General features: G+C 41.6%; 1 protein-coding gene across 4 annotated transcripts; it reads right to left on the bottom strand.

The window, feature by feature from the left end:
- Nucleotides 1-26,612: 26,612 nt before the first annotated feature.
- LAMP2 (lysosomal associated membrane protein 2) lies at nucleotides 26,613-56,916 on the bottom strand. Of its 4 annotated transcripts, none has more exons than XM_051969248.1 (9): nucleotides 56,724-56,916; nucleotides 51,729-51,847; nucleotides 50,607-50,820; nucleotides 43,600-43,761; nucleotides 42,345-42,532; nucleotides 41,027-41,149; nucleotides 37,936-37,999; nucleotides 36,864-37,028; nucleotides 26,613-27,155 (listed from the first exon to the last, which is right to left on the bottom strand). In XM_051969248.1, the coding sequence occupies exons 1-9, from the start codon at nucleotides 56,797-56,799 to the stop codon at nucleotides 27,019-27,021; spliced, it is 1,248 nt and encodes a 415-aa protein (XP_051825208.1). In that variant the 5' UTR covers nucleotides 56,800-56,916; the 3' UTR covers nucleotides 26,613-27,018. The 4 variants fall into 4 exon arrangements, with proteins under 4 accessions (XP_051825208.1, XP_051825207.1, XP_051825206.1 ...); XM_051969247.1 differs by having other exon boundaries at nucleotides 26,613-27,158; nucleotides 56,724-56,915; XM_051969246.1 differs by lacking the exon at nucleotides 26,613-27,155 and adding an exon at nucleotides 33,256-33,589.
- Between the last annotated feature and the right edge of the window lie 774 nt (nucleotides 56,917-57,690).

Here is a 57,690-nt window from a genome sequence, read left to right as displayed (position 1 = left end):
GGGGTGGGGAAGGGGGATGGTCTGGTGGTCTTACAAAGAACCAGCTCCCTCCCGGCCCAGGAACTGAAATCAGGGCACAGCAGCTGGCCCACGGCTCTGGCCAACTCCTGCTGATCCCGAGGCCCTTTCTCCAGCTTGGGGATTATCGAGGCAGATCGGGGCTGCTTCTCCCCTTTCCTTCCACCACCTGCCATTTCAATGCCTTGGGCTGCCCCCGCCAGGTGGTGGGCCGAGCCGAGGAACGGCAGCCACAGCCACAGACAGTCAGAGCAGATACCGGGGAGCAGCTGGGGCCGGGAGAGAGAACAAAGCCCGGGGAGCCTGTGTGGCTCGGAATTAGCCACGCTGCTCTAGCTCCTGTTGCCCCCTAGCATGAATGTATTGATGAGCAGAAAGGAGGTGGAGGAGTCTGGAAATTGGGGAAATGGGGAAAGGAAGGGAGGGGAAAGGAAAAGGAGGAGATGGGGAAAGGGAGGGCAGACTAGGTCTCTGCCTTTATGTTCTGTCACCAATAAGAAGAATCTAGAATAAATAAATTTTGGAGAATAGAGGATATCATCTTCTCCAAGCAAGAATAGCTCAAATCCCTCATAGTCTTTAGGAAAAACTGTAAGAGCTCTTTGAGAGAAGTAGAATGGAGATGACTATTCCCATTTTACAGATGAAGAAATTGAGGTTCAAAGGGTAGAAGGGATTTGTTCAATGCCATATGGGGAAACGAGCCAAGGTTTTAAAACGAGGTCTTCCAACTCCGTTTCTTTTCATCCTGCCACATTGGAAACACGGAAGCCACCAGTGCAAAGCCATGCATTCCCACAGTCCCTTTCTGCCCCAGCTAAGGCCTCGGCTCACATCAGAAAGGACTCGGACGGCTGTAGAAGAATCTCCGGCTCACGTCCACTCGTGGAAAGGGAAGGGACGGACTGATTCCAATTCCCAGAGGCCAGCTTTGCCACGGGCCCCTCCCCACTCCCCATTCCCCAATTTAAAAGGCGTCAACCCCGCAGGACCATAGAGCGCAGGAACCTGATAACCCGCCTCCACAGAGACTAAAATGTTCTACACCCGAACACTGACTCAACCGATTCGACAATAGTTATGAAAAAAGTGAGGGCCGACCGTGTGCCTGGCACGCCACTGGATGCTGGGAAACCCAAAGATAAAAACAAAACAGCTCCTGTCCTTGGGAGCTTACATTCCATCGGAGGAATATAACACAGCTAAGTAAATACACATTTTATACTATAAATATTTTGCTGAGGCAATCGGGGTTAAGTGACTTGCCCAGGGTCACACAGCCAGCAAGTGTTAATTAAGTGTCTGAGACCAGATTTGAACTCAGGTCCTCCTGACTTCAGGGCTGGTGCTCTATCCACTGCACCACCTAGCTGTCTCTATACAAAATATTTTCAAGGGGGACAGAATACTGATCATGGAGTAGGTGGTGGATAAGAGGAAATCAGGAAAGGCCCACTGGAGGAGGTTTTCTTCCAAAAAGAAAATTCGGGACTCTGGGTCACAGAATCACCCCGAAGGGACCCGGAAAGCCAGCAAGACCAACCCGTCTGCCTGGTCCCAGAACCAGATCCCAATGACCCCAACAAGCAGTCCTCCATCTTTGCTCGAGGCCCTCCAAATATTAGGCCGAATTCACCCTTCCTCCCAGAACGAGCTCTTCCATTTGGGGGCCACCGCAATCAGGCCACCTCGGCCCCTAGACTTCCCGCCCGCTGCTTCTGGTCCTGCCCTCTGGGGCCAAGTGGAACAAGGCTGATCTGCCTTTCCTGTGATGGCTGGGACTCGTTTGTCCTGATTCCAGGATCCAGATCATGTGATTCATTCAATGTGAGGCTCTAAAATACGTCCATAGACACACGGGACACGGTTTGCCTGGAAAAAATCAAGGGCGAGTAAGAAACTCGTGTCCATATGTTGAGAACTAAGCTTGTGTTGCAGGAGACAGAAGAAACCCCAGCTGAACCCAGGAGTCATTCTCTCTCCTTCCTTGTTCCTTTAAGATGTTAGAGATAACCATGGTTCTAACAAAAATCCTCTCTGTCACCCAGAGATGAAGGTAGCTAGGTGGCTCGACGGATGGAGTACTGGCCATGGAGTCAGGAGGACCTGAGTTCAAATTGGCTCCAGACACTTGGCATTTACTAGTCATGTGATCCCGGGCAAGTCACTTAACCCCAATTGCCTCACACACACACAAAGAATAAATCAAATCCAGCAGTGTGACCCTGGCCGTGTCACTTTAACCACTGTTTGCCTAGGAGGCAGCCAGCTGGCTCAGTGGATAGAGAACTGGGTTGCCTAGAGTCAGGAAGATCTCGGTTCCGATCCAACTTAAGACACTTACCAACCATGTGACCCTGGGCAAGCCACTTAACTCTGTTTGCCTTAATCCATTGGGGAAGCAAGTGGCAAAATATTTTACCAAGGAAACCCCACAGACATGAAAGAATGCCTTCGATGGATGAATACCTACAAAAACATAGACTGCCCAGATTAACAGAGGGGGAGTCAATTCCTTAAATAGTCCCACTTTATGACTATAGTAATCTAGTGTTTGATAAACCCAAAGACCCCGGGAACTTCTGGGATAAGAACTCACTGTTTGACAAAAACTGCTAGGAAAATTGGAAATCAGTATGACAGAAACTAGGCATTGACCCACACCTAACACTGTACACCAAGATAAGGTCAAAATGGGTTCATGACCTAGGCATAAAGAACGAGATTATAAATCAATTAGAGGAACATAGGATAGTTTCCCTCTCAGACCTGTGGAGAAGGAAGGAATTTGTGACCAAAGAAGAACTAGAGATCATTACTGATCACAAAATAGCAAATTTTGATTATATCAAATTGAAAAGTTTTCGTACAAACAAAATTAATGCAGACAAGATTAGAAGGGAAGCAATAAACTGGGAAAATATTTTATATCCAAAAGTTCTGATAAAGGCTTCATTTCCAAAATATATAGAGAATTGACTCCAATTTCTAAGAATACAAATCATTCTCCAGTTGATAAAAGGATACGAACAGACCATTTTCAGATGAAGAAATTAAAGCCATTTCTAGTCATAGGAAAAGTCAGAGAAATGCAAATTAAGACAATTCTGAGATACCACGACACACCTGTCAGATTGGCTAAGATGACAGGAAAAAATAATGATGAATGTTGGAGGGGATGCGGGGAAACTGGGATGCTGATGCATTGTTGGTAGAATTGTGAACACATCCAGCCATTCTGGAGAGCGATTTGGAACTATGCCCAAAAAGTTATCAAACTGTGCATACCCTTTGATCCAGCAGTGTTTCTACTGGGCTTATACCCCAAAGAAATACTAAAGAAGGGAAGGGGACCTGTATGTGCCAAAATGTTTGTGGCAGCCCTGTTTGTAGTGGCTAGAAGCTGGAAAATGAATGGATGCCCATCCATTGGAGAATGGCTGGATAAGTGATGGTGTATGAAGGTTATGGAATATTATTCAATAAGAAGCAACCAGCAGGAGGATTTCAGAGAGGCCTAGAGAGACTCACATGAACTGATGCTGAGGGAAGTGAGCAGAACCAAGAGAACATTGTACATGGCAACAACCAGATTATGCAATGATCAATTCTGATGGATGTGACTCTTCAACAGTGAGATGATCCAGGCTAGTTCCAATGACCTTGTGATGGAGAGAGCCATCTACATCCAGAGAGAGGACTGTCAGGTGGATCACAACATAGCATTTCCACTCCTTTTGTTGTTGTTTGCTTGCTTTTTTTCTTTCTCATTTTTGCCTTTTTGATCTGATTTCTCTTGTGCAGCACGATCATTCTGGAAATATGTACAGAAGAATTGCACATGTTTAACAGATATTGGATCACTTGTCGTCTAGGGAAGGGGATGGGGGAATGGGAGAGGAAAAATTTGGAACACAAGGTTTTGCAGAGGTGAATGTTGAAAACTATCTCTGCGTATGTTTTGAAAATAAAAAGCTTTAATAAAAAAAAGAAGGGAGCCACATCTGTCAGCGTGGGTCATCGTCCAGTCTTGCTGTTGCTGTGTACAATGGAGCATAAGACTCTTCTTATTCATTTATTCGTTGCAATAAATTTATCACATGGAGTCATCCACCTCCCCCCCAAAAGTCCCATTTTAGAAAAAGAAGTTGAACAAGTTATTAACCAACTCCCTAAGAAAACCTCACATACACTGGGATCCATGGGGTCATGAAGAGTCAGAAACAACTGAACAACAAGGCCCAAAGGTTCCCAATATCCATCCCACATCTGCCTTTCTTCAAGCATCATTATGGGTAAGCCCCCCCTCCCCCTCGCTCTCTCTCTCTCTCTCTCTCTCTCTCTCTTTCCGCCCCCCCTCTCTCTGGAGGGGGCCTCAATTAGAGGCAATTGGGGTCAAGCGACTTGATCAGTGTCACACAGCCAGGAAGTGTTAAGTGTCTAAGGTCACATTCAAACTCAGGTCCTCCTGACTTCCGGGCTGGTGCTTTGTACACTGCAGCGCCCCCTAAGATCATAAATTCAGAGCTGGAAGGTATCAGAGGCAAAGCCCAACTTCTTCCTTTTCCAGATGTGGAAACTGAGGCTGAAGGAGGGAAAATAGCAAGGTCCTAAGGGGAACATCTGAGTTTGGCTGAAGCCCAAGTCCTCTGGGTCCAGAGTCACTGCTTTTCCCAGCATACCAACAGGAGCTTAATAAATGCTTTCCGATGGACTGGTTTTGGGTTTTTGAATTCTATCCACGGAGCGGAGACAGGCAATGTTTTGCCAGCTGCTCTGCCCCCCGTTGGAACCCATCGGAGAGTCGTTTGAGATACCCTTAATGATAAGTCTGTGGTCATTTTGGTGTGGAAATAATCTCTGCCCCGCTCATCGGACGCCGCGTAGGGAAATCACCGGCCATGTCCCAGCCAAAGCCGAACCGGCGACAGATTTGCAGAACAGAACCCACTGAAGTCCCGTGGTCCCTTAGATCTCCCTTCCGGGCCAACTGCCAGCATAAGAAATTTTTTTTTTAATTTCCAGCCTCTCTCCTGCCCCCCATCACCTCCAGAACACTGGAGGGACCGTTTCCCGTCGCAGTGACTCTGACGGGCCTCAGTTTCCACATGTGTAAAGGGGTGGAAGGATGTTGTACCAGGGATCTCAGAGGCCCCCCTCTAGCTCCAGATTTGGGGGCCTGGGAAAGGATGGGGCTAGCCCGGATGAGCTCTAAGGAGCTTTCCAGCTCCAGATAGAATGAAGAATATTTGTAAAGCGCTTACCAGGCACATAGTAGGCACTTAGTAAATGCTTCTTCCCATCCTCCTCCCTCTGTTATCTCATAGGATCCTAGCCCTAGAGCTGGAAGGGCCTTCAGAGGTTCTCTAGTCCAATGTACCCCTCTCCCATTTTACAGAGGGGGAAACTGAGGTACAGGGGGAAGAAGAGAGTTGCCTAAGATCATGTAGGTAGTATCAGGGGCAGGATTTAAATCTCAGGGCTTTTAACTTCAGAGTTAGGGATGTGGACCTGAAGGGGACCTTTTAGTTGACAGTTTACAGTTGGGGAAACTGAGGACTGGATTTGAAGTGCTTTGGCCACTGGGGAAAGGGGAGCTCCTAATTTGCACCCGGTGACATCCAGTTCAGTCCGCCTTCCCCTGCAATTCGTGCTGTTCAATGAAGCCTTTTGTCGGAGTGGCCCGTGCAGAGCCAGTAGGGGCTGGGGTGTGGGGGGGGGGGTCAGGAGGGTGCCGCCAAGGCAGCTGTCCATCCACATGGTCCGGAGCAGTTGTTTCAGAAAAGGGATCCTGGCCCTTCGGCGGCCATTCCAGTCCAGCCATCGCAAAGACCGCCGGGAGCTCTCTTGGCAGCAGGGTCGGGAGCTGACCCCTGCTCCTCCTGAGTCAGAGGGCCCTAGGACGAGGACCCCGCTGGCCACTGGATGTGGCTACCCCTTCGTCCCGCCTCAAGCCCCCGGAAACGGACCTCCTTTCTTGTCCAGGGCTCAGCCTGCTGGCTCGGAGCCCGGGTTCCAGCCCCCCGTCCCGGGCCCAGGGCGGCAAGGCAGGGAAGAGCCTGAAAGCTCCAAACTTAGGAAGTCAACTTTCTATTAGGAAGTTGTTGACCACAATAAATGGAAAGGAAAGTGACCCAGGCGACTTCCTCCTTGGCTTTATTAGTCACTGAAGTCCAGGATGGGCTCTTGTGTGGAAAGCCTAGTGGCTAGAGCCTTGGGGGAGGAGGGAGGGAGACTGTGGGGTTTAGGCAGGGGGAGGCGAAAGTGAAAGTGGTTCCCTCCTAAGCACTTTCCCCGTGGGCCTTCTCTGGGCCGCTGTAGCGGGCCGGGCGCTGGCTGGCAATTCTTTCTGGCAGGACGGGCTCTTTTTGCAAAAGCAAACCCAGTCTGGCCAGATCGTGCCTCCCCTCCCCCAGCTAAAGCAGACCGCAGCAGCCTGGGCCTCATCCTTATCCTGCCCTGCCCCCTCCTGGCCAAGTCTTTACTTGTGCCTCCGGGGCCTCCCGCAGGTCTGGCCCTCCCCCTGCCTCTCAGCAGCTGGTCCTCCTTCCATTCTTCCCGGCCTAGACCTCTCTCTTTGTAGTGGATGGCTCGTTTCCATGGCATTTTCCCCTCTTCCCACCCCCCCCTCCCATAGGCTTAGGGATGCGATTGGAGCAGCGATTTCTGTGCTGCAGAGAAGTCCTAGAAGAGGAAATTCCTTCTGCTGAGGCAGGGCTGCACCCTCTCTGCCTTTCTGGACAAAATGGCAGCAAAGCCCCCGGATGGCTGTGGGGGTGGAATGGCGTCACGTGCGCAACGGGCGCTCTAGGCCACTGACCTGGCCATGGTGATAATAATCACCAGTAATAATAATAACAATAATAAGACAGTCTCAGCCAGGGATGCCTAACCTGGCCTTCTTGGGCCCCTCAGGACTCTGGGAACCAGAACAAGGAAACCTTCAGCCTTTATTCCCATTAACCTTTGCTTCTCTTTCTCAACTTCGGTTTTGGATTTTATCCATTTACAAATAAGACTCCGAAAAGGCTCCCTAGGCCTGGCCGTGTGGCCCGAGGCCTCCGGGACATGAACAGTAAGGTTAAGACCCCCCTCTTCTCCCCTGATGCTGAGGTGTGTGTCCTTGTACTGAAATCAGGCTTGAAGATGAGCACACAGCGCCCCTTAATGCCCCTTCCTTCCCCCCGCCTCTCGTGAAAGCCAGAAAGGAGAATTGAGTCATTCCCATAACTCAGAAGGGAGAGCTTCTCTAGGGGGGAGAGGCTCTGCCCTGGGAGAGGAGCACAGCTATACACCGACCTCGAACCGGCTCCAAAGACTCCTAAACGTGACGGCCTTTATTTACCTTCTTTTGGAAAGCTTTTATTTGATTTCTTTTCTATCCAGGAGGCATTTCCTTTCCCTGCCACCTCTCCGGCTAACAGCTCACATCCATGCAGCACTCACTAAGTGCCAGACACTGTGCTAAGTACTTTCCACAAATAATATCTCCTCTGATCCTCGGGACAACCCTGCAAGACGGGTGCCATTGATAGCCCCATTTTGCAGACGAGGAAACTGAGGCGAACAGAAGCCAAGTGACTTGCCCTGGATCAGCCGAGGCCGCATTTGAACTCGGGTGTTCCTAATCCTAGGTCCGGAGCTCTATCCCCTGTACCACCTAGAGTCCTCCCTGATTGAGAAGGGGAAAAAATAAGGAGGTGGGGGAAGAACCCTTGTAAAAAAGATCCCTTATCAAGCAAAACAGATCTCTATACTGGCCACATCCCAGAATGCAAGTTTCGTTCTCCATCTTGCTCGAGTCCATTAACTGTCAGAAGGAACTGGATTTTCCTTTTGATGTGGTAGCCACTAAATGCATGGTTTAAGTTTTACTTTTCAACTCAGGTTTTGATGTCCTAAGAGCAGCGGACCAGAGCACCCAAGCCCTCCCTGGGAGCAGATAAGCCAGGTGGCTGCAATTTCTTTTACATTCTATTTGCCGCCCACTCAGAAATGTCTTGCAAGGAATAATAATATAACAAACTTTTACCTTTATATAAGTGGGAATATAGCTATATGCACATATAGACATCCCCCAATTTCATGTTAAAGCAATTTCTAAACTTAAAAAAAAGCTTTGGATTCCAAATTCTACCCCTCTCTCCTTCCCTCCTCTCCCCTCCCCGATGGTAAAGCAATCCTTGGTGGTTTATAAATAAGCAATCATGGAAACCATTTCCCTAGTAGTCATATTGTACAAGAAGATATATAAGAAAGACAGAAAGAGAGAGAAGGAAGGAAGGAAGGAAGGAAGGAAGGAAGGAAGGAAGGAAGGAAGGAAAAATCAGTTCACAGCTCCACCAACAGTGCATTAGTGACCCAGATTTCCACACTCCCTCCAGCATTCATCATTTTTCTTTGTTATCATATTAGCCATTATCTGATAGGTGTGAGGTACCTCAGAGTTGTATTAATTTGCATTTCTCTAATCAATACTGATTTAGAGGATTTTTTTTTCATATGACTATAGATATCTGATTTTTTTTATCTGAAAACTGACTGTCCATATACTTTGACCATTTATCAATTGGGGAATGCTTGTATAAACTTGACTCTGTATATTTGAGAAATGAGTCCTTAACAAAGACATTTACTGTAAAAATTGTTTCCCAGTTGGCCTTTCCTCTTAATTTTTCTTGTATTTTGTGCAAAGAGATTTAATCTTATACAATCAAAATGATCTCTTTTACAATTTGTATCTGTATTTTCCGTGGTCCAAAATTCTTCCCTTATCCATAGATCTGACAAATAAACTATTCCATGCTCTTCTAATTTGCTTATAATATCACCCTTTATAAATTCTGTACCCATTTTGAGCTTATCCTGGTAAGATATTGGTCTACACCTAGTTTTTGCCATCCTGTTTTCCAGTTTTCCTAACAGTTTTTGTTCCCAAAGCTTGGATCTTTGGGTTTACCATTTACTAGATTACTACGGTCATTTATAATATAATATAATATAATATAATATAATATAATATAATATAATATAATATAACATAACATAATATAATATAATAGGTACCTAATCTATTCCATGGTTCTGCCATTCTATTTCTTAGCCAGCACCAGATTGTTTTGATAATCACCACTTCATAATACAGTTTGAAATCTGGTACAGCTAGACTTATACAGGAGAAGAGGAGAAGGGGGAGGAGAGGAGATGAGGGGAAGGGAGAAGAAGGGAAGAGAGAGGAGGGGAAGAGAGGGGAAAGGAAAGGAGGGGAGGAGAGGGGAGGAGAAGAGAGGGAAGAGGGGAGTGGAGGGAGAAGGAAGGGAGGAGAGAAGAAAAGAATGGAGGAGAGGGGAGAGAAAGGGAGGGGAGGGGAAAGTAGAGAAAAGAAAAAACTTCCCATCAGTTTGAAGTGTTTGAAAGTGGAATGGATTGCTCCAGGAGGTTGGAGAATGGTCAGCCCCCTGGAAGTCTTTAACCATAAGCTGGAAGGCCACTCATTGGCCATGCTATATAGCGGATGCGTGTTCAGATACAAACTGGACTGGCGGTCAACAGACATTTATTAAGCACTTACTATGTGCTAAGCATTGGGAAAAGCTGAATGAAACGTGAAAACTTGGCCCTGCCCTCAAAGAGCTCACATTCTAATGGGGAGAAGGGGAGGGAGAACAAAAAACTGGTGCGGCCGGCAGGTGTGTGCCCCTTCAGCGCATGTGGGCCCTCACCTCTGAGGGAAGGCCTTAACGGATGGGAGAGACTTCCTGCACAAGGAGGATCTGAGCTGAGGCTTGCCAGATGAGCTTCCTTTTCCCGCTGAGATTCAGGGAAATGAATCATTTTCCCTCCAGCTTCAAAGCCTGGTTTCCCCCCACCCCCAAAACACCACCGAGATCGCCTCTGAGGTTTGCCGGGGGGCCTGCGGGATCCAGCCAAGGCCTCCTTCCAGGAGGCTGTGGTGCAGATTCCCTAGCACACTCCTGAATGGCTCGCAAGATGCAGAAAAATCTGGGTCCCGCCTTGGAGGATCCCAAAGTTGAGGACCTAAGGATTTGCAAAGGCCACAGGTTGGCGTCCGCCCTTTCTCTGAGAGGCCATTTCCTTTCTGCTTTGTCCAGGCCGTGACAGTCCCACCTCGGAGTCCCAAATGGAAGCCCTTCGTTTTCATAGATGAAGGCCTTACAGGTTTCCAGATGTTGGCACTAGGAGAGCCCCAAGAACCTTGCTTTGGGGACAATTGATAACTGCCTCTGTGAGATCACTGAAGCTTCCTTTGGGACCGACTGGGTAGGGTCATGGGAGTGAGGGAAGCGGGCCACTGCTGCCAACATTTTACTCTGAAGATCTGGCTTTTAATTAGGTTAAACAGCTTTCCTGGATCCTGCTGGGAAAGCAGGGTTTGGGGTACCCTATCTTTTAATGGCACATCGTCCTCCACAGAAATCCTGTCTTGGCAGAGAGAGAGAGACAGAGACAGACAGAGACAGAGACAGAAACAGACACACAGAGAGACAGAGAAGAGAAAGAGGATGAAGAGAGATAGCACAAACCGTGAAGATGGAGATGGAAGGGGGGGAGAGAGAGACAGAAAATACAAAGAGAAAATTACATACAGAGGGAGGAAGAGAGAGATGGAAAGAGGAAAGGAAGAGACACACACAGAGACTGAGAGATTCAGAGAGACAGAGACAGAAAGAGAAGAGAGAGACAGAGAGACAGAAAGAGACAGAGATAGAGACAGAGACAGAGGAAGGAAGGAAAAGTTGGGGGGAAAGAGGGAAAGAGAAAGATGGAGAGGAATAGACAGACAGGAGACACAGAATGAGGACAAAGAGGGAAGGGAGAGACAGAGGCAGAGACAGAAAGAAAATGAGAGCACTCTGGCCTTAGAATTAAGAAGACCTGAGTTCCAGACCTGCATTTGACACCATTTATATCATCTCCTCTCCAGATGACTGACTGAGGCCTGCTTTTTCCCAGTGATCCTCTCATTCCCATAGTGGGTTTTATTGTGAATTCTGTATTTTCACTCTGCAATAGTTTGTGCAAATGCTTCCATTTCTCTACGAATTCCCCTTTTTGTTCCATCTCTTGTGATGCAATAGTAGTCGACGGCCTTTGCATCCCACGGTATTTTTCCAGCCATTCTCATTTGATGGGCATCATGTGGTGCTTTCTGTTAAGCCTGTCTCTCTTATTATTCCATGTTCCTTTATGATAACATGATTACTAAGTGCTATTATAATAAAGTGAGTAGTTAGTGCTATTAAAAGGCCCAATCCATGCAAGATATGAAAGGAAAATAATGAGAAACTCAGGTAGAAAATTGGTGCTTATAACAAGGGCCCACCCCCTCCAAGGTCCTTAGTGAAGCTCAGCAGACATGAACGGAATTATAAAGCAAGCTTCCAGCCTCCTGCACTGTATAGAGGAGAACTAGAGTAGCCCTTGGAGACCCCCAGCCCTCTCCTTCCCCTACCACTCCATTACAGTTCTCTTCTTTTTCTTCCACTGGCAGACTTGACGATGAGTCAACTCACTCCTTTCACTTCCTACCACTGAGTCACTCCTTGACGCCTTGGGTCTGGCTTCTAGCACTATTACTCCATGCAAATGGCTCAGAGGACTTTTTAAAAAGCACCCCCTAGTCCCCCAATCCAACGGTGGGCACCTCCTCCTTGGGCAAAGTCTCCTCTGTGGAGGAGGAGTCTCATTCTCCCCCTTCCTTTCTCATTCCACCTATTAAATGGGGACATCGCTCGAGATTGTAACTTGTCCTTTTATTTCTCCATGCTCTACTCCCGTGATTTCCCCAGTCTTGTTCTAGCTCTTTCCCTTGTTGAGGCCATTGAGTCCTATCACAATCATAGGTATAGTGGACAGCTCCTCTCCATGTATAATGACCTCTCTGGAAAATTCACATTCAGCTCTTCCCACTGCCTGATGGGCCTCTCCAAAGCCAAATCATTTTTTCTCCTTTCCCCAAACTACCTTCCTCTCTGACTTCTCCATTGTTCTTTTTTGGGGGTGAGCAGAGAAGAGAGGAAGGGAGAAAAGGGGAAGAAAGAGGAGGGAGGAGAGAGGAAGGAGGCGACAGGAACACCTTTGAGTCTTCTCCCTCACTCAATCAGTTGGTTGAGCCCTCCTTTCCATTCCAACTCTAATCAACCTAGTTGATTCTCACTTGGACTATTTATTGCAATAGAATCCTAGATCTAGAACTAGAAGAAACTTTAAAAGAAACTGAGTCCAATTCCCTCATTTTACAGATGAAGAAACAGACACGTTCCTCATCTTTGGACAAATGACTTGTCCAGTGGCGTGACCGGCAAGTGTCTGAGGAAGAATTTGAACTCAGGTGGTGCTGCAGTGGACAGAGCACTGGGCTGGGAATCAGGAAGACTAGTCTTTCTGAGTTCAAATGTGGCATCTGACAGTGCCAGCTGTGTGACCCTGAGCAAGTCACTTGATCCTGTTTTCCTCAGTTGTCTCCTCTGTAAAATGAGCCGGAGAAGGAAATCGCAAACCATTCCAGTATCTCGGCCAGGAAAACCCCAAATGGAATGACAGAGAATTGGACACAATTGATAACTACTAAACAATCATTTCCAGACTCTTAAGTACAGTTCCACAATGAACATCCACTAGGCCAATGGTAGGGAACATTTTATCTGCCAAGGGCTATTTGGATATTTAGAACATCATTCACAGGCCATACAAAATTCTCAACTTAAAGAATGCAAGCAGTGGGTTGTCACATCAGCTTTCACCTCATCATCACCTGCAGTGGCTTAGTAAATGCAGCCCATAGGTCATATAAGGCTCATGGGCAGAGGCTCCACACCCCTGCACTAGACCATGCAGTGGCTGGCCCCTTTTTCTTCAGGATCCCTCCCTTGCAACCCATCCAGATTGATAACCCATTAAGTCCCTTCTCTGATAAAAATAAAAGCTCCGTGAGTGCCCCGGTGTGAACCATGCTAGGTTCAAACTTTTAAACCAGGGGATTCGGGGCTCTCTCTCCATGCTCTAGCAGACTCTACATCTTGGCCAAACTTTACCACTTTTGAACCCTGGAACTGCCTTCTGTGCAATCCTGTCTCTTCCCCTTTGCTTGTTATTTGCTCTAGCCTGGGTTGCCCTCCTCTGGCCTGTCAAAATATCAAAGGTCAGCTCCTGAAATGGCTGACCTCCTTCCCCAACAGGCGCGATCTCTGTCCTCTGGATCCCCGTGACTCTTTGAGTCTGTCTGTCTCTTTGGTACTTATAAATATCGTATTTCAAAGCACTTTAAAAGTCCTATAATTAGACGTAGAGGTTTAACTCTTACCCAAGCAAAACAGCTTGAGGATTTATGGATAATTCTAAAGGTGTGGATACCGTGACTTCAGGAACTTCAAAGATGTTGGTGAGTGTGTACCGAGAACACCTTAGAAGTGTCTCAGACTTTGGAGGGAGGCTCTGGACATTGGAGCTGGAGCACTGAGTCCTACAGATATGCTTCACTTAAACTCAGAGAGATCAGTGTAGGCCTAAGGAGGAGGCCATTTAGTTTCTTAAAGCACCAACACTAGATGTTCCACAACTATCCCGGGTAGACTCGTATGAACTGATGCAGAGTGCAGTTAGCAGAAACAGGAGAACAACTTCGGCAATAATAATGCTGCAAAGAAAAACAATCTGTAAAGACTTAATGCTGGTCGATGCGATGACCAAGCATGCTTCCAGAGAACAAATGATGAAACATGCCAGCTGACAGAGAGATAGACGATGGACTCGAGGGACACGAAAAACAGACATTTTCAGCCTTGGCCCATGTGGAGATGTTATGTTTGACCACATATATTTGCTATGAGGGTTTTTTCTCCTCTTTTCCCCCCGTGGAAGGGCAGAGATGAGAGAGAGGAGAGAACAACTAGTAATAGGACTGCCAACAGAAAGAAAAGAGGTCATTTGCACATTAAAAACACATAGAAAAGAAGAAATTCAGAAGGACCTAGGCGAGCACGACAACTCGTTCTATGCTGAATTTATTATATATTTTAAGAGAAAAGCTCACTGTAAAATCTTTTTATATTTTCCTATGTGAAAATGCTCATTTTATTTGGTGTTCATCAAGTTCAATATAATTTTTAAATAATCCTAGTAAAATAAGAAAAATGTTTTAAATCATTCTGGGTTCAGAACAGTCTGAGGGACAGGATGGTCCTGATTTAAGATCTAAAAATACGACAAGCTTGTTAAAAAGGTGACTTGAAGTTTGTTTTTTAAAGGACCTTAGTTATATAGTTCAAATAGTCTAAGAAAAATAAGTGGTCTGTGTGAAGCATAATATAAAGGGATATGGAGACCACATATAAACAACAGACACCATGGTATAATGGAGAGAATACCAGGCTTAGAGACAGGAAGCCCTGGGTTCAAATCTTGCCTTTGATACTTACTAGCTGTGTGCACCTCAGTAAGTCACTCACTCTGAGTTTCCTCATCTTTAAAATGAGAGAATTGGATCTATTGATGAGGTCCTGAATGGTGTTTTAGACCAAGAGAAACTAAGGAATTGATCCCGGGAGCAGGTAGGCAGGAGTTTAGTTCTGTGGTTCTACCCTCTGGAGATAATCTAATCAGAAATTCAAGTTATGTCAAGTCCCCGAGGCTAAATTTTCCTTATAAAACAACTTATGGCCCATGGCTTTTTTTATGCCTTCCTTTGGGTCAGTCCACCACAGTACTCCCCATCCTGGTGTCTTTCCTCCCTCCCCCCCCCCCCCGTGCCATGTGGTCTCTCCCCTAACGCCACTCTGCTTCCCAACCCCACTTCTCCTTACAGCTAACTCTTTTAGGGTGCTAAATCTGTCAGGATTTAGCCTGCCAGCTAAGGGCTTGCCCCAACTTCATGAAGTGCTCCCTTTCTCCTGGATAATTGGGAGTTCTACTGAGGAACTGGTCTTTCATATGCTCTCCCACTCTATTTCCTATTTACCATTCCTGGTGTCTCTTGTATCCCTTCATTTTGTCTGTAACCCATCCCCCTAGATAAATCTACCTTTTGCCAAAGAGAATGACACTGTGAGTTCTTCACAAGACCGAACTTTGGGTGTCTGCCATCTGGTGCCAAACCCCACATCACAGATCACATCACCATCATCTCTCAGTTTTCTTCTGGCTCTAAATCTATGCTTCTATTAAAATGAGTGTGGAACTGGGCAGCTTTATTGTGGGGAACTGGGTACTTAGAGTTCTCTCCTCAGAACTTTTTCTTTTGAGGAAAGGGAATGTTTTCACACCACTCACTTTCCAATGACATCCCTGTCCTGCTCTGCCCCAGCAGAACCCTTCTCTTCTCTGTAACAAAGAAGCACCATTAAACAAAACAATTTAATATCTTTCGTGTGCAATAATGTATGCCTCATTCAGCATCTGTAGTCCACCACCTCTCTTCCAAAAAGCATGGGATATGAGATACTGTGCCATTTTTTGAAAGATACATCTCACCACAAATACAATGTTTCATAAGATTTCTTTCATTCCTTTTATACACTTGAAATAAGCATGCTCAAAATGCTCTTACACACACACACACACACACACACAGAGTGGTAGCAGACAAAAGTAAAAACAGCATTAAAAATGTCCCCAGGTTTTGTTAATTTTCATTTACATTTTGATTGATAAGATTTTACAAAAATGAATGATGAAAGCTACCTTTACAAGTAATTGGAAAAATAAAATAGTATTGGATAAATTTTTATTGATATCTTTTGTTTCTATATATTATAATATTTCTATATAATATTCCATATGATAATAGAATATTCTATATAATATTTGTTTCTGAACATATCCTTCTCCCCTCCTCTGCCTACCAAGCCAGCTACCAAGAAAGCATCAAAAAACGCAGCTAAGCAACCCAACCAATATACAAGTAGTATTCTATACCTCTCACCCCTCCCACCACACACACCTTTTAATGAAGGGAAATATATTTTCTTGATTTCTTTCTAGGATCACACAACACACACAGAATGGCAGCAGACAAAAGCAAAAAAAAAGAGAGAGAGAGAGAGAAACATGTCCCCAGATTTGTTTTTCACGTTCTTTTACATTTTGATTGATAAGATTTTACAAAAATGAATGACAAAAGCTACCTTTACGAATAATTGGAAAAAACAAAATTGTATTGGATAAAATGTTTTATTGATCTTTTGTTTCTATATAATATTTATCTCTGAACATGTCCTCCTCTCCTCCTCTGCCTGCCAAGCTAGTCCCATAAGAAAGCATCAAAAAATTCAGGTAAGCAACCCAACCAATACACAAATAGTATTCTACACCTTTCACCCCTCCCCGCCACATACACACCTTTTAATGGAGGAAGAGAAGTACATTTTCTCATTTTCTTTCCAGAATCACACTTATTACAATTACAATGTTTAATTTTTTAAAATTCTTTCCAATGAGACTGTGGTTTTCCAGGTACGGCTCATTTCCTTTTACTTCAGTTATGTAAGTTTTCCCATATTTCTCTGAATTCTTCCTGGTACTGTTACATTCATGTTAGGCAACAAACATTTATTAAGTGCTTTCTATGTGCCATACAAATACTACATTTTTTCCCCCATTCTTAACCAAACAAAGGTATCTCCTAACCAAAGGACACCTTTGTTTCCAAGGTGTTTACTACCAGAAAAACAGTGATGCTATGAATATTTTGGGGCATATGGGACCTTTTTTTCTGTCTTTGACCTTCTTGGTCTACCAATAGCAGCTCTGGATCAAAGAGTATAGACATTGTAGTCTTTTTAAAAGCATAATTCCAATTTGCTTTCTTCACAACTCCTCCAACAATGTATGTTTTCCAGCAGCCCATCCAACACTGACCGTTTCCATCTTCTGTCATCCTTGACAATTTTCAGGGTGGGGGGACAAGATCTCAATTGTTTTTATTTGCATTTTTTTATTAGAGATTTGGGGCAATTTTTCAAATGTTGTTAATAGTTTACTATTTTTCCTTTGAGAACTTTTAAATTCACATCCTTTGACTATGGGGTACCCCCAGAATTCTAAATATGGAAACTTAAAAACAATCTTAGCATTTAAATCACCACTACAATACTGAGAAAATGCCAAACATCAAAGTAAACTTATTAAAAAAAAAAGCATGTGCACATCACTAGCCAATGATTATTAAAAAAATACAACCTTTCTCCAAGTCAGAGGACCATATTATTAATCATCCCATGCTACAGTAACCTTAATGTGCTTGTTTGATGTTGGCTTCTTAAGTGGCCCCAACCCTGCAAAATATCCTTTGGCCTCTTAAAAGAAGCTGGGCAGGAACTTCAAGTTGGGTGAGAATATGACAGCCCAGGGTTTGGGCTCTGCGATGTGGTATGTAAGTGACTACAATCCAGGGCAGAAAAAGTTCCATTGAGTCCCAGTTGGGTGCAATGGCTGCTCCCTTACTTTTTTTTTTTTTTAACCTAAAAGTTATTCAAGTCTCTTTTAATTTCACAGGGCTTCCTAGAATGAAATGTTGCTATTCTATAAAAATAGAACGATTCATCTTTAGTGACACTCGAAAATATAAAAACCATGAATGGACTTCCAATTGAAATTTCTTCTTCTCTACATATGTAAATAATTAGTGATTTGGATAACCTGGTTACTTAATGTGACATGTATGCTATTGTATATAAAGATTTTGTGGTGAGATTACAACTACAATAAAATAAACCCTCTTCATGTCCCCCCAACTTTTCTCGGGACAGAATGAATTGAAACGATGCCATACATTAGCATCCACGAAGACTGTTATTCTTTGAAACCCATTGGCCAAGAAGAACAGACATAAGTCAGGTCTCGGTTTCTAGAATTGTGTGTCTGGTATTTCCATGGCAATGTAGGCCCCTTGGCCTGGACTAAGGTTCTGAAATGTTTCTCTCTAAAGATAAACCATGGATCAGAGCTGTTCAGGGAGGCTCCATGAATCCACTTAGCTGAGACTAAAATCAGCACGTGAAATAAATCCAAAATGACCCAATGTGATGAACCCTATAGCTGCTCAAGAAAAACATGGAGCTCGAATCCTTTGTTCTAGAGCCCCAAATAGTCAACCAAAGTGCCTATGGTATACTTTGGCTAAATTTAGCAGATATCCACATCTATCCAAATATTTCAGTAGCAGCCGAGGCTAGCCGTCCCTCCCAGCTAAACCTGACTGCAAAACCAACTAGATGTCAAAGGCTCGGTAGCTTTCTGATCCAGTATTATGTCACTGGCATCAAAGTAAACCAAGTAAACAGAGCTGAATGCTTTTCAAACCTGCTGGCCTGGAGGTGGGAAAGGCCTCAAGTTTCCATCTTGTTCTAGTTCAGTCCTGTTCGGTGAGCTATGACAACAAGAGAAAAGCTACACTATCTGCTAGTTTCTTTCTAAAATGAAGCTGAGAGACACAACACAGTTTCTAAATAAAATTCAATGTTAAAACAGGATGCATTTGTGATAATTTCCTGAGTATAATTTTTTCTCTTTTTTTATGTAGGTTTTAATTATCAAGATAAAATCTTGGCTCAAGAGAAGAGATGAGGAAATATATCTATCTCCTTTCTTTCATTGGGGAAGTGGGAGATTATGGGTGTAGTCTTTTGCATACTCTATTAGAACTTTGTCACTATATCAGATGGTTTTATTTAATTTTTCTTTTTTATAAGGGAATTTTTTCTTTATTATAAGGGAAGACTCACTGCATGGGTTTGGGGGTAAGGGGAGGGATGGGCAATATATCCTCAAATGATTGTGTTATAAAAACAATAATTCCATCATTTCCCTCCTTTCATGGGAGAAATGGAAGACTCTGAGGCTGGAATCTGGCATGTAATATCAAAAACAATGATTAGTTACAAGAGACACTGGATTTGGTGGGGGGAAGAAGAAGGAGCTCTATCTAGAAACCAGTGTGGTATTAAAAAACCCAAGACATCAATATAACATTTTTTAAAAGCATCGACACATTTTTCACAAAAAAAATAACGTTCATTTTTAGAATCCTGACTTTTACATTCTTTCCCTCCCATTAAAAAGAAAAACAATATGAGCCCCGGCATCCAAAAACATTTTTTAAATTAAGGTTTTATCAAGGGCAAAAGATGATTTGGTTAATCTTGTCTCTAGGTCACCTATGTCACATATATTTGCTGAAACTGGGTCATGTTGACCCAAACTCTTAGAACCTTCAACATCTTGAACGTTTCCAAAAGGAGGCTTCCAAGGGGAAAAATTCTTTATATCCATACACCGGCAAGATGGATGCTGGAATCGGTAAGCCATAGCTAGAGTGCTCTAAGGGAGATATAATTAAACAAGCTAATGCTCTGTCCTAAATTGGAAGGTGATAGGCCAAGCAAAGGAGCAGAGAAAGCTGCCTGAGAAACTCTAACAATCTTTAGTAGGGGAAGAAATCGTCTCATAACCTCAATAGTTGACAAATGTTTTTAGATCTGATTAATGGTGGAAGCAAAAGGGTGACTGTATATATTGTGCTGAGATGTCACTTTGGGCTTAACTAAAGGGTAGTGTTCAATTCTGTCTTTAAACCAAGAGAAAACCCAATGGAGTCATCTTTGGGGCTTTTTTGGGTCCTGAATTACCACACAGAGAGGTATTGTGGTTAAAACAAACATCCTCCTCGTGTTATCGCTAGACATGGAAAGCAGTCCCGCTATCACTAATTTAGACCTGACAGGGTTCTTTGAAGGTCGTGCAGTCCAACTCCATCATTTTACAGAATGGGAAACTGAGGTCCAGAGAGATGAAACAACCCAATGTGGTGTAATTCAATTCAACATTTATTAAGCACCTACAATGTGCCGGGTACTATTCTAAAGCACTGGAGATACAAAGACAAAAAAAAAAAAAAACAAGCAGCCTCTGCCCCCCAAGGAGCGTACATTCTACTGGGAAGAGATAAACATGGACAGAGATAAATACAAAGTACATACAAAATAATTTTAGGAAGAGGAGAATACTAATTACTGGGGGTGGGGGGCAGCATCAGGAAAGGCCTCAGGTGGCACCTGAGTTGTGCTCAGGAAGAAGCTTGGGATTCCAAGAGGTGAAGGTGAGGAGGGAGTGCATTCTAGACAAGAGAGACAGCAGATGCAAAGGCTTGGAGGTGGGAAATGAAACCCTGCGCCAGTGTCACTAGAATGGAGAGTACACTTAAAAAAGCATCCAAAGCTCTACAAATTTGCACGTGGTTGGGGATTTATGGGAGGATACAGACAAGAGCTGCACATTCCAAGAAGTGAAAGGGATGTGTTCTGTACAATAGCAGAAGCGAGACCACAGGCCCATCGTGATGATTAAGGCGAGGGAAACATAAGAATAATGTGACACTTCATCGGTAAAGCAAATATGAGGCTGGGAGTACCTTCCCCCCAAGGCTGGAGCCAAATGGGCTTGCCATAGGGATATCTATCAAGTGAAACAAATTTCCAGGACATCCAGAATGAGGACAGTCTAGAGAGCATGTCATCCCTGGGATTAGCACTAGCTGGTTAGAAAAAAGAAACCAAAACACATGCAAACAAACAAAAAAGTCCTCAATGAAACAATTATTTAATCATAAAGAATTATAAACATGCAAGCTGCTGTATAAATTGAGAGAAGGGGACATAGCTTTCTGAATAAGTTGGGGTTCCAGGGAAACAGACTGCCTCCTGACAAAACATAACACTTAAAAAACTGAAAAAGATCATTCTTTATTCATCGTTCTACCCAGGGGTCAAAATGTGAGATAATCAATTTATTCTATATTCGGTGGGGCACAATTTTCCTTCTTAGAGAAGGTAATCATCAATCAACATAATGTTTATTTAAAATAATAATAATAAACAGCTAGCAGGTCATAGTAAGAAAGAAAACAGCTGGGCTTTTGCTATCAATCATAATATAGTGGTCAAGATTGCATTAATGGAAAAATGACAATGATCTTCTTGGGGATATGGAGAGAATCATTGCCGTGGACTAAATTTAAAGTCTGAAATCAGAGAAATTGCCAAGATTCCATCTCTTTCTTGCAGTAACTTAATTCAATAAAACAATATTCCTGCTCATTGTGGAGAGCAGAATGTCGAAGTGCGTTGGGAAAAGTAGCAAGATTCAAGTAGAACTGTGAAACGTTCCCTTTAAGGGATCCTCAGATACAGCCCCCTCATTTTACACATATGGAAACTGAGACTTTGTAAAGTGACCTGATTTGCTTCAACTACACATGATTAGTAAGTATATGAGGTGGATTTGAGCCCACTTCCTTTAACTCCAAATCCAGTCTTCTTTATACCATCCCACACTGGCTCATTTCCTCTCAGTGGGCTTAAGTATCCCCACTGGAAAAATGAAAAGGTTGGACTCAATGACTTTTGAAGGTCCCTTCCATCATTAACAATCTGATCCATTAGAACGGAAGTTTCTGGACTGATTTGTTTGCCTTTCTTTGCATCATTAGCCTAGCACCATTGCCTGGCATATAGTAAGTGCTTAATAAAGGCCCGTTGAATGGGAACACAAGGTTTTTCAAGGGTCAGTGTTGAAAAATTATCCTTGCATATGCTTTGAAAGTAAAAAAAAACTTCACTAAAAAGGATCTGTTGAGATATTGTCTGACTTAAGAGCTCAAATCTGCATTTAAGTCCCTGGATCAAATTTGGGAGATGGTGCCAGCTTTTGATGACTCCAAGCTTCTCCCTGAAATGAAACCCCATCTTCTGAATACCGATGCGCTATGATAGTAAAGCATGTCATCAATCAGTTTCCAAGGAATCAGAATTGAGGGTCAGCCAAAAGGGAATGTAGAGACAGACACAGAGTGAGGATAAATGGGCCACGGCACATTGTGAACGATGAGTGACATGCACAAAGCTGTGTAAAAGAGGAAATGAAAGAGATGGAGGATTGGAAAGGGAGGCGGGCTGAGTGTCCAGCAAGAACGAGGGATAAGGGATGGTGTCGCCTAATGGCGAGAGCCGGGAGGCCCTCGGCACGTTGGGCGGACTCCCTCGAGATTGGCCAAGGGATCTGGACAAGAGTCATGCACGGATGGTTTGCAATACTGGAGAATACATCCAGCCACAAAATCCATAAGGGACAATGTTTTAAAGGAGCAAATCTTTCCTTCAGTAATTACATTCCAGCTTGGACGGAAAGAACCCATCTGGTTTTGGACAAGGCTCGCTCATACGAAAGCTGGCTAGTAAACTCACCGGAGGGAAGAAATTTTGACTCGAGAACAACAACAACTAGCGCACCATATAGCAAACACGTTAACTTTGGTTGGTTAGAAATGAAAGCCAATGAAGGATGAAGTGATTACACAGACTGATAGCCAGTGTGACTTTTCCTTCTTCCAATTATATAGGAGATAAAGACAAGAATTATAAGGAAGCCAAGGGCCACACCCACTGCGATTGGGATAAGAAAGTTCAGGTCAGAGTCAGCAAAGCATTCTTGGGCTGTTGAAAAAGAACAAACAGAAAGCAGGGAAAGGATATTAGTAAAGAACCTAAGGATTTGAGCAATTAAGCCAGGAGCAAATACACTGAGATTAATCTTTAACAACCTTGGCACTTTTCCTTTTTCCTCAAATCTGGTCTTTCCATTTGTCCCGTTCATGTGCCAGCTCTTACAAAACAAAGAAACAAACAAAACCCTGGTCTCCAAAATGGTTGGTTTTGTCCCCACCTCCCACACTCATCCCTTCTTGCCCCACTCCCCCAAGACCCACCAAACCCAGAAACATACAACCCAACCGGCTCCACTAAAGCCAAGTCTCCACTAGGAGGAAAGGACGATTTCAAGTGGATGTGCAAACAAAAGCTTTGCTTGGTTCGCTGCTGGCCAGCGCACTATAGAACAGACTCATCCCCTATATTCTGCTTCCTTACCCACCATGGCCCCCACCAAAATACAACACAGGCGCAACACGAGGGTTCCAAAAAAAAGAGCTCCTGTAAGAGAGTGACTTGGAAAAGAAAAAAGAGGTTTATTCATACAGGTATTAACACTCTGACCAGTCTGAAGCAGGTGAGTGGGTACCGGGTGGCTGTAACCAGCCATGTTGAATTGTTAACTTGGCCGATTTCACACTCCTCAATGGGGCGCTGAAGACCCTCCACAGCTCAGTTTTGCCTTCTGGGTCTTTTTTAATGCTACTTCCTTTCTTGCATTTTAGGTTTTAGCCAAGCTCGGCAGTGTGATGTGATGGAGGCGACACAGATTTGGAGTCAGGGAGATCTGAGTTCAAATCCTGCCTCAGACAATCTTCAGCTGTGTGATCCCGAATAAGTCACTTAACCAACTTCTCTGTACCTCAGTTTCCTCATCTGTGAACATGAAGCTAGCCTCTGAGGTCCGTTAACACTCTAGATTTAGAATTCTATGACTACCAGTCATTGTCTCGAATTTGTCCTGTCCCATCTCGTACCTTGTTCCCATCGTCAGATGCTGAAATCATTTTTTCTTCAAGGCCTAGCTCAGGGGATACCTCCTCCATGAAGTCTGCCTTACTTCCTATCAGCTAAAATCGAGACCTTGCTATTTTTTTCCTTTCTTATAAAGCACTTTGGTATAGTAGACAGCGTGCTAAATGTGGAATCAGAAAGATCCAAATTCCAAAACCTGCCTTAGAAATTGAAGAACTGTGTGACCTTGGATAAATTACTTAACCTCCCTGTGCATCAGTTTCCTTATCTGTAAAAGAAGGAATAATAATAGTGCCTACCTCACAGTGGTGAGGATAATGTATGCAATTTGCCAACCTTAAAACATGATAATTATTATAATATACCTATTTTGAGTTTAAATCCTTGAGGGCTTTGCGATGTTTTTCATTTTTGCATGACTGATATAGGGCACAGATCCTATGTGTAGTAACCATTTGGTAAGTATTACAGGACATGTAATGAAACAGTCTTTGGCATGCCATATGTCCTTCTTGAACCAAGCCAAAAAGAGTACCTAAAAGGCATAATGGGAAGGCAATGTCCTATAAAGACAAGGCCGGTTGCTCCAAGTGGACCCCAGTGTGCTATTATTACACAAGGCCACCACACTCCGTAGTACTTTGCAGTAACTACTGCACCTGCAGGAAGAACAATGGGCCCAATTTTATCATGTAAAACGTGAAACTAGTGGGTCATCTTCTCTGAGTGATTTTTAACGGTAACCGTCCCCTTCGGCCCCCATGTTTCCCCAATACAGGCCAAGTGTGGTCGGACAACCTGGTAGCCCATTCTACTTTTGGGCAGCCACAATCGTGAGGAAACTTGAACTGATACAAAGCCTCGATGGGCCTCTTGGCAGAGTCCTCTTCTCTGCTCCCATGTCTTAACTTTCATGATTCTTAATAGAGCCCAGCACTGAGAAGACACTTTACTAATAGCTTCTTGAGGAACATTAGAGTCCTAAGCTGCCATGTCACAGAGGATATATGGGAGGTTTGGGAGGGAGACTGAATAACCTCTGTTGCTCTATCTCATTCATTAGAGGGCTGGACCAGATGGCCCCTAAGGTCCCTGGCAGGGACTTAGGCCCTAGGCCAAGAGTCATTAACGTGGAATCTGTGAACTCTGTTTTTTTTAAACTTGATAACCATATTTCAATATAATAGATTTCCTCTGCTAAAATCATTAAAAATATAAATGTTTGTTGAATTGAACAGAATTTCACCTAAATACCAATAATATAACTATGGAAAAAAACAGGGACACATAAGGTGGTTTATACTTGGACAATAAACTTACCATTTTCCCCCTGCTCCTTGCTATTTTAAACTCATAGACCACACCTGCATTTTAATTAGAAAGGCAGTTGCTAAGGGACTCTGGGTTGTAGTGTGAATCTCAATAAATTATTAAAAGGAATTATAGCACTGCCTGCCCTTCACTGAGGAAAACCAAATGAGATGCTGAAGCAACAACCAATTAGTAAAATGCTAAACAATTCTTTACTGCTAATATCTTGAAAGAAAACTAAACAAATAAATAAAAGGTCAAAATATCTACCATCTTCTGAAAACAGGTCAGTATCTTTCCACTTACTGAATTAAAATAATAATAAAATGGTAAACCAACTTTCAATCTGTCCCTTCCCAACTCAATGAACTGTTGCTTGTCATACATTTACTCTCTTCAAAAGAGAAAATTCATACAGTCCAAGCCCGTTTCCCTTCTTTTTACAGAGGAAGAAGTCAAATTTGGAAGGAGAGAGGTCAAGCTGTACAGTGGGCCAAATTTCCAGTGCTGCTTCCTAATTCAATGGCCTCATAACACTGTGCTGCTGCCTCTTACATTCAGGGAAGGACACTTAGGAAGTAAAGGACATTTCCCAGCCCACTTTAGCAATAGGAGCTACACCCTGGTAACACGCCACGCAGCTAGAGTATGGTTGCTGGGTTTGGGGACAGCAGGGACAGGCTCTCCCTTCAAAAGCTGCTTGGTACCCAAAGAGAATAAGCAATCTTGAACAAATCTGAATCGCCTAGAGATTACCCAAGTAAATGGAAAGAAATACAATTATCACATGACATGAGGGCTAAAAGAGACCTCCATAGCCATCTCAGGCAATCCTCCCAACTACGTAGCTGACAAGTCTACTACATCCCCCACCCCCTCCAAGACAACCCACTCCACTTTTGGACAACCCTATTAGGAAGTCTTCCCTGACACAAAGTCTAATTTTTACTCTTTGCAGCTTCCTCTCCCTGCTCTAAACAGCAAACCTCTTCCCTCTTGCCCATGATGGCCTTTCAAATTCTGAGAGCCGGTTCTCGTCACTTCCGTTGGCTAAAGCTTTCCAATTCCTTCATCCGATCCTTATGGAACACGGGCCCAAGGCCTTCCACCACTCTCCAGCTCCAGTTGAATACAAAACTCCAGTTGTCATCTAAATAGTACCTGGTGGGCCCTATTGCCTGTCTTAAATTCGCCTACCAGCACTGACCAAGCCAAAGTAAAAACTCCAAGGAAGAAACCCACTATTGCTAAAATGTGTTTGTGTGCTTCCAGTTTATAGTACTGAAAAGGGTGAATAAGGGTGTCCTAGAGAAGCGAGCTCATTAAGAGAGGCCCTTCTCATGTTCTGGTAGACTTCCTGGGTGGGATTTTGCCTGAGCAAGATAGTAAAGCTACTTTCATCCTTACTAGCGTATTTTCTTGTTGACAATTCTTTAAGATCCTGGGGTTCCCCAAACCTGTACCTTACAGTTGAGGCAGAGAGTGGTTCAATTGCCCTCATTTTTAGAGGGGAAAACAGGCTCAAAGCAATTAGTTTCAGAGGGGAAATGAGGCTCAAAGCAATTAAGAGACTTTCAGAGGTCACATAACTAGTTAAAAAAAAAACCCCCAAACAGGATCCCACATCCAAGTTTGGTATTCCCCTCCACCCCCCAGCAGCCAGCATAACGGTCCTGTGTTCCTATGAGTGCCAGCTGGTCTTAGGACCACCGTCTCTTATTTACTCGATGGAAAATCAAAGGTTGATCATATCTGATGGGCACTTGGGCTGCATCATCGATATTTATTGTAATGAATGATAAACAGAAGGCATGGCAATGAAGCTTTAATCACAAGAACTCAGGCATTAATACATGAAAACACTGGCAGAGAAACAAATCCATCATGTCATTTATGCACAAGTACATATTTTATCCAAACGGTGCCCATGGTCATAATAGTTTAAGGCACTTGAACTTCTCATCAAAGCTTGGCTAACATTACAAAAGTGTCAATGTAGACAAGCTGTCAAACCTAAGTTTCTATGGGCCAGGGAAAGCACAATTCTGTTTTGCAGTTTTACAAAAGTACAGCTTTCATTAAAAACATTCCCTTTTAAAATACTGGCTCTATTATTTCTTCCTAAAAACAGTTGGAACTAATAATCATGTAAGAAAACATTTTCTTCTGATTATGTGGCAAGCATGCCGCTAAATTGACAGGGTCAATTCAGGTGCTAAAATCGCTCATATCCGGTACCCTGACGTTTCTGACCCATACTATAAGCCAAGATCACCAGGATAACTAATATTCCCAAAGACGCTCCCACTGCTATGGGTACAACGAAGTAGTCATCATCTGCACGGCATTCTTCTGCTAAATACAGAAAAAGGGCAAATTTGAGAGAAAAAATAACTGAAAACTAATCAAAATCAAGACTGAAGGAAAAGTTGTCAAACCATGACAGAATATTCAATTTCTTTCATTTTAATTAACTTTAATTTTAAAAAGTTTTTATTGCTGCCTTTTTGTTTGGGGGGTGTTTGCGCTCCCCCTTCTTTTAAACAAGTTTAAAAATGGGCCTCTGCTCTGCCCCTACATTTTTTTTTTTGGTACACAACATAGACATTACAACCATACTGGCCACTTGTCCAAAATTCTGTAGTCTTAGTTCCCCTTCCTGCCTCTTTCTTGGCATAGATCTTTTATTGATTATACTTTATCGATAGTTTTTATCATCTGTTCTTGGGCTTGTTTTTCAGATCAACTATATCTCATTTACCTAACCTTATTCTGGAATGAACGGTTTCAACATAAGTGAATTCTTCCAGATAATTAAGTGAAACATAGCCTAAGCAACATAATCTGTTTTTCTAAAAATTGTATTCATTTTGGATTGAAAACTTTCTACGATGCATTTATACTTTTCCCTGCCTTATTAAAGGGAAAATGAGAGGTGATCTATTATTGGGAACACCAATACTATCGTGAGTTGTGGGATACAATGAAGGAACCTGTAGCTTCCACTGAGGTCTAGAGGGCTGTTCCTGCCTTCTTTCCTATTAGGTCTGTCAACAGTCAGTTTTCTCTACCTTCATTTTGTTTCTAACAACCCTTTCACCCACTTCTAATCTGCTCTCATCCTGGAAATCAAATAACAAAGTCTGTTAGAACTGTGAATAAAACCAGAGACAATGGGTTGAATTAAAGCATCGTCTACTTCATTCTTAGAAATCAAGTGCGTGAACTTGAAGACTGCCTTCCTTCTTGTTTATGTGCAGATAAACTAAAGATACCAGATCAGTGAACATCAGTTCTCCACTCCTTCCCTTAACCAAATTCTCACTCAGCTGCTTGTTACCATCTCTCTTGCTCTCCCGTCATAAAGCACCAGACCTGAATTGTGGCACCAACTGAATTCTTTTTTGCTTTGTTGGTAAAATTAGGCAACGAACTGGAATCTGGTTCATATTAGTTTTCCTCCAAAATTAGAACTTTTACTCAAAATGGCAACTAACTTATATATTACCAATTTAGTTTTCATCAAAAGCCATAAATGAGCAAGGTAGATCAAAAAGGCAATTCAGGCCAAAAAGCTTTAAGAAAGAACTTTATGGCTTACTTCAAATGGTCTCAACTAGAAGAAAAAACTTTAAAAAAACTGTTAAGTTCTAGTAGCTCTTGACTTAGGGGAAAATACTTCATTAGAACCAAATATTTTATTGAACATAATTCAAATTGACTTTTGCAGTTCTAGAAGCAATGGAAAGGCTATTATTTTAACAAAATCACAATTGAAATCAAGGTTAATTTCATTCTGAAAGTGTCTTGATGACCCACCATTTGGTGAGGGCTTAACATCACCTAATGCTGAAAAGACAAAAAAAATTTATTTTGGGATTAATTTTAAAATCAGAAAAGCAGTACAGATTTCTCCATTTCCAAAAGGACAAAGTTATAGGACAAAATTGAATAAATTGTTATCAGAAAAGGCCCAACAGAATAAATGGACAAGGCAGAAGATCTTTGCAGCTGAGATTTAAGGACAAGTTTTGACTAGATTCTTGAAACGTACTCCTAAAATGATAGACCATTAAAGAATGTTTCAAATCAAGTTGCAACATGATTGCTGTGAATGGAATATGTGTTATTCGACTAGGAAGAAGAGACTGTTCTGTTCTGAATTTGTTACCAAGTCCCCAAATCCCCAGAAACCAACTGCATGCCCATCTGTGATAACGAGCTCTCCTTGAGAAACTAGCATTAAGAATTACATTTTTGGTATGATAGCTTCAAGTCTCAACCTTATCAGCCTCTCTCAGGACATTTGTCCTATTTCTTCAACTGGAAAAAAAATAACCAATGCCAGCTCAGTTCTATGCTGGTACCTAAGAAGAAAACTGCACTTTATTAATGGATGATGTGACAAAATGGCCTTCTTGGAGAAAGATGAAGAGACGAAATATTGGAATAACGAGTCATAAAACAGTAAGAGATTGAAGATTAGGCCTTTTCCTGTTATATCATGTTAGAAGACAAAGAGTGAGTCACTATATAGTTTAATTTAGTTAGGGGTAGGATGCTTAAGTGTTTGGTTTATAGTTACTCATTTTTTTCAGGCATGTTCAACTCTTTGTGACATAATTTAGAGTTTGCTTTTTTTGTTTTGTTTTCTATTTGGCAAAGATATTGGAGTGGTTTGCCATTTCCTTTTCCAGCTCATTTTAGAGATGAGGAAACCGAGATAAACAGGGTTAAATGACTTGGCAGGTCACACAACAAGTAAATATTTGAGGCCAGATTTGAACTCAGGAGGATGATGCTCTCCACTGGGCCACCTAGCCACTTCTTGGATGGTTCATACTTATATGAAAATTAAGCATCTCACAAAATGAAAGGAAAATCAAAGACTCAGAGCTCCAAAGGGAATCAAAAAAAGATCATTTACCATTATCTAGTCCAGTCTCTCATTCTGCAAAAGGAAAATTGAGGATTTGAAAGGGCAAGTAATTTATACAAAGTCAAGCAACTGGTTGGTACAGTCAGGAGTCACAGTGATCAACTCTTCACAAAGGCATGGTTATAGCAAAATGGAAAAATTAAATCAAGTGGGTTATTGAGAAAGTATCTCCAGTGATCAAATGATATGAGGTAATAATTTTCTAATCTCAAAATTAGAGGGTTTCATTATTTTAAAAAGAACTGAGAAATGAATTATAATTATAGAATACAGAAATGAAAATTCCTTGAGAATGTTCATGGTTCTGAACTACCCTGGACTTCAGAACAAGTGGTTCTCCCTCAACAGACCATGATCAACCTTAGAAGTCTATTATAAACCCGGAAGATCTACCTTTGGTCTAATAGGGATACAAGCTCTAATTACTGGAAGAAAAACCCAGTCTGCAGTCTGTCCAGTTGTCAACCAACACAACTAACCCTTCCTTGAAAGAACTTTCAGCTTTTCTGAAACCTAAAAAATGGGATAAAGAATTATATTACAATACCAGCACCATCTGGAATTTCCAAGTTTCACAAGATCAGAGATCTGGGATCATAGATTTAGAATTGAAAGGAATCTTTGAGACCATCCAGTCCAACTGAAGCTTAGAGTGTGATCTGCACACAGCTAGGAAATGACAGCCAAGATTTGAACTCTGCACCTTTGACTCTAATCAAACAGTATTTCCATTGCACTATACTGTTTCTTCCTAACTTCCAAAAAATTCAATGACAAGAAGTTAGGTACTCCTCGCCCCATAATATCTACCATGCCACCAACAAACTCTCCTTGCTCTGTAACTTTATCCACTGGTATAAGAAACGTAGAAATTCCCTTCACCTGGCAATTCCCCTATAACATGATGTAAGCATGAAAGGGGGATTGGAAGGTGGGAAGGAAGTGGGAGCTACAGAGAGAATTACTTGATCTTATTTCTATTCAGAGAGTGTCCAAATATCTTCTTTAGAAATAAAATTACAAAAATTCCCAGGAAAAAGAAAGAAAGAAAGAAAGAAAGAAAATTACACATGTGAGAAATCTTGGCTTGGACCATTTTTTAAAAAAAAATATGACCAAGTTTCTTTAACAAAGAAAAAAGTTTGATTTTTCAAAGCAATATGTGGGTTAAATTGACAGTGGTTCAAGCAATTTTAAGCAGAAACACATGAGAAAATATTTATATAGATCTGTTTTTCCTCTCGTAAACTCTTTTTAACTACTGGAAAGTTACCATGAAGGTATTTACTATCCTCAAATTTGGGATTTAGTTCAACCCTGTGGTATGAATGAGACATACACAAGGTGCAAAGGATACACAGCTACACCAAATAACAGCTGAAATAACTATATATAAACCAATCCACATTAAAGAAGAGAATCAATGGAATTGCAAGTCAGCCCTTCTATAGAACAGTGGTAATTAGAGGTATTTTTAAAATCCAAGGCAGATATATAATCTGGAGAGCTAAATCTTAGTTCAAATGTGTTGAGTGCCATGCCTTGTTCTTGTGCTTCCAATTTAGAAAAGCTTCAGTTTGGAATCGAAGGCCCCTCAATAGACTTTCCAGATTTCTCTTCATGCTCAACAACGATGAAAGCAGTAATCTACAACCTTTGCTACCAAGATTATAATTCATCTTTAGGAAATATTTGAACACCATGATGCTGAAGCTCTGTCCGGCCCTAAACTAAGTACCGAGCCAATTCTGTACCAGTTGAATGAAAGCACTAACGAACCAAAGGCAGAGGATGTACAGAAAAATAACCATCACTTCAATGGGTTTGCTAGAGCTAGACTGAGCAGGCATGGCCTACTGTACACCTGAGTAATAACTTCATCTCAATCTCTTTCTCACTCTCTCCCAATTCTTTCTCAATCTGTTTCTCAATCTCAAACTTTCAATCTCCAAATCTCTCCGTTTTTTTCCCACTCCCTCTCTCCACAGACAGAATGTCCCAAAAGTCTCTGTGCTGTTTTAAGCTACTTAAAACTGCAGTGACTTTTGGGACGCTTTGTGTGTGTATGCATATATATATGCACATACACACATATACATATATATATATATATATATATATATATATATATATATATATATATATATATATATATATATATATATATATATATATATATATTTAGATAGTATAGTCAAGATTTGTGGCATTTAAGTAGCCAGTCATATCACTTACAATGATTTGATTGCAAAAAAATAAAAATAAACATCTCCATTATAATAGTAGTTTATCATCATCATCAGAATATCTCCCTCCCTCCTCTCCCCTCGCCCTCAAAAAATACAAGGATAAAAGATGCTCTATTTTGGTCACCAGCTTGTGTGCTCTCTGCCCACTCACGAAGCCCCAAGGTTTTGCTCTACCCCAAATCATTTTTCATAAACATGAGATGCTGCCCATGGATGGATAACTGACGCATATCACCACAAGGCCCACAAATGGGCCCTGTCATCAGAAATAACCACAATGCAAGTTCTAATTAGCATAGAACCATTTCAATGTTAGGAGTGGGGAGGCAGTCAGGCAGCAAGTCATGCTGGTTCAGAAACAGAGAAGAGAGCATCTTTTGGGATGGGTACTACTCCAAAAGGACAGTAACATTCAGATCCCCCATTGGATACTATTCAACACGAATAAAAGGTAAGTGCACTTCATCATCCAGATGCCAAGCTAGTTAATCAAATGGGCATTCCTTCAACCCAATCAATACCAGCAAGGACACTACAATAGCTTCCCCCCCCCCAAAAAAAACCACCTTCCATTAGTTTTGTGATTGCAGATAGAAGCAGTTAGTCTACAGAAAGTAGGCTAATAAGTACTATGACAAACAGCACATGAGTTAGAGGACTTGGAAATGAGACTGAAAGGACTCAGTTGTAATCCTGTGCTTTCAATGCTATCCGATTGTTTGTTTAAAACCTAAGTGAAGCCACAGTAATAAAGGGAGAAGTAGGAGGGGAAGTAACCAGTGTTACTCTGGTTTTTAGAGCTACCACCAAAAAACACAGTCAAAATTCTATAAAGGGAAGCGAGGAGCCCCTGCTAAGACTGAGATGTTGTTCGGCACCAGATAAATCCATTTGTGAGTATTTTCCAAGATCAAGATGTACAGAATTAGCAAGGGTTGTGTTAAGTTTATCTTCCAAACAGATCATCATAAAAACACAGAAGAAGCAAGTACAAATTTCAGTGGAGAAGGGAAGGGGACAAAATGCCCCAGTTTGTCATGTGTAGGTAATTCCTTTCATTATTAAACATTTTCCTTTAGTTATACAAGTAGAAAGCTCAAATAGTAACAAGAGCCCCAAAATGAGCTCTTTAATCTATTTGATTACGATTTTTTTTCTTTCTCTCTCTCTCTGTCTCTCTCTCTCTCTCTCTCTTTTTGATTGAAAAATGGAGACTTGATGAGTTTACTTTTTAGTTGGGAAAGGAAAGCCACATGACCATGCATTTTATTTTGCTCTTTTTTTTATTATTATTATTGTTGTTTGTTTTGTTGCTGCAGTTCGTTTCAATTCCCATTCCCCACCCACACCCCAACCCACCCCCACAAGTTCTGGATCGCAGCTAATGATATTGCAATTGAATGGCGTTTAATTTTGGAACTTGCACTTGCTTCATCATACTGTAAACAGTGATTCCGTTTACAAGGTCTGATATCCAGCATAGCTTTTTCTTCTGCCAATTATGTAAGCAACCACTATAATGAGAATCAAGCCTGCAAGCCCGGCACCAACTACAACTGGGATTAGAATGCTGTCATCGTCCAGTGAGCACTCCTGGGCTGTAGATAGAAAAAGTTTGTAACAAACAGTAAATACAAGCAAAATCCTTGATTTGTTCACAACTGATTATATTGAGCTTTAAAAATTATTTTGCTTAGTGTTCAAAAAGCAAGTTGTTTTAAACAACCAACTTTCTGAACCCGCTCAAAGCCCCAGAGAATCAGAGATGACCCCAAGCAGTGAGGTGGCAGACTCAGGCCCAAGACCCACCCCTTGAGGCCATCTGCTCCTTTTTAAAGAGCCGTTGCTTGATGGGAAGTGCAAGGGGACCACAGAACCAGAATGGAAACTTGATGGGAGGGTGAATGGCTATTGGGTGGAGTTATTTCTCCTTGGGGCTGGGTGACTTGGGGATTCCATTCCAGGTAAAGAATGTGATCCTCCCTCCGACTTCCAGCTCACAGATGGGAGCCACATCCCTAGGCTGTTTACTTGGAAACAGTCAGAAATGTTGGATCAGAACAGCCTATGCTGCCCAGGTTTCATCCTCCCCACAGAAACAAGCAACTGAGGGATAGACCACAAATACCCAAGAGTCAAAAAGATGGCCTATTTCATCTCACTCCCAGAGTCACAGTTTGAGATTACTCTGGCTTCACAGGCTACTGAATCAAGAGCCAGAAGGGACTTAAGAAGCCATTTAGTTCAATCTTCCTATATTATGGGGGAGGAAACTTGGACAAGAAGTAACTTGTCCAAGATAACAAAAATATAGCAGGAAGGGACCTCAGAGGGCAGCTGGTCCAATTGCCTCATTTTGCAGAGGAGGAAACTGAGGCTCAGGGGAAGAGAAGTGATTTGCTGAAGATGACACAGGTAGTAAGGAACAGAGCTGAGATTCACATTCAGGTCTTCTGCCTGCAAATCTAGGACTCTGTTCTACCATATACCACACTGTTCCTTCTTCTGAGATCAATCCATATTCCCCATTTGACAGCTCAATTTCTCTATTTTGCCCTATTTAGCCAAGCATACCTGGCTTTTGGCACCTGTAGACAACAGTTGTTTTTTTTTCCACGAATAGATTACTATATCATGTTATCAAACTTTTACCAGCTTATATATATATTCTGGATAAGTATTCTTTTTACAATTTTTTTTGGTCGAGGCAATTGGGGTTAAGTGACTTGCCCAGGGTTATACAGCTGTGCCTGAGGCAGGACTTGAACTCAGGTCTTCCTGACTCTTGGGTCATGTAGCTCCCCTAGTTGGATATCCTTAAATATCTGTACACGTAAGGCCAGAGTTCCAAATGAGAAGAAAACATAGCTCATCTCTATTACAAATAACTGAGGAATAAACACACTTGAAAAGACTCTTAAATCCTGAGACGAAAAACAAGGTTAATAACACAGGACATCGGAAAAAAAAGATAGCCAAAATAAAGTTCTCAAAGAATCCAAATCATTGAAGGATTGACGGGGGGAAAATTATTTTCAGAAGTAAACATTTGGGTTGCAGTGATGTGAAAAGCTTAATTTTCACAGAATGAAATCAAATTCAGAATTTAAGCCCACTACAGAATCAATGAGATGCTTCATAAAGCATGGCTAGTTTTATTTACAATATTTACAATAAGGCTTATGGGTTGTATTTCACTATGAAAATTCTGTATGCAGAAGATGGGAATAACTGATATGGTCCATTTATCCCTGGCTGCAAAACAAAATTAAATAGTCAGAGAGAAAGGGCATATTAGTGAAAGAAATATATGCATGATTTAGACTTTGTAATAATGAATAATTCTGCAGTGCCATTAACGTTAATCTTTTTTTTTAAACATCTAAAAAGCTGGCATTGCTTTTAGGATCAGTATATGTAAAACTGTGCTGGGGACACTCCCCAAAGCCCATCTGTGTACAGGTACACATCGTTTCGAATCCTCTGCTCTGTTGAGCTGATCAAGTTAATCCACATTTTTCCCCCTTCTGTCCTGATTTTTCTTTCACAACATGACAAATAGGGAAATATGTTGAAAATGATTTTACGGATATAACTTCTATCAGATTGCTTGCTGCCTTGAGGGGAGGAAGGAGGTAAGTAAGGGAGAAAGAGAGAAAAAAAAAATCTGAAACTCAAAATCTTACAAAAATTAAGGTCGGAATAGTATTTTCATGTTTTCAGTTGTTGTTTGCTTTTTTTCCTTTCATTTTTTTCCCCTTTTTGATCCGATTTTTCTTGTGCAGCATGCTAAATGTGGAAACATGTTTAGAAGAATTGCACATGGTTAACCTAGATTGAATTACTTGCTGTCTAGGGGAGGTGGGGAGAGAGGGAGAAAAATATGGAACATAAGGTTTTGCAAATGTGAATGTTAAGAACTATCTTTGCATGTATTTTGAAAATAAAAAGCTATTATTAAAAGAAAAGAAACCAAAAGAAAACAACAAAAGAAATGACTAGCAAATCTTGTTTGGAATGCTGAAGAACATAGTCATCCTTCTCATTTGTAACAATAGCATATCTTCTTCTACACATACACATCTTGTTCTGCAGTGAGCCTCTACATACCCTTATACTTATATTTTTCTATGTAAATATTCCAAACAAAAATTAGCTTTATCTAGTTAAACCAATTAATGTTGGAAACTATCTTTATGTGTATTTGGAAAAGTAAAATCCTATCGAGGACAAAAAAAAGATAATCCAAATTTACCACATTTTTCAAAGGTCCCTAGTCAATGAAAAATAAAATCAAAAAATGGATTTTTCAATAATACAAATTTTTTAGGGTATGAAAGGAGATGGTGGCCTTAGCTATCATGTTCCTGCCATGTTCTAAAACTTGTCCTCCAAAAAGGATAAGGGGTGTTCTAGCCCAGGGATCGGCAAAGCATGGATTATGGCTAATTAATTGTTTAATTATTGTTTAGTTTCTATTTCTAGAATAGTTTCTATCTAGAAACTATTACATGTTTAGTTTCTACATTTTTAAATACAATAAAGCTTTATTTTAAAATGCAAAAACCATTTTTAGCTCACAGGCCCTGCCAAAAATTTGCCAACCTTTGCTCTAGCCTATTAATTAAGTTCACTAAAGCTGCCCTCACTTTTCTCATACATTTTGTTCTTCATATTTAGCTCTTCTTGAATTCCTGTAACAGCCTGATCAACTTAAGTCTGAGCAAAGCGAATGCAAATTCAGCCTCATCTGCAGATCGGCCTGTGCACAGGAATGCCTACACCCCAGAAAAGTGTCTATTTTCTCTATTGGGCTGTTGGGTTCGGGACTTCCAGAGAAGAAAATTTTAATTAAATCTGCTTTATTCTTACCTGTGGCATACTTTCCTTCTTCCACGTTGAAAGGCTGTACTCTTAGATCAAAAGTATTTATTTGAAATGAGTCAGAAACTACGATGACATCCTCCTTCTTGCACATGTAAGAGCTTCCTAATGGGGCATCCCAACAGGTAAGGTTGTTATTCCCAACAGCGAACACTTTAAAGAAAGATAAAGATCCGTTATTTCTTCAAATGTCAAATTAGAGCTTGCCCAAGGTCTTAAGATTCTCAGTTAAGGATGCTAGCTTGGGACATACAAATTTTCATAATTTGTAATTTGTAATAGCAAATGGGTTAACTAAATATCTTTAATATTCTCCTTAGACTCTTAGAATCATAGACTTGGAGCTGGAAGGGGCCCTAAAGGCCATTTTTCCCCAACCCCTTCAATTCTATAGAGGAGGAACCTGAGGCCCAGGGAAGGGAAGGGATCTGTCCAAGATCAGACGTGGGATCACAGAGCTAGAGCCGGAAGGAGTCTCAGGGACTGTCTAGTTCAATCCCCTCATTTTACTAAAGGGGAAATTCAGACCCAGAAAAGTTAAATGCCATGCCTAAGGCAGGCCCTCTGTCTGAAGTCTGCTGCCCTTGTCTGTTAGGAGCAGACTCCGGGTCTCATGTCCTTCCAGGGGAACTGCAGTCTGCCTCTAACACTTGTCACTCTCAATCTTTAGCCTTCTCTACAATCCAAATTAACCTGAGTATTTTAAACTATATTATGAGATAATATTTATAAAAAAAATGCTTAGCATGATTCCTGGCACATAGTAGGTACTATAGAAATGCTAATTCCCTTCTTCTTCCCCTTCCGTATTTTGAAAGGACTCAACACTCTACTTATGTCAGAGTTCCATCAATAAACTTTAATTAAGCAAGCTTCCAAATTTTAGCTGTGACCTCATTCCCAACAATAAACTAGCTTTTGGTCTCATGGAAAACACTAAAGGAACTCTAAGTAGTTAAGTATTCGCTAAAAATAGATAACCCGAGGTCAAGTGACTCTCATTTATTCTGTCCCCTGTCCCACCCACCCCCCTCAGATTGGGAGGACCCATTTGGCTTACCAGAACCTTTTACAAAAGGCAAGCTGATATTCACCCCTTTCAGATAGAACCGGTTTTCATCTCTCTGTTTGAAGAAAGCTTTCAGTTAAACAACACGCAGGATCATCTCACAACTATCTACAGAAACGTTAAATATCCAGAGGGAAAAGGCAGGCTGAGGCCCAAGATAGCAGAGCAGATGAAAGCGGGCCCAGATCAATATTATTGAAGGAAAATAGAAACAGGACATGGATGGAAACGTGCGATGAGATGGACAACTATGGCAATGGAGCGAGGTCCCACCCCCCCCAACATGAGATCCCGAAACCAAGAGAGCAATCGGAAATAGGGACAGGGACTGGGCCTGGGATTTCATTGGTTTGAAAAACTGCCAGCTGAAGAAACACCTTCCACCAGTGCATGATGGAACCTTCTCTGTAATCTCCTGGCTTCCAGAGTTACCTAGGAGACCAGGTTAGGGGACTTGCCCAGGGTAACACAAATGGTATGTATCAGAGGTAAGACTTGAACCTGGGTCTTTTCTATCTACTACACCATGCTCTCTCCTAGGAGACTTCAAATACCAAATCTTGTTCCTGTTTTCCTTCTTCCTCACCACATTTTCAGTCACATGGCCTTTAGTCACTTAGGGTTCCCCAGATGATTTGAATTAGCATTATGGGCTAAATAAATAGAATTAAAAACCTAACAATGACAAGAACAACATATGGCATTCTTTCCTTTATGGAACTAAATGAGTAAAGCCTTCTGAAGGTGATATAGACCACAATTAGGTCTTATGGCACCATAAAAGAGAATTTTTAAAAATCTTATATCATTATTCAAAGGATTTTATTTAATAGAAAGATTTAAACATCAAACTATTTGGGAGGTTGTTTTTTTTTTTTTTTTTAACTTTTTTTATACCAAAATGAAATTAAATTTCCTTTTCCTAAGACAGTCAGTTCTGATTGTCGTAAGAAGCTGTGTATACTTGAAACATATAGTAACACTGGTCAAATCAAGCAAAAATGCACTAGAAAAATCTTCACAATAAATCCCTACCACTGTTCTGTTATCATCCCAAAGAATACAACTTTTATATATCATTCACCAGAGCACAAATCTATGTATTATTAAAAACAAACATACAAAAAAGCAAAACTATAAACACTGTAGGAAAACAATATTTAAAGTTAAGTTTAAACATATTTAATCTACTTTATATCATAATATAAAGGAAAATGAATCTAGAGCTATTCTATATAAGCTTAAATTAGTTAATATGGCCAGGGCTCCCAACAATAAGTTTAACAAGTCATTTTGAACACAATTGTGTAATCACAGACACGCCAAATAACAGGGACGAATTTCAATAAAGGAAGAAAATGTACAGTTTTATCCAACTGATAACTTAATAGTTAATCTATAATGAGTCTCCAGACTAGTTTACAAATGAACATCATCCTATGGGAAGGGGTGGGGCTACAGACTAGAGCAAATGTGCTCCAATAAAGAACCAATTTGCAGGTGGAGGATGGGTCGCCATCTGTGACTTCTCCTGGAACGCCTCCTGTGTGCTTTGGCCTTTCAAAGAGCAATCTCACTTTGGAGCCTAACATCATTACGGCCCATGGTGGCAATTTTCCTCCCTATGTACTAACTTCACGTGTTGCAGTCATAGTTCTGAAGGGCTTTAGGCTAGCCACCCTGATCTTTGGGTAGCCACTGAGGTTTAGAGTGTTAGAGCCTGAATCAGTGCTCATATGTATTGGAGATAAGACTAGAAACCCGTGTGGGTTCTTCCTCATTCCAAGCCCAGCACTATGCTAGGTTAGCTCTATAAAAGGGGAAATTGTAGTCTTAATTCAATGAAATAACCCCTAATTTGAAAACTGTTCTTCTATATCGATGGTTCTCAAATGAGCTCTATTCGCGGGGCACTCCAATAAGGGGCAAGACTCCCAAAGGCTCCTGAGTCCCACTTGCCACCAGACTACTGAAATTCATGGGAATTCTAGAATATGTGCTAGAAGGGACCTTCAAAGTCACTGAGTCCAACTCCCTCATTTTACAGATGAGGAGACTGAGGCACAGAAGACTAAGTCACTTAAATTAGCACTAAGACTTTGAGAATACCCTGAATATATGGTTAACAACCAACCAAAACTAAAGGCCAGGGCAACCAGCCTACAGCTTTCAGAACTATGAGTGTGGGCCGTGAAGTTAGTGCATAGGGAGGAAAATTGCCACCATGGACTATATTGCTGTTAGGATCAAAAATGAGATGTTCTTTGAAAGGCCTAAAATATTTCTGGAGAGCCATAATGGAGTTCTAACTAAAAATATTAAAAACACATGTTCTTCACAAAGGCTTTTAGAAAAAATCCATACAGAGAATTTTGGGGACTTCTGGATCCTCTCCTTTACCAAGGAGCTCACCTTTAGCATTAAGGCTACTGTAAGCATTCATATAAGAGACCAGCTCACAGACTCCTCAAAGACCCCGCACAGGCCATATTTGGGGGAAGAATAGGAATAAAGGGTCCCCTCAAAGGCTTCCTCCTCTCTTGGTTCTTGATGGCTATGCCAGTGGAATGTAAGCTCTGGAAGGCCTAGTGATAAACTGGATAGACTCTGGATGCCCAGAGCACCTCCTCATCAGAGTAGCCACAAGGGGACAAATCCTTTGGCCATATCAGTTCTCAAAGATGGTCTACTACATTACAATCTGCACCAGTGAAAGGAACGCCCCAACTGACTGACAGACAGGGAACCTTGAAGCATAAAGCACTGGAGCTCTCAGATAGAGGGAAAGCTGTTACTTGGGCCAAGCTAATTCTCCAGGAGAAATGAGTGACACTTTGATAGAAAGTAAGCTCCTTGAGGGGAGGGCCTGTTTTGCTTTTGTCTCTGTGTCCCCAGCACCTAGTACAATACCTAGCACGTAGTAAGCACTTACGACAAGCTTGTTGATTGAGCTGTTTCCCCCGAGAAGGTAAGTTCTCTGAGGACAGAAACTGTTTGTTTTAACTAATAAAGTTCTTAGCACACAGCAGGCACTTAATGCAAATAATTAGAAATGGGAGATGAACGTAAAAGTGTTACTTACTATAGCAAAGAGAAATTCGAGAGAGTTGATGTCACTGTTGTTCAACCACAACATGGCAGATTCCTTAAGACACAGGCCGTTATAATCCGTGGTATTGGGGTTAATGTTGAAAACTGAAGTGACCTTTAGGGAAAGAAAGAAGGTACTAAGGCCTTATACGATCTTTGGGGCTGAACAAAGTAACATTTGCCTGGATTCTGCCAATTATAGATCATTATATTTTAATATAATTCATTTCTTTGGTAATTCTATGTATCTTACTTTAGTCACTGAAAAGCCCTATTCTGAGAAGAGGTTCACAGACCTTACCAAACTGCCCAAAGAGTCTAGGACAAAAAAAAAAAAACAAATAATAAGAATCCTTGTTTTAATTAAACTTAGATTTTCTTAAATATTGTTTGGAGCTCATGAGTAGATTCAGAAATTTACTTTTACATCCTGGTCAAGGAAGGATGTGTTAAGCAACAAAAAAGAAGCTGCTTCAATTAAAAAGCTAAAGGAATATGCCCTTTTTTTCTGGAGTACAAGAGCATCTGACTTGCTTTTGACACTGAGCCCTAGGAATAAGATTCATTAGCTGGTACTCCTGCAGTTCTGGACAGCTAGGAGAATGATGCATCGGAGCAGAGCGCGCCAATCTATGCCTATTATTCTATATGTCAAGCCCCAGCTAATCTAGAGATCAATACTATGGATAAAAACCTAAGATCAGACATTAACCGCCTGGAAGTAAGGACCAACTATTAATATTCTGAGTTGGTGATGCAGAATTGCAACAACTAAGCCAGTTTTAAGACTAAAAATAATTCCTGTGACTCGAAAGATGAAGGTACATCAGGCCTTATATTTTTCAAGTTACATTAACCCTTCTTCATGACAAATGGGAGCTGAGCCAATAAAAGCTAAAAGACAAATACCAGGGAGCCTTCTGAAGTCCACATGATTCCAGAGTCAACTTGTCAGAGGTCGAAGGTTAAAAAAAAAAAAAGCTTCTTTTTTGTTGGTTAACACTTCCTTCCTTGACTATGATGTAAAAGTAGATTTCTGAATTGTGGCTCACAGGTCCAAAACAATCTTTAAGAAAATCTAGGTTTAATTAAAACAAGGATCCATGAGGCAGCTAGGTGGCAGAGTAGAGCACCAGCCCTGAAGTCAGGAGGACCTGAGTTCAAAGCTTATCTCAGATACTTAATACTACCTAGCTGTGTGACCCCTGGGCAAGTCAATTAACTTCAATTGTCTCAAAAAAAAAAAAAAAAAAAACCAAGGACTCATCAGGAAGGAGAGAGGAAGGGAAAACAAGAGAAGACAATTGTACCTTATCTTTGGTGATGTTCAGACGAAGCCCCATGGTGGCCAAGAGACAGACAGTACTCCCGTTTTTAACAGAATAGGTACCAGGAAAGGGTTTTTCTTCTGGGACAGGTTTGGTAGTAGGAACGGGCACAGTAGCAGGGGCAATTGTTGATACAGTGGTCAGGAATTCATCATCATCACAGACGTACTCTGAAGGGGGAAAAAATTAAGATGACTTCATTGCGACATTTTCCTAACCTTGAAAGTTAGGAAAAAAGAAAACATTTCTTTCCTAAGAAGTCCAAGTAACTCCTAGGATCATAGTTGTGGAGCAGAGGTCATCAATCCCCTCATTTTACAGATAAGAAAAATGGAGGGAGGAATAAAGTGACTTGTCTAAGTTCACACATTATGCAAGATCTAGCTCGAAACTCAAAGGTAATTTTACAGAGGATGAAAGTAGGGGCCAGGGAGGAGGAGGGACTAGCCTAAGGTCACACAAGGTATCAAATGGCACAGTCAGAATTTAAATCTGGGAGTTATCTACAATTAAAATGAGCAATTACATGACTGGGAAATGTCATAAATGTCAATGACAAAAACATCCACATGGGACAATGCATAGAGCACCGTCCTTGGAGTCAGAAGGACCTGCATTCAAATCTAGCTTCAGACACTTACCAGCTGTGTGACCCTGGGCAAGTCACTTAACTCTAAATGCTCCCCCCAACCAAATCAAAACAAACCAAAAAACAGAGTGGAATTTAGAAAGTGGAGCTCGAGAAGTCTTAGAGTGTGCTAAAGGGCCAAAAGTTCTACTGCAGTATCTGCTGGAATCCTTAGCTAGAAGTAATGACATTTTTATTGAGTCCATCACAAACTATAGAGTTTTTAGGGTCATGAGCATCATGATAATGACTACTGATAGAAAAACTTTAAGCACTGAAGATAACAGGAGAAGGAGAAGGACCAGAAGCCCAGAATTCCCAGGCGAGCAAACTCCCTTTACCAATGCAGGTCAGCACCTTCTCTCTAACTTGTAGTCACATAAAGATGCTTGGAGCACTAAGACATTAATTGGTTTACCCAAAATTACCCAGCCTGTATCTGTCAAAAGTGGGACGAGGAGCCAGGTATTGCTGGCTTGGAGACCAGCTCTCCATCTCCTAGGCTATGCTGCCTGGCTAGGGTTAGAACATTTCTTAAGGTTTTCTTATAATGACTCTAATTAAATATTAAGTTTCAGCGGATCGCACGATGTGCTTTCGGCATCTTACCTTGTGAGTCGGATGTGTTGTTCTGGATAAAAGCACGTACAAAGATACCCCAGTAGGTGTGGGTGACATTTTCCTGTTTTACTGTAATTTCACTATGACACCTAAAGATATCACCCAATGGAATCTCAACTGTGTTGATTTCAAAAAGGGTGCTAAATACTCCTACAAAAGAAGATAAATTAGTTTGGACATTGGTCTTCTCCCATGTAAAAAAAAAAAACAACAACAACAACAAAATATATTGCCAGAAATCTGAAGTATCATATCCCTATAACTTATAAAGGATCTCCATTTTATTAGGATCCCTTCAGAATCTATTAACACCTGTTAACAAGAATAAATACTCAAATCATAAAGAAAACCCTAAAATGATTGTGGATGAAGCCATGAATTTGCTTGAAAACATCTGTTTATCATATATTGGACCACTTGCCATCTAGGGGAGAGGTAGCGGAAGGGGGTGAAATTGGAGCACAAGGTTTTACAAGGATTAACGTTGAAAAATTATCTGTGGATTTTTAAAAAAATATTTTTAAATAAAAAATAATTTTTAATATAAAAAGCTTTAATAAAAAAAGAAAAAATCTATTAACTTTATCAACCAAGAACTAACATTTAGATAGTGCTTTACATTTATCTTTTTAAAAATTTTACACATTATATCCATATACATATTTTTATATATATATAATATTATATATTATATTATATATATATATGTATTTCATATAAATCACATATTTTATTTTTTCCCTTAGCTACATGTTAAAAGGATTTTTAGAATTTTTTAAAGTTTTGAGTTCCTCCCTTTCCTCCTTGAGACAGCAAGCGATCCAATATAGTCTATACATGTTTATCACTTATTTCAATCCAACTTGGCAACAATCTGATGAGGAAGGTACTGGGGATTATCTCCATTTTACAGATGAGAAAATGGAGGCAGAGATAAGTTTAGTGACCACCCACAGTCATAAAGCTTCTAAGCATCTTCCCCCTTCCCCCCCCCAAAAAAAATCCAGCGCTATATCTACTACTCTAAGTAGTAACCTGCTCCTCTGTGTCTATCAGCTAAAAATTTTTCCCTGCCTTAACAATATAAGTGAGGTTAAACACAGTGACCTTAACAGAATTTATCATATAGAGATTTTGTTGCTGTCGTTTTCCTGATAGGAAATGTTGTCACATTTCTCTGTAGAGATGCTTTAGCTTCTTCTAGATTTTCTAGATAACCTAAGATCTTGTGACTGGATCTCTGGACAAATTTCATGGGATTTGTGAGCTTTGGATGGGGAAGAAATTTTCACAAACCTCTAACTGAAATGTAGAATTTCTTTCCATTATTAAAAACATTAACCCGAGAAGAAGCCCACTGGCTTCATCATTAGTCCTTTGGAACTGTCTTATAAGGATCATTGTATTGCTGAGAATAGTGAAGTCATTCACGGTTGATCATCCTGTGGCTCATTTGACTTTACATCAATTCTTATCAGTCTTTCCAAGCTTTTCTGAGAACATGGGGCTCATTTCTTATAATATAATAGTATTCTATCACAATCTTGTTCAGCTGTTCCCCATCTCAAGGCCATCCCCTCAATTTTCAGTTTTTTGCCAACACAAAAAAAGCTTCTGTAAATATTTTTGTACAAATAGATCCTTTTTCTTTGATCTCTTTGGGACTTTGACCTGGGAGTGCTAATATAGAGTTGTAATTCTTAACCTTAAATGAGGGTTCTGGGTGATTTTAATGCTCCAATGGACTCGGACCACCAGACATGACAGGGAGTCCTTCGGAGGAGTAGAGTCGGAAACAGCAACAGTAGCACTTACAACTAATGACTTGCACATCTCATCACAAACACTGTCTTCTGTTAACTCAAATGCAATAAAACTTTGTGGATGTACCATTGCAGTAAACATTAGCATCTATGTGATTACAAGGAGATGTGAGAGTAAGATATGTATTGTGTAGATAATAAGATAGAGATGCACTGTGTAGTACAGAGTGCTGAACTAATCAGATTTATCCTCCCCAAACTAAATATCCTCATTCTTTTTTTTGCTGAGGTAACTGGGATTAAGTGACTTGCCCCCGGCCACACAGCTAGGAAGTATTAAGTGTCTGAGACCAGATTTGAACTCAGGTTCTCCTGACTTCAAGGCTGGTGCTCTATCCACTGCGCCACCTCACCGCCCCTAAATATCCTCATTCTACAAAAACAACAGCCCCAAGATAGGACGATGATGAGAAGATTTAATGTCAATAGACTGAAACACTTCTTTGAGTGAGAACTTGGAGGGAAAGTTGAGCCAACACATGGTTGGCAACAGTGGAGCAGAAAAGGATTAGGCAGCTTTCAGATCTTTGGTATAAAGCACTGCATTTGCTCATCTGAGTCAGAACACTCACAAACATCTAGACTGGTTTGAGGAAAATGATGGGGAAATTCAGAAGCTACTAAATGAAAAATGAGAACTCTACACAGCGCACCAGCAGGATAGTTTGTCTCTAAGAAGGCAGCATTTAATGCCACGAAAAGTAAAGTGCAAGAGAAGCTTAGAGAGAAGCAGGATTCTTAGCTCAATAAGAAAGTGGATGAAGTTCAGTTTGAATTGATTGTCTACCACGTGTGTTAATTTTGGCCTAACGATTAAGACCAAGAAAACACAGGTGCTTCGGCAGCCAGCATCACAGCATCCATACAGAGAACTGTAGGGAAGTTTTGAATTCTGTGGATAAGTTCCCTTATCTTGGCAGTACGTTTTCTAGGGATGTATATGTTGCCAATGAGGTTGATGCCAATGAGGTTAGTAGTTTAGTGTTTGGGAGGCCCTGAAGGAAAGTGTGGGGAGAAGAGATATCAGGCTGACTATCACACTGAAGGGCTACAGAGGTGTTGTGCTGACCTCACTGTTGGATTCCTGTGAAACCTGGCTGTGTACCAGTGTCGTGCCAGGAAACGGAATCACTTCCATTTGTATCGCCCTAGGAAGATTCTGAAGATGCCCTGGCACTAGAAGCTACCAGACACTGAGTGAGGTCCCTTCTCGAACGACACTGCCAAGAATTCAAATCTGCTCCAGAGAGCGCAACTCCACTGGGCCGACCACTGTCTGAATGCCAAATGTACGTTTGCCAAAAAGACTTATTTTGTGGAGAATTCACACACAGCAAGCATTCGCATGGTGGTCGGAAGAAGCGATACAAGTGATATGGGGTCTCTCAACTTTGAAATGGATTGTGTGACACGGGAGGCACCGTGCTCTAGGAGCAAAGCAGAATTCAGGTAGCTTAAAAGAAATGCAAGTCTAAGGGAGGGAGAAAAAAAAATTTGGAACACAAGGTTTTGCAAGGGTGAATGTTGAAAACTATGCACAGATTTTGAAATTAAAAAGCTTTAAAAAAAGAGATGCAAGATGTGCAAAATTAGAATCCACTCCATATTCCCATGGATTATGTGTGCCCAATCTGTGGTAAAGCAGCTTAGCTCACATTGGTCTGATCATACACTATAACCTGATTCTAACACAGCAGTCATCCAACATTTTGGTCATCTTTGAAAACAGACAACAACCAACCAACTCCTCAACTTCCAGTGTCCTATACCCTTGTATAACCTCCCCTTTGCATCTATTTTATTATGTATGTTATTATATATATTTTGAAGTACTTCTTATCTCCCTAGTTACATTATAAGTTCCTTGAGGACAGGGCTGTTTCATTCTCTTACCTTTGTATCCCAATGAATAAATGAAAAAAAACATTAAGTACTTAATATGTATCATTTAATCAATGCTTATTGCTTGATTTACTCTCTCCTCTCCGATCCTACTACCCCATTTCCAAGCCCTTGGTCCTTTGGTATCCCTGTTTCTAGTGCTCCCACTTACAAACTCATCCTACATTTTCAATTCTTCTCTTGCTATGGCAACTCCTATGTGTAGGAACTCCCTATAACATATATAACAAGCCTAAACCACTCAGTCTAGCTTCAGAGGCCCTCTAGCAACAACCACCACAATGATAATAATAGCTGACACCTACATGGTGCTTACTCTGGGCTAAGTGTTTTACAAATATTTTCTCATTTGATTTGGGAGGTAGATGCTATTATTAGTCCCATTTTACACTTGGGAAAACTGAGGCAAAGAGGGCTTAAGTGAGTTACTTAGGACTACACAGCTAGTAAGTGTCAGAAACCACATTTAAACTCGGATCTTCCTGATTCCAGGCTCAGCACTATATCCATTTTGACTGGGATTGAATTTTCAGCTCGTTCAAGACCTCAGTGTGTCCGGTATCTTATTCTGCCAGGTGATTTTTAGAATCTTCCTAGGGCGATACAAATGGAGGCGATTCAGTTTCCTGGCATGAGACTGCTAGGTGGTTCAAGTTTCACAGACACATAACTCCATCCACCTATCTAACATGCCCCCTTCAACTACAGTCAAGAAGCCTGTTGCACACTCATGGCTGTCTTGCTCAGGCTGCTTTCCTCTGGTGTGGGCTTCCTTCTTGCTAGGCAAGCTGTACCTTCTCCATGAAGCACCAGCCCAAATTCACCCTTTTGCTTTCTGCTATCTCATCATCCTTCCAGGGTACACCATTGGTTTTCTCCACAAATTCCACATCCATTTTATCTAGTTATCCCTAGCTAAGGTACTCGGGACCAGAGACAAGCGTCTCAGGAGTTTCCCCCCTGCCACTCAGCACACTTGCTAGGCACATACTGAAAAAGGGATCTAGAAACTCTGGCTTAATAATGAACACCCTCCAGTTTGGAACAATGCCCAAAGGTCTATAAAATTGTGCATACCCTTTCACCCACCAGTGTCCCTACTGTGTTTTTATCCCAAAGAGATCATAAAAGAAGGGAAAGGACCCACATAGGCAAAAATGTTTGTGACAGCCCTTTTTGTAGTGGCAAGAAACTGGAAAGTGAGTGGCTGCCCATCAGTTGGAGACTGGCTGAATAAATGATGGGATATGAATATTATAGAATATTATTGTTCTATAAGAAATGATGAGGAGGCTGATTTCATAAAAGTCTGGAAAGACTCACATGAACTGAATACTGAGCAAAATGAGCAGAACCAAGAGAACATCGTACATAGGAACAAAAAGATTGAGTGACGATCGACTGTGATGGCCTTGGCTCTTTTTAGCAAAGCAATGATTGAAGACAATTTCAATAGACTTGGGATGGAAAATGCCAATGGCTTCCAGAGAAAGAACTATGGAGACTGAATGTGGATTGAAGAAGATTTTCACCTTTTTTTTATTTGTTTGCTTTTTCTTTCTCATGGTTTTTTTCCCTTTTAGTCTGATTTTTCTTGTACAACATGACAGATATGAAAATATGTTTAAAAGGATCGCATATGTTTAAACTATATCAGATTGCTTGCTGTCTTGGGGAAGGGGGAGGTAAGAGAGGGAGGGGAAAAATTTGGAACACAGGATCGTACAAAAATGAATGTTAGAAACTATCTCTATGCCTATTTGGAAAAATAAAACACTATTGAGGAAAAAATAATAATAAACACTCTTGTAGGCCAAGGAGCTAAGAGGGAGCCTGAGCAAAAAGATTTTCAATGTCTAGTTTGTCATCCCCTTCCGACCTTTACACATAGATCGTTTACTTCTATCTCTCAAGAAGTACAGCTCTGTAGACTAGAGGCAACTATGAATTATTCATTAGCAAGTCTAAATAAAAAGGCTGCTTCCAGATGGCCATTATGGCGAACAAAATGAAGCCTTTGCTATGTCTGAGAAAAACAAAAATATTGCCCCTAAAACATGCGAGAGCAAATCATGAGCTCCAAGCTCTAGAGCCAGAAGGGACCTCATAGACCACCATCTTACAGAGGCAGATACTGGGGCCCTGGGAAATAAAGGACTTGCCTGGAAGTCTTACAAGTCATAAGCATACCAAGGAAAGTAGCATTTGCATTTAGCTCTACTGAGTCTAATAACAATGGGTTTTTCTCCCATTGTACCACAATGCTTCAGGAGAACTAGGTGGTGCAGCAGAGAATAGAGTGCAGGACCTAGAGTCAAAATCTGACCTCAAATACTTACTAGCTGTGTGACCCTGGCTAAGTCATTTCACCCTGTTTGCCTCAGTTCCTCATCTGCAAAATGAGCAGGAGTAGGAAATGGCAAATGATTACAGTATCTTTGCCAAGAAAACTCCAAAAAGGGGTCGGGAAGAGTCAGCCGCAACTAAAAAACAATTAAACTACAGCCTCATTCCCTTTCACTTCAGAAGGGGTTTCAGTTCACATACAAACTATATTTATTAATGCTATCATTACATCCTGCACACATATCTGGCTGAAATATGGGTCACAGCTGAAGTCTCAAATAGTCACAGTTTTAAAATACCAGGAATCTCTTCTAGTTCTAGGATTAAGTCATTCTAAATTGAACAGCAACTTTAAGGAGCCACAAATGCTATATCCACTCTACAAGTCTTTCTCGGTTAATTTTGGCTCAACAGGGTTTCCAATGGCCAAAGAGGGTGAGGGTGGGGACTGGGCATGTGATTGGCCATCACTGGATGCCTGAAGTTTTGGGTTTTTTTTCCCTTAGTGATAACATACTTTATTTTTTTAATTATAGTTTTTTATTTTCAAAATATATACATGGATAATTTTTGACATTCACTCCTCTAAAACCCTGTGTTTTAATTTTTTCCCCTACCTTCCCCCTTCCAGTGGGCAAGTGATCCAATATGTTAAAGATGTGCAATTCCTCTATACATGTTTCCACAATTATCATGCTGCACAAGAAAAATCGGATCAAAAAGGGAAAAAAATAAGAAAAAAAAAAGCAAGCAAACAACAACAAAAGGAGTGAAAATACTATGTTGTGATCCATACTCAGGATGCCTAAAGTTTTGATAAAAAAAAAAAAAAAGGCACCTGAAATAGTCCAAGAAGTCACTGACCACTTCACCCAACTTACCTGATTCTTCTCAAAACAACAAAACTCTAAATGCCCAAGTTACCTTTCTCTTTAGCATCGGGAAAAGTGTCATTATCACTGGTGTTATAAGAAAAGGAGATGGAGTCAATGAAATAAGTGGATTTCTCTCTGGTAAAGTTCACATTCCAAAAGAAACTGGCTCCAAATCGAACTTGAATTTGGGAGATATTGTTAACGGTACCGCAATCGCTTCCACTGTATGATACGTTGGTGGGGACCTGAACTGATACGGTTTTCTAAAAGAAAAAGGAGAAAGGGATAAAGGAAGGAGAGAAACGAAATATGAACATACATAAAAGCATTTCTTCAAGGTTTAGAGTTTAGTATTTAGACTCTTTCCCTAGCCTGCTATGTTAAAAAAAAAAAAAAGGGGGGTGGGTGGGAGATGGGGCTCAGGTGCTTCCATATTTTTCACTCCTCTGGGGAAATCACAAAACTGATTATGGGTCAAGACCAGCAAATGTTGTTTAGCAGACAGATCTGTCTTTGTCCTCCTCTTTCCCCCTCCCCCCAGACTGTAAGTAGGTAGAGAGGTTCAGAGAGGCCCCACCACCCAGCAGACAGATGAAGATAGATCCCTCAGGATGAAGTTTGAGCACTATTTCTGACACCCACTGGCTGTGTGACTCTTAGTAAATGTGCCCTTCTCCTCACCACTCTCCCCAACAAGTCTCTAATGCTCTAAGTTAGAGAGCAGGTATTAATTTGGACTGGTAAATTACAATAAAAGCAAAGGGCTAATTAAAAAAAAAGAATATGGGGAGAGGGAGAAAAATAATCTTTAACCAACAAGTAAGGAAATAAGAGAAACTAAGAATGGAGGAGGAAGATGAGGTAAGGGGAAACATTTAAATGAAGAATATTCATCAAAGTATTAAGTAATTAAAAATGAGTAGCTTATTCTTCATCATTTTTCCTTAATTGATTCTGAGAAACCCAAACAATTTATGAGCTCAGAGAAATGAAATTCATAAAACCACAAAAATTAAATGCTTTCAAGCACACAGAAAAAAACACGGATAGACTAAGTGGTAAGTTAATCAACTTAGGAGCCTTTTCAGAGGAGGCAGGGCTACACAAGCACAAAATCAGGCCCAGATGATAGCAACAGAAACTCCCATTCATTTGCCAAATGTTTACTTACGGGACCAAAGTTTACGGTTTCATATTTTATCGTGAAATTCATCTGCCATTCGGCATGCAGGCAAACGGTATCCTGAGAGTTGTTCAGAGTAACATCCAATGCATCGAGCTCAAGAGTTCCTGGAGTTAAAAAAAATCCACAACATTTTACAAAATGATTCTAAAAAAAGATGCATTTGTAAATACAAACCCTAAGTGATGCTTGTAACTCAAGTTCCAACCCTCCGGGGTGTTCCTCCATCATTGCTTTCCCATACATTTAAAAGAAGGCTGGAAAGATCACAAAAACATAACATTTTTAAAAAATGCTAGTTATGCTAATGATGATGTTTATTTTCTTAATTATATACTTGTTTACTTTTTCTTGGTGAGACATTTGGGGTTAAGAGACTTGCCCAGGGTCACACGGCTAGTCAGTGTTAAGTTCTGAGGCTGGATTTGAACTCAGGCCCTCCTGAGTCCAGGGCTGGTGCTCTTTCTACCGAGCCATCTAGCTGCCCCCAAATATGACATTTTCAAGCAAGATGAAAATTCAGAACCCATCTGATCCACATTATTTTGGAGTCATCGAAACTGTCAGGACAGCATGGTACAGGAAATAGAGAGCCAGGCTCAAAGCCAGAAGATTGCACATTCAAGCCCTTCCTTGGACTCAGCCTGGTTGTGTGACCCTGGACAAGCCACTTATCTCCTAGTGCCCTAGGCAACTCTCAGATTAAATAAGTTGAAGAAAAGATCTGTATTAATAGAGGAAATTTCCTCACTTGGAATTCCCCTATACCAGTGAAATCACAAACCCAGTCCCTATTACCTGCCCCCTAAATGATTATAGACTCCTTAACTAACCTCTCTCCCAGCATCTCCCTACTCCAAATTATCCTAGCAGATTTCCTTAAAGTACTTTTTTTCCAAATTCTTTCCTTTCTTAAAAATTTTCAGTGGCTCCATGTCCCTCTGCTGAACCTTTTAGGCCCTCCTTAATCTGTCCCCACCTTTCCTATCCTTCCAAGTACCAACACTTCTAATAAAGCTGGCCTCCTCAACGTCCCCTGACCACGTGATGTTCATGTGTACCTCCACACCACCATTCCTCCTGTGGCTATTTCTCATTAGGCAAAACGGTTGTCTTTCTATAGAAATTCTCTCCATCCTTCAAGGTTCAGCTCGTCTCAGCTTTGTCCCAGAAGCCTTTACTGAGTAAACTGCACTCAGATTTGTTATACGCCATAATATGCTGTCACGATCAGACATCATTTCATAAGGGCATCTATTGGGAACCTGGAATTCAATGACTGATTTAAAAACTGAAGTGACTTGTTTAGAGTCACTGTAAACATCTGAGGTGGGCTATGGAAATCAGGTCTTCCTGATACCAACGTCCTCTCTTATTAGATCAACATGGCATCTGTTTCAACTTAGTTTCCCTAAAGAGACCATCAACTGTTCAAGTATAGAAGCCATCTCTCTTTTATTTATTTATTTGTTTGTTTGTTTGTGGCGTAGTCAGCATACAATTAAGCAAGAACAAGGCCTTTGAATACCTCTTCATGGATTTTATCGCAGTGACAAAAATGTTGATCCCTATCTTTATCTGAAACCAGCAAATTAAAGTGGACAGTTAGTTCCGCATTTCAGTCAACTCTCTAGTGAGATGATTCTCAATATATCATTGTTTGCTCCTAGGACTCCCTGTTCTCCAAAAAAGATAATATGTATATGCACACATTTTTTGGCGATATCTTTTGCTTTTATTTTCCCTCCATTTGCCAACACAGCCCTCCCAGAGAGCCATCTCTTATAACAAGAGGGAAAAGAAAAGCAATTCAGGGAAACAGCCCTCCCCCAAAAAGGGTCTTATGATACTCTACATATAGTATTCCATACCTACCGTCCCCCACTTCTGCAAAGAAGCCAAGGAAGAGGACAGCTCTTTGGGGGGGGCGCAACCTTGGTCATTATCCTTTAATTACACTGTGCATTTCAAAATTATAGGCATACCCTGGGACGGCAACAAAACTAAAATTTGGAATGACAGCTCTAAGGGATCCCAAAGTAGCCCCCACTTTTTTTTAAAGCATGTCTAACCTCCAGTTCCATCCCCATTAAGAATTCCTTAAATCCAACATCCCATCCCTATACCCCAGGACAGCAAACAAACCATAACTCATACAATGATTCTGACGTTGCCCTTGTTATCATTTCCTAGATAGAAAAAAAAGAGCAGTGGACAAAGGTGAAAAAATAGCAAATACAGGGGGTATTTTTTTTTTCAGGGAGTAGTTTTTAAAAACGTTTTAATATCAATTTCTCAGATGATATCTTTTAAAAATATAAGTCCTAGGGAAAAGTTGGAACAGAAGTGAGTGCAAGGGATAATGTTGTAAATAATTACCCATGATTATGTTCTGTCAATAAAAAGTTATAATAAAAAAATTAAATATATATATTATATAACATATATATATTAAAGCTTACTAGCTGTGTGACCTTACGCAAGTCACTGAACCCCAATTGCCTTGTAAAAAAAATAAAAAATAAGTCCTTCATCGTTTCTAGAACTTATAGAAAAAATAGAAATAGAGGCAGAATGAGCTCCTCTGTAGCATGACTCTACTGGGTTATACTGATTTACTACACAGTACCTCCTCCCCAAAGCCAACTTTGCTGCTAACAATTATTCTTTTCACATTAAGGATTCTCACTCCAAGCTGACATTAATTTTGATTAATGACGAGAAATCATAAAGGTTCTTTGAGTCTACTGACGTGTGGTTCCCCATCTAATTAATCTTTTTCCATGAAAAGAGAGTTTCCCCATGAGAGAATTAACTAGTATCCTTTCACTCACTGTCAAGAATGGACTCATACCCCAGAGGCTGACACATTTGTAGCAATATGATTAAAAACTACAAAATTTAAACTTTTTTTTCAATTAAATGTTTGTTCATTTTGAGAAACAATGAAAGAAAGAAACAATAGCACGGGAAGAAGTGTCCATTTGGCCAACCTCCAGAGCCATCTCGTTCAAGATAGCCTTGACTCCAAGCAATCACTTCATATCAGAACAATTTGTAATTACTTGAAGGTAACAATGATAGGAAGGTTTTGCCCATTTCAGAAGCTCCAGAAACCAAGGTCTAGATGTATAATCTATTGTAATGTCCCAAAGTTGATACAAAAGAGGCGGAGGTGGGGAACAGAATAACCATATTATAAGGAATTCACAGTGGGGGGAAACTAGCTTGATTAAAAGAATACTTATATCTGAAGGCACAATCTTGACAAAAAGTTAATTACCCCGGGATGATTTACAATCACTTTGTTTCATTGTTGTCTTTATTACAGTTCACATATTTGAATGTTTCTTGCTGAAGTTAAAATGATTCATCATCATCAACAATAACAAAAAAAGCCTTGTTAAAAAAAATAAAACCTCACAAACACCCAAGATGAGAGGATCAAATGTCTATTCAACTAATGTCATCGTGACAAATCCTTGGCTTTTGCCAACTCTCAGAAATGATAGGAGGACCTATCATGGCAGAGTCCTATGTATTCAACAATCCCTCTAACTAAATATCCTAATGAAACATCTGTGACGACCCCAGGATGTGCTTCAACAAGTTGGCTTTATACAAATTTTGACCATTTAGCACTTCCATGGAAGTCCTCAATTCAAAACCCATAATTCAAAGCTCATCTGTGTTTACGCAGTTTAAATGTCACAGAACTTGTGTGCTCTCTTCTAAGGCTTACAGGAGAATTTAGAAATAGGGACCTTTGAGGGGGGCAAATGGGAAGCGAGATTAGCAGGTTGGATGGCATGATTCGTTCTTCTACCATAAAGTACACAGAGGATATTTACAATCCATTGGCAAGATTTTTTTTCCCCCAACCTTCATTTAAAAACCAGCCTCCATCCTCCTTTATATGAGGTTGACTGAGCTAAATAAGTGATGGAACTCTGGGATGCTTTCCTTATAAAACAAACCTAGGAGGTAATAATAGAATGAGGGGGAAGGGGAGAAGACTGAAAAGGAACAGACTGAGGAGCCAGGTAGCAGAAACAACTCTTAAACTCAACTCATGCTAGGGGAAGCCCCCTCCACTGAGTCAAGGGCAGGGGGCTCTCACCAAGCCACTCAAGCAAAGAGAAGTGCCTGGGAGGGTGTCCCCCAGGTGAAAAAATTCATCCTTCACCCCAAGATATACTTGGCTTCAGGATCTGGGTTCAAACTGGGGCTAGTGTTGGGGTCTCCATATCATTTCCCCACCAGGTCCCCCTTGACCCTCTCACTTCTACTTTGGTCACTCCTTGGTCCCCTATTCCACCGAAGTCATTTTTTAGTCCGTGACACTCCCTCCCATTCCCATTTTGGTCACTCCTCTGCTCCTCCCCAGGATAGTCCAAAGCCCCCAATCCCCATCTTTCTCCTAGCTTACCACTCAACTACACTGCTGGTCCACCTTCCCCACCCCCCAACTCCACAGTCATTTTGGTCATTTCTTTCCCTCCCCCATCCTCACCCCCCACTCCCGCACCTTCCTTTCCATTCCCATCCAGGTCACTCTCTAAGATCGCAGCGCTCTGCCCCCTCCTCACTCTGGTCACTCTTTGGGCCCCCCGACAACTACCCAACCTATGTAGATCATTCCTTACCCACCCCCAACCAGCGAGATTACTCTTTCACCACAACCCCTCCCCTCCCCTCTCATCTTAGTCACTCCTTGGTCCCCACGCACCCCTCCCCGCTCCATTCTCATCTTGGTCACCCCTCGGTCGCCGGCCTCCCTCACCTCCCAAGCTCTTCTTCTCCCCTGTTCCGAGTGGCCAGGCCGCTGCCCAACCCCCCCCCCCCGACTCCCTCCGGTCCCGGCTTCAGCCCCCCTCCCCGACCACTGTTGTCGCTGTCGCACAAGGGGCGACCCGGCCTTGGCCTCGGACCCAGAGCCAGAGTAAGAGCTGCGCCCGCCTCCCCCCAACAGCGCTTACTCACCCAATAAAAGGCAGAGCAGAGCAAAGGCCGAACCCCGAGTGAGGAGGGGGAGAGTAAGACGGCAGTTGCGCGACATGGTCCTAGCCCAAGGTAGGCTACGGAGGCAACCAGAATCCCGGCAGAATCAGATGGTCGACACCCGAGAGCTTTGGGACGCGACAGCAGAGCGATGAGACACGGACGCTTCGACCCCGGGTCTTATGATGAAGCGGGGCGGGAGTTCTACATTTATCCAATCAGAAGGCAGATCGGCGCTTGTGGGCGGAGATAAGGCGGGGCTGAGGGTGGGGGGAAGGGATTAGGCTAAGGATGGGCTGGGCTATTGAGGGGAGGGGCGGGATAAACTGGGGAGAGGCGGGGCTGCGGGGGCGGGGCGAGCCTTGAGAGCGCCCTCCGGTGCCTAGAAACGCTACCGGCGGTTGGTAGGCAGGTTTGTTACGCCAGTGAAAGGGGTGGAGGAGGGGCGAGGAAGAGGAAGAACAGGGAAAAACGGCTGGAGTGGGGGGACAGGGGGAATGATAGAGGGACTGATTAATTTACCGGTACCTCCCCTTCGTGTCCCGCGCCTAGTCTAGTGCCGGGGACCTGATGGCCCCTTAATAAATGCGTGTAGTGACTGACTATTATGGGAGGCAAGAAGAAGGGGGTTACCTTAGTCTAGTCAGTTACACAAACCCAACCCCGGTAGTAATAATCGGCAGGTCTTATCTCCGTTTCCTCTCTTGCAGCAGTCCCTTTAAACTAGTCGCTTCCCTTCAAACGGCCTCCTCCCGCCAGGCCCATCAACGCCTCTTTAGAGTGTAGTGAAAAGAGCCACGGACTACGAGATGTAGAACACCTACAAGTTGGCCAAGGCACTTCCCCCACCAGGGGCCTCAGTTTCCTTATAATGAAGAGACTGGACCAAATGGCTTCTGAGGTCCCTTCCAGTTCCAGATCCAGGGTCCTAGATGTGACCTTGGGCCAT

Source organism: Antechinus flavipes, chromosome X (assembly GCF_016432865.1).
Source record: "Antechinus flavipes isolate AdamAnt ecotype Samford, QLD, Australia chromosome X, AdamAnt_v2, whole genome shotgun sequence".
Classification (NCBI taxonomy): domain Eukaryota; kingdom Metazoa; phylum Chordata; class Mammalia; order Dasyuromorphia; family Dasyuridae; genus Antechinus; species Antechinus flavipes.
Note: the sequence above shows the minus strand (reverse complement) of the source record. Positions and strands in the feature narration are given on the sequence as shown.

Coding starts and splice junctions, on each gene's coding strand:
- LAMP2 (XM_051969246.1), bottom strand. CDS start 56,799: ATGTCGCGCAACTGCCGTCTTACTCTCCCCCTCCTCACTCGGGGTTCG. Junction 50,821..51,728: donor AAACCGTAAACTTTGGTCCC/GTAAGTAAACAT, acceptor TTTTTCTTTTAG/AAAACCGTATCAGTTCAGGT. Junction 33,590..36,863: donor AGAAGGAAAGTATGCCACAG/GTAAGAATAAAG, acceptor TTCTATCTACAG/CCCAGGAGTGCTCACTGGAC.